The sequence below is a fragment of the Phytophthora ramorum genome (assembly GCF_020800215.1).
Source record: "Phytophthora ramorum isolate Pr-102 chromosome Unknown Phyram_PR-102_s0010, whole genome shotgun sequence".
Taxonomy (NCBI): domain Eukaryota; phylum Oomycota; class Peronosporomycetes; order Peronosporales; family Peronosporaceae; genus Phytophthora; species Phytophthora ramorum.
In genome coordinates, this window is record NW_027150656.1 from 1,719,212 (window position 1) to 1,791,300 (window position 72,089).

General features: G+C 49.4%; 7 protein-coding genes across 7 annotated transcripts; 5 read left to right on the forward strand and 2 right to left on the reverse strand.

Annotated features, from left to right (window-relative positions):
- Positions 1 to 16,887: 16,887 nt before the first annotated feature.
- Positions 16,888 to 18,075, forward strand: KRP23_10801 (RxLR effector protein PSR2; the record flags this gene model as incomplete). Its single annotated transcript, XM_067895909.1, has 1 exon — positions 16,888 to 18,075. One exon carries the CDS (start codon positions 16,888 to 16,890, stop codon positions 18,073 to 18,075), a length of 1,188 nt encoding a protein of 395 aa, XP_067741555.1.
- Positions 18,076 to 25,349: 7,274 nt separating this feature from the next.
- On the forward strand, positions 25,350 to 25,814 carry KRP23_10802 (uncharacterized protein; the record flags this gene model as incomplete). Its single annotated transcript, XM_067881295.1, has 1 exon — positions 25,350 to 25,814. The coding sequence occupies one exon, from the start codon at positions 25,350 to 25,352 to the stop codon at positions 25,812 to 25,814; it is 465 nt and encodes a 154-aa protein (XP_067741556.1).
- Positions 25,815 to 29,889: 4,075 nt separating this feature from the next.
- On the forward strand, positions 29,890 to 31,365 carry KRP23_10803 (RxLR effector protein PSR2; the record flags this gene model as incomplete). The annotated part of the gene is made up of 1 exon (XM_067895910.1): positions 29,890 to 31,365. The coding sequence occupies one exon, from the start codon at positions 29,890 to 29,892 to the stop codon at positions 31,363 to 31,365; it is 1,476 nt and encodes a 491-aa protein (XP_067741557.1).
- Positions 31,366 to 32,166: 801 nt separating this feature from the next.
- Positions 32,167 to 33,945, forward strand: KRP23_10804 (RxLR effector protein PSR2; the record flags this gene model as incomplete). Its single annotated transcript, XM_067895912.1, has 1 exon — positions 32,167 to 33,945. One exon carries the CDS (start codon positions 32,167 to 32,169, stop codon positions 33,943 to 33,945), a length of 1,779 nt encoding a protein of 592 aa, XP_067741558.1.
- A 335-nt stretch (positions 33,946 to 34,280) lies between these two features.
- Positions 34,281 to 36,041, reverse strand: KRP23_10805 (RxLR effector protein PSR2; the record flags this gene model as incomplete). The annotated part of the gene is made up of 1 exon (XM_067895913.1): positions 34,281 to 36,041. The coding sequence occupies one exon, from the start codon at positions 36,039 to 36,041 to the stop codon at positions 34,281 to 34,283; it is 1,761 nt and encodes a 586-aa protein (XP_067741559.1).
- Positions 36,042 to 39,499: 3,458 nt separating this feature from the next.
- KRP23_10806 (RxLR effector protein PSR2) lies at positions 39,500 to 40,432 on the forward strand (the record flags this gene model as incomplete). The annotated part of the gene is made up of 1 exon (XM_067895914.1): positions 39,500 to 40,432. One exon carries the CDS (start codon positions 39,500 to 39,502, stop codon positions 40,430 to 40,432), a length of 933 nt encoding a protein of 310 aa, XP_067741560.1.
- A 27,128-nt stretch (positions 40,433 to 67,560) lies between these two features.
- KRP23_10807 (RxLR effector protein PSR2) lies at positions 67,561 to 68,454 on the reverse strand (the record flags this gene model as incomplete). Its single annotated transcript, XM_067895915.1, has 1 exon — positions 67,561 to 68,454. One exon carries the CDS (start codon positions 68,452 to 68,454, stop codon positions 67,561 to 67,563), a length of 894 nt encoding a protein of 297 aa, XP_067741561.1.
- Between the last annotated feature and the right edge of the window lie 3,635 nt (positions 68,455 to 72,089).

A 72,089-nucleotide genomic window follows, 5' to 3' on the forward strand; every position in this document is an offset into this window, starting at 1 on the left:
GGCGTGTCTCTTTCAGCTTAGTGATGAACCGGCGGATGTGCTTCTCCAGACGCTTGGTTGACTTCCTGAAATCAATGTCAGCCTTGCCTGCAGCAGAATTCAGGCGATAGAAGAAATCTAGGGCACTTTCAGAAGATCGCATCTCCATCGTGTAATACCGTTCAGAGTACGACGCGCGGACCTTGCAATACTTCTTCCGGAATGCCGTCGCCAGCTCCTTCCAATCTCGCTGCGTGTGTTTCGGCAGTTGGTTGAACCAATCACGCGCTGCTCCGGACAGCTTCAGCTTGAGTTCCTGGATTCGCATCTTGTTCGACCAGGCACCTTGGGCAGCCAGGTTAGCAAACTGCTCCCACCAGTGTACACGCTCCCTGATCGCGGCCTTAGTGTCGAACTCGCTCAACGTGTGCGAGTTGATATACGGCCGGAATGTCAGCAACGTAGTCCCTTCTGGTGTCTTCGCCGCGGTCAAGTTATTATCCGCATCTTGTCCGAAGTCGTAGTCGGACTCACTTGAGCTAGAGTCCTCGCTGCTCGAGTCGCCACTTGGGTCCGGATCCGCTGGTGAGCTAGTGTCCTGACGCTTCTCCTTCTTGGGCGGCTTCCTCTTGTCGTCGGAGCGCCTGGAGCCAGAATGCGGAGTTTGCTCTGCACTGGGTGCACCTTGCGCCCTGGATGTCCCCTGTGTCCTGGATGCGGACTGCGCCCTGGATACGGACGTCCTTGTTGTCGCCCCTTGCGTCGCCTGGACGCTTTGCGCCGCCGCGGCGTCTTCAGCGCCATTATCCCTCTTCACATGCTTCTCTTGGTTCTGCGGGAATGGCCGCTGGACAGTCGCGAGCAATTGTGCGGCTGCGACTTCGGTCATGTTCTTTGAACCCAGATTTCCATCTCCCTGATTTGCGACATTTGCGACATGTCTGATGACGCCACTGATTTCTGGATACACAGTTGCTGAATCAGGGGGAGGAGACCCTTCAATCTTGACTTGAGTTGCTGAATGAGGGGGATGAGTTGCACGAAACGCTTGAACTTGGGCCAATGTTGCACGAAGGTCGCGCAACTGCCCAGCTTGAAACTTCTGCATATTTTTGGAAGTCTCACGTTCTTGTCCCAGTGCAGCCTCTGCATCCTGGACTTTCTGCCTCAGGCTCTCCATTTCCGACATTTGCTCCCGCTGCACACCTTCATCCCAACGCGCGCGTTCCGCGTCAATCTCCGCTTGCATGCGCTCAGCGTAGGCAGCACCCAGACGTTCCTGCTCCAGGACATCAGCCCGCGCTGCATCCTGGGCGGATTCCTGAGCTCGTCGTTCATCCTGGGTCTGGCGCGCTTCCAAGTCCTGCGCACGGCGTTCAGCTTCGAGACGAGCAGTCTCGGCACGTACAAGTCGGTCCGTGAGTTCTTGGACATGTCGGCGTGCATCCAGATCGCGTTGGTCTCTACGTCGCTCTCGCTCCATGGCTTCCAAGCGTTCTCTGGCGAGAAATTCCTTCTGCTCATTCTCCATTCGGGCCTGCCACTCTTGCTGATGTCGCAAGACGTTCAACTCGATTTGGGCTGGCCCAGAGCTGACGGACGACGCTGATCTGGAATGCCGAGATGATTTCCTGAAGGAACGACTGGATACCGACGGTAACTTGGATCTCGACGAGTGTCGTGAACGCGTGTCGCCCTTCGAGCTCCGATGTCTGCTTCGCCGCTCACTGCCAGAGTCTTCTTCATCAGGATTCACTGCCGCACCTCTGGATGTCACTGATGGTATCCTGGATTCAACGTGCGGCTTGGACATGGCAGGCTGGATAGCTTGCTCAGGCTCAGCCATCACGACGTCATCCTGGTTAACAAGAGCGGGGCGAGGTGAAAGCACTGTTCTGGTTACGTAGAACCCCATCGAAGCGTCAGCAGCGGCAACGCCACCTCCACCTTGAGCTACGAGTGCTAAAGCACCACCTCCAGCGTACGGCATGTGTGACGACGCGCTCCGACCGGTCGACATCAATGATGAAGACGATGAACTTCCTCGTGAAGTCTGCGCCCCTGACGTTACACTCTCATCCGAAGATCTTGAGGTGCCAATGACGCTAGGTAGCGTGGCAGAGACTGTGTCCATGGCCTCAGCATCCTGACTCTCGGCGTCCTGGGTTACGACATCCTGGACACTCGAATCTTGACGCGATTGACTCGTCGAAGATTGGTACACTGGCAATGAAGACAGCGACGGAGTGGACAGTGCGGACGGAGTCGAAGGTACCAGCGGTCGCGGTGGTCGATGCTGGGAGCGCTTCAACCGAGGCTCGCTGTCGCTTGATCCCCGAGGACTCCTGGTTATCCTGAGTCCGGTTGCCCTGAATCTCAAGACAAACTCTTGTCCAAGCACATCCGTGTCGTAGTCAGTCATCAATAGATCGCCTTGTGCATCTTGAGTGTGATACTCCAGTCTTGGCGATTGCTCTTGAATCCTGGATACAGGTTTCTCCTCAAGAAAGGGAATCACCTTGAAGCGCACTCCAGCGATGACTTGCCTCCATTCCATGAGTTCAACAGCAAGGCACGCCTGAACTTCACTCGTCACACTGCGTACCAAGTCATCCGGAATCCTGGACACATGCGTCTTGGACCATTCAGGAATCAAGTTAGAGGACTCGAAACCGGCTTCAAAGAGCAGTGTCTGCAGGACAACGACACATTCGCGTGACGTCAACATCGTCGGCGGGATCTGGATCGCGGTGAGATCTTGGGCCGTGCCAACACCTCAGCGGACAGGATTCACTTCGGAGATCCAGGCGTCATCTTGACTTTCCATCGAAGAACGCCACTTGAAGTAGTCTCCCGTCGCGAACGCCGCCTCGAAGTACGTGTTGGCATCCGGCCTCGGTGTTGGCCACGCAAAATCCACATTCGGAGGTGCAATTCGTCCAGAATGCAACTCCTCCCAACGTCGAACTTCCCGGCGAACGTACATCACTGCACGCTCGCCATCCAGCACCACGTCTTCTGCCACGGCCGCCAGAGCTCCAGAACTCACACCTTGAGCATCAGTCCGCGACTCCAACTTGGGCAAGACGTCAAGATTTGGCGCAGGAGCCTCCGATGCGAGTGGTGGCGAGTCAGGATACACAGCTGCATCCTGGGTCTTCTCCTCCTCCTTCACGCGTACGGACTCCCGCTTCACTTCCACGACATCATCCGAAGCTGACGACTCAGAAACCAAGTCAACCACCTCCGGGGGCTCAACCAATTCGACGCCTCCCTCAGACGCCTGAGCACCACCCTCGCGGGTGTGCTCCTCCGGGACGCCAGGCATCCCCAATCCTCGACTCACGTTTGTCGAACCTCGCATCCTGGACAAATCTTGGTCATCCTGGGTTTGCGGTTCAGCAACCGGTTGATCTTGAACTGGAAACACCACGGCGTTCCCACCTTGCGCTGCCTCGCTCTCGCGAGCAGCCTTCCGCGCAGCCCGAGCCTCTCTGGAAATGGTGTCCAGATCCTTGTGCTCCTCCGCCGGCAATCCTTGCACACGACGCGACTGACGTGACGCCTCACCGCGTCCGCTACCTCCGCGTCCAGCCTTCTTCGGCCCTCGTCCTTTCGGCATTCTGAATGAATCCAGACGTTGACGGGCACTCAGCAGTTCTTCAACACTTGGGCTCGTTGAAATCCTCGATAATCAAATCCGGGCACGCGCACCAGCTGTGGCGAGGTCGATGAAACCTTTACCGCCCAGGGGGGTTCGTATAGCGCGCTCCAGGAATTCCTCCTCCAGGATTGAAGGGGGGAGACTTGTAGGAGTCAACAAGTATCCAAGATCTCACCGCGAAGCGAAACCTTGGGTTCTTGGTGGCGTGGGTACCTTGCGGAATCCCTGTCGGCTCGTTTGTCTTTGACGAAACGGCACTTCACCGAGCTTGTGGCCTTGAAGTTGTGCCGAGCGTACGTCCACTTCAGGATGCACTCTCAACGACAGAATGGCAGAGTGTAGTCTGGATTTCACACCCAGAGTATCGGAAATTCAGGATGCACCTTTACCCAGGATGCACCCCAAACACCAATAGCCAACAAATACAGAGTTATATACAATACAAATAGCCGTCACTTATTCTTTTCGACCCTTGGACGGTGGGTCACTCGCTAGGCTCACTCGAGTCTTACAATTCAGACACCTAGTCAGTCTGAACACTCGTATAAAACGCGCACCACTCTCAATTAAGAGAGAAACTATCAAATACTATAGTCAGTCGATACACACAGCAGTTAAACTATCACTTCGGGGGACAACTGCTAGTCAGTCACCTCGAATAGCAAGGGAATATGAAATGGGCAAACACCAGCACGCTAGCGACCCAACTAGGATATGAAATAGGTGGGTCAACCCAGGGTGCCGGAGCGCCTCTGGTCACCACCTAACTGGACTTGATGTTATGAGGTGGAGATGCCACAGACGACCCGTCCTTAATGGTCGCAGCGCCCCTTGTTGTATCGCGGTCGTAGTCTCGGGTCCTCCGGGTTTCCGTCGGCAGGCTTGGCCGAATTCACTTGCGCAGTACGGGGTAAAACAAACTCTGTTGTTGGCTGTAAGCCTTAAACTATCAATTCTTTCTAGATCTCGGCTCTGGGTGATTTATCTTGATTTCACTATGGCTTGGGTCAAATTGTCTTCGCTTCAGTATGGTCTGGGTACATTGTCTTCGTATGTCGACTCGACAGTTCTGTTGGGTTCTTTGGCGGTAGTTCAATGGCGTTTCACTTGATGACATGCCACTGTCTTCGATGTCAAATAGTCAGTGGTCAACCGTCAAGATTCTGGTATTCTGGAGTCAGGATTTTGGAGTCAGGATTCAGGATTCAGGATGTACTTGACATCCAGACTCTTTGGGCTTCCAGCGCACGACTTGTGTGTTGGTAGTGGATGATCTTGGTTCAGTATCTTTAGTAGTCGCTCTGAACCACAGCAAGATGAGGTACAATCTGAGATACGTTCTCAACTGCACTTTCCGCCAGGCTTTAGGCACTCATCGTAAGGGAAAGTCCGGGGGCTGGACATAATGCGGGTTTGCAATCATGGATTTGTACACATCCAGGATACACATTTCCAGCCAGTTGGGCCCATCTGTGGTTAGGCGTAAGATCTTTCCATAAATCAGTCGCACTCCATACGTCACCCGTGTCGCACGGGTACAGCCGAGTCACATCCTCCATTTCATCCAATAATATCCATGCTCGAAATTTTAGACCAGAGTCGCGACGGCGGTGCGTCACAGAAAAACCAGGAACACCTCGTGTCATCTGCCATCGCTGGTAACATCCCGGCACGCTTGGTCGGGTTGTACCACTGGCGGATCTGATTGTAGAACTCCTCCATCGGACATTTGCCCATATCATGAAGCTCGCCACATCCACGGCAGACGAACAGACAGTGATCCGCAGGGTGCCCTCGCTTGCCACACTTCTGGCACGAAAGGCGTCTCCAACAGCCGAGATCTGTATGCTAACGGGATCCACAATGCGAACACCGATTGTGATCCGATCCGTCGAATCTACCTTGAGATCTTGAATCACGTGGTGATTTCTCCGGCGAATTCGAATTCGTCCGGAGTGGGTCTGTCGGGGGCGGGGCATTCGTCACATCGCGTGACTTCTCCTCGCCCGAGGCCAAGTAGATCCGGCGCAGATCGCCTTCTGCATCCGATCCATCCGATCCGAGGTCCGATTCCGGATCTGAGCTCTGGATCTGGATCGCATGTACCGCTCGCTTAGCTGGAGCTGCCGGAGCTGTCGCTGCCGGAGCTGTCGCTGCCGCCTTCTGTCGGTATTTCAACCCAAATGCTGACCGCTTCTGCCGGCTTTTCGCACGTTCCCTCGCTCGGAGGACTTGTTCTAGTGCGTCGGTATCTGGGAGCCGTAGTAGCGTCAATTGATCAGCCAGATCTTGATCTCCGAGGGTCTCGACAAAGTGATCCACATGTTCCCGGCGATCTTTCGGTTCCCCGTCCTTGATCTTGAGGCGGGTACGTAGAGCAGCAACGTTCAGACGGTGGAGATACTCTAATGGTGATTCATCCGACCGCTTACGTGCGTGATAATACTGACAGGCAACCGAAACACCTAATCCACAGTATTGCACCTGGAAACAGCGTAGCAGATCACTCCACTTGCTCCGAGTAGTTCGGCTTAGCTGGCGGTACCAATTCTTGGCTGGGCCAGCAAGTAGATCTGCAAATGTCAGACACTTCTCTTCATCCGAAGCTTGGTCTCGGAGAAATGCTGGCTTGACCTTGCTGATCCAAGATCGAGCGCGATCTTCATCCTGATCTTTACCCAAGAATTCCTTCAGATCCGAGATCGCCGAGATCCGAACCCTCTGAATCATGGAAGTTCCATTGGATCCGGCGGCTGCGGTGGCCACGGTGACCCGTCCTGAGCGTGGAGCTTCGAGATCGTCGGGATCATAATCCCATGGTGAGGGATGGTGGGATCCGACTGAATCCATGTCCCCATCTTCGTACTTAGGTTCCGCGGGCACTTGAGGTGAATTGATCACCTGTTGTTCTTTGAAGAAGCGACTCATCGCAGCTTGGAAGTAGGATTCCAAACGGCTTGTCGTTGGATCTGTCGTAGAGGTGATCGGGACCGTAGCTGCGGGCATCCTTGGCTCGTTTCGCGGACGTGGTTTTGAGATCGGGATCGCCGACGCGGTCGGCTGGTCCCGCGGATCTAGTGGTTTTATATCCGCCACCTTCGCGCGGGATCCGATCAGGGCAATTCCGGATGGGCCAAGAGGCATACGTCGTGAATCTGCAGAGCTGTCCGAGTTTGGCTCCGAAGTAGCTGATGCGTAGTGCGAAGATCCTGTCTGACACTCTGCAGTGCTGACCTGGGGCGATGGATCGTGATCTTGGATCTGAGGGCTTTCGCCTACCAGAAGCTTGAGGCAATCAAAGAGGCCTCGGTTCGCATAGTGAATCGTGACTAGATCCAGATCGAACAGCTCGTTCGCTTCGAACGCTCCTGCCACCAAGCCTGAGTCGTCCAGCAACCGAAACTGCTCCTTCACAGCGTCCAGCATGTTGGAGCGGACTCGTGGTACTCATACCGGTCCTTTTAGAACTCCGATCTGTTTCGGGATCAGGATCTTCATCATCGGATCCCGGTATAAGAACCCACCTAGGTTCTTGAGATGGTACGCATATTCCAGTGAGTCTTCGTTCCATAGTAACGCAGATGCACCACGATCTTCGGCATCCGACTCTGGAGCTTTCAGTTTCTTCCGCGTAGCCTTGCTCTTTTTCTTCTTCGTCGTGGATCTTGGCGCTGGCGGGATTGTGAACGAATATGGTTCAGGCTTAGCCTTCACCTCATCGTTCGGCAGATCTCGATTCGCATCGAGATCTGCGGGGTCCCCGAAGAGACCTGGGGAGAAAATCGAGGTTTTTCTTCTAGATCCGGATCCGGATCTCCCTCTTCTTGTCTGTCGGCAGAGCTCCTCCCAGGGCTCTGCCGATCTGCGGATCTTGCTTCATTCAGCAGCGTCGTCGTCGATCCGATCTCCGATGACGCTTGGTCCCCTGGTTCTTTCTTCACTTGAACATCTTCTTCTGCGAATTCACGGTGAAATCCTGAGTCGCCAAGAGATCCGGGCACGCGCACCATTGTGGTGTAGCGGGATCCGTCAACATCTGGTTAAGACTAGATCCGGCTTCCCAACAGTGCCCAGACACCAACTAACGGAGGGGGTCCCCCGATGATCCGTGATCTGCTGAACTTCTCACCTTGTGTACCCGTTGGTGGGCTGGATCTGCTCTCTCGGCGCTCCGAAGAGATGTGGCTTTGTGTTTCTTGACCGTCCTGGCGGGACGCGGGGATGGGGTGGAGCAGCGCGGAAGTCTTCGCTCTGCTGCCGGTTATGGATCCAGATCCAGAGCGATTCACTCAAGCTCTGATCTGGCGGCCTGGACTTGATCCGGGGCCAGAGTTGCCTTTGGGGCGTGGATGTCTCCTTCCTTTGCGTTACTTGCCGCTTCCTATAGCGGGGGCTCTGGGGGTTTGAGAAATCGAGAAATCTTCGGGCCAAGTAATAACTCCGTCGGATCTGGGATCTGCACTTGATAATAGATCATAAGATCTGGCAAATATATTATCCAGACTTACACAACCACTAGATCAGCTACTCCTTGTCTTGCCAACACCTTGTAGGACCAATGTAGTTCCCGTTTCTTGGCGGAGGCGAAGCACTCTTGTAGTTCAGGGCAAATTCGATTCTGATTTATGGTTAAGTCCTATCCCATACTTTGTCCTATCCTGCATCCACTCATCTACGGTGTACGACTGACTATGCGTCTTTTCTGCCATCTCACTATCCTCCCCGTCGTCGTCTGCACCGGCTACCTTGATGTAATCGCCTGATTGCGGCTCCTCACCATCCCATGCTCCACAGTCGGGCCAGATCCGAGACCCAAGATCCGGGATCCGCCCCTGCCTCATTGCCGAGCCAGATCATGATCTGGGCAAGATCCGAGATCCAGTATCCGGGATCCGCCTCTGCTTCCCCACGGAGTCAGATCGTGATCTGGGCAAAACTTACTGTGGGGCCAGATCCCGATCTGGTCGGCTCGGTTTCCAAAGCATCTGCTATCTCGGTGACGCTTGATCCAGGTGCGCCGTCACTTCCCCAATCTACACTCCACAGATTCCGATCTTGATCTGGACATGGGTGCTCGTCTGGGCTATCTGTCGGATCTGGCGTCCCTGGCGGGACCCATCCCTCATCTCGCACTTTCTGTCACCTTTCTTGGCCGTATCGTCTTCTTAGTTCGGATCCGTCAATCGGACCCGTTCTTCTGTCACTGTTCCGGAACTGTGGCCACTTCACTCTTTTCCGCTCACATTTCCGGAGAGCACTTCACCACATTAGTGAGAGGTCGATGGGTGGTGATGTCAATTCTCACCGTCACATTCGAGCTGGCCATTTCACTCACCAACCGCATTTGACGGGAGAACTCAGCCGTCTGATCATCGTCGTCAAAGTCCAATAGATCGACCCCATCGTCCGATGAGTCCTCGTCAGGGTCAAATCGTCGTCCATTTCGGCGCCCCGATTCTCGCTTGGTGTCTTGCGTAGGATACGAGTTCTCGTTGTCATGCGCAATCCGCTCTTTTCGAGATGTTGATCTTGGTGTTACCATGTGCGAGTCCTGGAAGTACGGTGAGGCCTTGCCTACAGCAGAAAATACTCCTTCATCGCGAGTTTGCTTTTTCGGTGTCTGCGGAAGTGGGATCGTTGATGGATCAACCACTTCACCTGCTTGACGAGCCACTGATGGTCGTTTGGACCCCATACTGGGCACTCCAAATGCAGAGCGGAGTTTCTTCTTCCATTTCTGAAGTTCGGCTCCAGCGATCGTCGGTGACCAGTCGTATAGAGCAACCGTCGAGGGGTAGGTTCTTGCTTGAATGTCCATGGCATTTAGTAGCGATACCATGTCGTCCGCGACTTGCTGCGTGCTGGTCGAGTTGACCGGCCAGGCTAGTTCGTTGTTCAGGTCCACCCACACCGCTTGACGGACAGGCGCTGGGTTGAATAGCTGGATCCATTCACTCGACGATCGTATCAGGTCCAGACACCGCGTAAAACACGATTTGCTGCGGGTGTGTCTTCTTTCACAGGTGGTCGGGAGGTCTTGGTCGATGGGTCCTTAAGTTGCTGTTCCGAAGATCCGGAGTCTTCGGTAGCGTTTCCATAGTCATCATAGGCAGGCTCCGGACCTCCCATATCAGCAAATCCGTCGTCGAGGTTGCGCGACAGCGACCTAGGGTCACTGCTGCTAGTTGTCGCCAACACGTCGGGGTCAGCAATGTCCGGCGTCACTGCTGCAGGAGCAGGCGCCTTTTCTTCCAGGTCCTCATAGTCGTTCGTTTCGTCGTCGTTGATGTTGGAATCGTTCACCGAGTCTTCGAAGCTGACAGATCTCTCGTTGACCGCCAATACACGCGAGATTCCCTCGAGTGTCGTCAAACCGTCGTTGAGTGATCCACTAGACTTCATCGGCGTTGCTGGTACCGCAGTTTTCGATCCCTTCACCATCTCCGTCGATTTCTTCTTCTTCGCTTCTTCTTCTTCTCTCTTTGTTGCTCGTTAAGTCAGTTAACCTACAGTAGCACAATCCACAGAGGGTCACTTCCAATCCCGGGTCGCGGCACCAGTTGTCGTGTAGGAACATGTATGCACACTCCCACCAACAACACTCACCAAATCCACGAGGATTCAACGAGCATTGTCGTGCAAATAAAACCTGGAGGCCCTAGGTCTCGCCCTTACGCCGGTTGGATGTTTCCTCTGCGTACTGTGGTTTCCGTAGGCTACTTACCAGTATCCAGCACCACTAGCCACGAGCGACGGCTAGGATGCTCTTCTCACACTAAAACCTCGCTGTCCCTCAGCAAAGGAAGGGTACGAGCCGGTCAAGGCCTTTTACGAGGGTGTCGGGGCTTAACTCCGGCGGGAAGAATATATGGGACGCACTCAGACGTTCCCAAATGTCAACGAGTTCTCGTTGGTCTTCTATCACACGCACGGTCATTCTCTCTCTCCCTCTACTCTTGGCTCTACCAGATAAACACTAGCCACACAAACTACGTGTTCACCGACATGCAGTTCCTCCCCTCCCGAGCGGGACCAGACACTCCGGACATTTACCGAAGCTGGACTTGACTCTTGAGTGGTTGAGAGGAAAATATGTTCTGTTTGTTGTTGCCCGGTGGGCCATTCCTAGTGCTATGCTTTCCTATGATTCCTATACAAATATCTAGTATAAACGAGTCCGTTACGGACTACGCCTACGAGGACTCCACGCTTCAGAACAGTCAAACGATGGTCTTGGTTTTTGGATATTGCCTCTAAGTACGCGCTGCGTCTCTAAGTCCGGATCTCGTCCACTAAGTTCGGTTCACGCACTTAGCTGTCTCGCTGATCACCATTCCTCGCCATGTCCAATTGTGACCAATCAGCGGGCGGAGAAGTCCTTTATCAGTTTGACGAGGTTTCTCAAGTTGCGGCTTTATCAACACCGCTTGAGGTGCACTATAGCATCGACGGGGTAGAAAACAACGAAAATGGTAAACTCTTGGTCTTGATCACTCCCGCTCACTCCACCCCATCCCGTGATAATATAATACTACCAGTAGTCGTACACTGTGGTTTCCCTCTGGCTGAAGCAACCCCACCGCCTGTGGATGCTATCTTACTTACTTGTCAATTTTCTCTTCGGTGAAGAATGCGTGTGGATTTCGCTGGGCTGCTTGCTGTCGTACTGCTGGCCAGTACCGATACGGCCTCCGCACAGAAGAAATCGAAGATTATTCAACCGGACTCCCTGACTCAGGCCCGTTTACACATCGCGAATCACGATCAGCTCGCTACCGTTGGGTTTCATCGCTCACGGAGACGACGACGGTGAAGAGAGAGTGAACCTCCCAAGCTTCGTTATTGAAAAGGCCAAAGCGTTGGTTTCGACTGCCACCACGAAGAAACTCCAGACCTGGCTGAAAAACGGGAAGTCCATCGACAACGTCTTTATTCGCCTGAAACTTACGAGGGCTGGAGATAAACTACTAGACAACCCGCCGTTCACGACGTGGCTCACGTACGTGGACGATTTCACCGCCAAGTATCCTGGCAAGACAACGTCAGCGATCGCTTCACTTACGACTCACTACGGTGACGAAGCGGTCGTAAAGATTCTCGACGCTGCGAAGAAGGTCGCGGGGACGAGGGGAGTGGCCACCACGTTGGAGGTCGCAGTCACCGGGTGACGCCTTCAAGTTACTCAAACTAGATCGGATAAAGCCCTCAAAGCTGTTCGAAAGCCCGATGTTCGCATATTGGATGAAGTTCATGGATGATTTCCACAAGTCTTTCCCTGGTCAGATTGTTCCTCGGACCGTATTGGCGACTATCTACAAGGACGAAGATTTGGTAAAGGCCATTACAGCGGCACAAAAGAACCCGAAAACGAAGGATCTGGCAAACAAGTTCGAGACTGAGGTGCTCAAGCAGTTCATCTTCGCAGAAAAGCAACCGATCGATGTTGCCAAGCTCTTACACGTGAAGGAAAAGACGGATGCGAACTGGAAACGTTGGAAGAAGTACGTGGAGGACTACAACGCGTACCATCTGAGAGGGATCACGACCTAAGTCGCCCACAGAGTTGGGTTTTTCTTATCACGTACCCACTTGGTCAGTAGTGAAAGCGGTGCCAGTTCGTACTCGGGACCTGTTTCGCTGCGATATTATGTTTAACAGATCCTCATCAAGGTCGAAGGTCTTGAATGTTCTATCACATTCGTGCAGGTTTTGGTGGTGCTATCGACGAAGAGACTAACGTTTTGGCTCCTCGATAACGCATTTGACGAATGCGGACTTGGACTTAGTGCCGGTCTGTTTCATGTATTACGGCCGAGCGAGTTGAGGAGACGTTGTGCACAACAACAATGTACTGCACATGTTAACATAACACGATCCAACCCTTAACCTATCTCGATCGCTGATGTGGAATGTTCAGCAAACCCTCCTACATCTCCTGCTTTCCTTACTTGTTAAACTTCTCTGCATTGGGTTACTACCTACAGGTACGGCTTCAGCGAAGAAGGACTCGGACTCTGCTTAAGCTAGCCATTGTAACCGATAGCTTTTTTGACAGTGATAAAGAAGAACCCCCAACGACATCTACTTAGCCCAGGGAGAGCCAGCCGTTGAATTTCGTATCCTGGCAACAAATGTGAGTCCTTGATGTCACGCATATCTACGCTTGTAGATCGGAGGCCTTCATGTCTGGATTCCTCGTTAACACGCGTAATCGCTCAAACTATTGAACTTCAGACTGCGAAAAGCTCACACCTTTGTGAAGCTCCAGCAACGCAAATACTTGTTTGAAGGATGTTGTGTCGAGGCTTCCCATCCATTAGAGAGAACAGAATCTGGGTACAGTAGCGTCAGCTGACCATTGGAGGAATGACAAACAGCACGTGTGCACACACCACAGTTAGTAACTGCTCGTAAACCTACGGAGTACTTTACGTTACTATCTATCTGTCAAAGCGCAGAGCGGCTCACTTGAGCGCTGCTTGACGCTACAAAAATAAAGCGTATGCTCTTCGGGACATTTGTGGGCCTCCCATTAGCTGAAGCACCGTTCATAATGATATGTTAGTTTCAAAGCAATATTCGTCTTGAGAAGAATGAAAGACCATTGCACCACCCACTGGCGAAGCCGTTTTACGCGATGTTTTCCGACACTGCATTGAATTTCTCAATATATCGCTGGATCATTTCGTCTGCCGTATTGATATCGGCGTTTGTGAGCAGTTTGGAAATTGCTGCCGGGCTTTCCTTATCGCGCACCCACTTGTTGAGCAGCGCGTTCTCCAAGGTCGTGGCCAGTTTCTCCGTACTCGGGACCTTCCTTGCCGCATCGAACATCCTCAAAAGATCTCGCTCGGCGTAACTGGCTAGCAAGCCATCGATCATAGTCGTTTTCTTGTCGGGATACCGCTGGTTGAAGTCACTCAGATACTTGGCCCAGGTTTCGAAACGTGGATCGGTAAAAACCTTTTCGTCTGCCTTGGGACGTCGTAGAATCCATTTGAAAGTAAGATCTGGAGACTTCTCCTTGACGAGCCAACGCTCCAGCTGTCCTGCCTGCACCATTTCAGCAATTTTCACAGTGCTTGGATTTTGCAGCCCTATGTAAACCATCGACTCAACTCCACCATCACCGTAGGCCCCATGAAGTGCAAAGTACCAATCGGTTTTCTTTGCTGGGTTCTCTCGGTCGAACTTCTTCACGTAGTCGAGCCAAATCTTGAACAGCGGGTTGCCAAGAACATTATCCCATGCATCGCCGAGCCCGAGCAGGTTAAAGACTACATCGGGAGATTCCTTGCTGGCGAGATGGCTCTGGATCTTCTCCGTCTGCAATTTGCTGGCAGTGCTTTCTAGATGTGGGGATTTCTTCGCCTCCTCGAGGATTTTGATCAATGGCTTGTCTCTGTAGTGGGTCGTCAAAGTCTTGAACAAGTTCGTTTCCTTCCCCGGATGTTTGTTGTTGAAGAGGTTCATGTACGAGCTCCACGTCTTATACAGCGGATTGCCGAAGAAATTGTCTGGTGCTTTGTCAAGTTTCAGCAGCGTGAAGACGTCGTCCGATGATTTACCACTAGTCAGCCAGACTTGCCTCTGTTGGGTCTCCAACTTTGTCGCCACTGCCTTCGTACTGTCCAGTGTCTTTCCAAAAGCAATAATCTTTGCCAAAGGTTCATCCTCGAACCTCTTCGTCAAAAGATGAAGCAGAGCAGTTTTCTCCGCGGGGTATTGTGCGTTGAAATCATCCAGGTACTTGACCCAAGTGCTGAAAAGCGGACTCGCCATCAGATTATCCTCCACGTTGCCAAGTCCCATTTGAACGAAAGCACTGTCTGGTGTTTTCCCACTCTTCAGCCATCCCTGAAGCTGCTGGGCCTCCAACTTGGTGGCGATGCTCTTTGTTTTGTCCGACTTCTTGGCGGCATCAAGCATCTTGAATAGGATATCATCATGGTAGTAAGTCGTCAACGTTGGGATCGTCGATGCTGCCTTCTCCGGGTTCAGTGCGTTAACGTCGTCCACGTACGTGACCCACGAGGTAAACTTCGGGTTTGTGAGAATTGAATTTCCTGCCTTTTGGAGATCGAACAGACGAAAGACGTCGTCAGGGGACTTTCCGACGGTAGCCCAGTGCTGCATCTGCTCGGCTTGCAGCCTGGTGGCGAGATTTTCTTGTCTTGGGACCTCTTTGGCAGCTTCAAGCAATTTATACAGTGCATCATCGCCGTATTGAGTCGTCAGCGTCGAGATCGCCGACGTCGCTTTGGCTGGGTACTTGGCGCTCAAATCATCCACGTACTTGATCCACCCGGCAAACTGCGGGTCATAAAACAGATAACCCCCAGCCTTGGCAAGCTTCATGCGCGAGAAAACGGTGTCCGCATTTTTGCCGCTGCTAAGCCATTTCTGGAGCTTTCCATCGGTGATTGTGGAAGAGAATACCAACGCTTTAAGCTTCTCGCTAGTGGACACGGAGAGTTCCGCTCTCTCTTCGCCTTCATCACCCTTGTCTACAGCTGCGAATTTATGCGAATTGGATTCTGAATATTGCACCGCTGCACTAGCATTGAGACTTGGAAGAGCGTAGGATATAGTTAATAATGCAATAAACAAACAACAGCGCATTGTTCGACTTGTGTGCTGGAGAGCACGTTTAGAAATGAAAGAGCCATTCCAGTTGCACCGGTCGAAGAGTAGCTGGCTCTGGTCAGTGCGCTATTTCCAAAAAAGCAGGCCAGTCTTCAATCTTCACCATCACGGCAAATGGCTGCTGTTTATGTGCCATTTCCACACGACTTGATGCCGTTCGTTGAGGTTGGGGGATGTTGGTCTTGTGTCGTGAATGTGCACTATTCCTGCTAGTAGGCGAAGGTTGAATCACCTAATTGTTTACAGAGCCCCCGACTTGCTCCCATCGACCCACGCAGGATAGGGGGACTCGGTGCATCGCTTAGTGGTCGCTAGTACATGACGCACAGTACGGAACCTGATACAGTGGCGAGGCGTTTGTCAAGATACCTGCGCAATATCCAACTGTTCCATCTAAAAAATACTCGCAAAAACTGCTCGGGGTTCAATGGACCGATAGATATTTTGAAGTATTATATTTCAAGAGGGATGTGGCTGCTGGGACAATGGTTGGGGCTTAGAACTCTAATCCCTCTGAAATCGCCTCAGCAACCGTACTGCGCATACCGAGAGAGACGTCTATAGATGACTACGCTCTCAATGTTTACCGGTACTGTGTTGCATATCCCATGAAACACATCGACGATCGCTGGCAAAACGAACGAATACAGTGAGAGCAAACCATTTTCACCCTGCACGCGTCATCGAGTCTGGACAAGTTGGGGCAGTGGCCACTGTTTTCGGGGCTGATGTCTCCAGGAACGAGTTCACTCATTTGGACAAAAGCTACCAAAATCTCACTAGTAATCACGATACACGATGGTGGTCACGCGTTCTGTGTATCCTCCAGTATCACCATCCCATATTGGTATCGCGAGCTGATACTTCTTCACGCAATCAGTGACTACAAGTATTACAACCCACGCATTTCGCTTACTTCCTCCGTATTTTGACGTGCTCTATCGTCGTTTGAACTGTACTGGAATCTCAAACAGCTGAAAGTTAGTGTGGGTGGTAATTATTAACTTGTCAAAAATACATTAAACTACTTGTCAACACTCAAAGCAAATACACAGCGAAACATCAAATAGAAGGCTACCTTACCACCACCAGCAAATACACAGCGCATCGCTCTGTAAAGATCTACCAGAATCCTGAGGTTAAATTGACCATATTTTTCAAAACCTGTGGTAACAATTGACACTTTTTTTTCATCTGCCCACAGATCGCCTCAGCAAGCAGAATTCAATTCCCGACAACAAATTTCGGTTGCCTGCCATGGCTCACCCGCGTCTTGGGTCGTACACTAACTTAACGAGCTGAAATAGGCGCCTACACGACAGTATATCTGACGCTAAACGCACAGTTAATCGTTAAGAACAGAAGTTCTTTGTATGGTCTTATATCATTGACAATCGACTCCGAGATCAGTCTTCAGATCGACCACACACTAAACTTCAAATAGAAGGCCACTTAACACACTAGATCACACAGAAAACGGTATTCTCCCATCCTCTACCACATGAGGTTGACCAAAGGCTTTTCCAGCTCTTCATGAATTCTCTCATTTCGCATTTCGCCCGGTTTTCCGCCTCAAGAACGTCTACCAACACTAGGATATGCGTTTCCACTACACGGTGGTACTTCTCGTTGGTGCGTTCTTCGCAAATGCTGGTGCTGATTCAGCGGTGACAAACGCGAAGGCAACGACTACCAACTACGCGGAGATGGCTCGTTCACTCACTGTGAACCAGTACAAAAGACTGCTCAGAGCCGACAAAATAGTACATGAAGACGTGGAGGAGAGAGGAATCGCAAGTGCTCTAAAGTCGCTTCCTGGAGTGGACAAGGCTAAGGAATTGCTGCTCAAGCAAAAACTCGCTGCGTATCTGAAGAACGAAAAGAGCGCCGATGACGTTTTCACGAAGCTGAACCTCGCCAAGACAGGAGACAAACTCTTCGAGAGCCCGAAATTCCTCGCTTGGTCCAAGTACGTGGACGATTTCAACATGAAGCAGAAGGACCCGGAGAAGGTGGTGTCGAAGATTCCGACTTTGACGAAACAGTTCGGCGACGCTAGTCTAGCAAAAATGCTTGAAGTCGCGGCGCAATCTCCAAGCACCAAACGACTCGCAGAGAGTTTGCAAGCTCAGCAGCTGAAGAGTTGGACAGAGGCCGGACTATCTGTCGACGATGTTTTCAGGAGGTTGAACCTCAACACCGGACTAGATGACATCCTGACGAACCCGCTATTTCTCACGTTCAACAAGTATCTGGTCGATTTCAACACGTGGAACCCCGGAAAGTCGACGACTATGGTCGAGACGTTGGCCAGAAGTTACGGCGATATACCAGTGGCGAAGATGCTGGAAGCAGCCACGAAAGTTGACGACACCAAGGCTATGGCGACGCGACTGCAGGGTCAACAGAGGGACGTCTGGAAGGATATGGGCCTGAACGTCGACGACGTATACAGCCAGGTTCTGCGCCTTGACAGCACGACTGGCAACCTCTTCGAGAACCCGAATTTCGCCGTGTGGACCAAGTTTGTCGATGATTTCAGCGGAGGGAAGACGAGTTCATTTGAGGCGTTGTGGAAGATTCTTGGTGAGAAAACGTTGGTGCAGAAGCTTGTTGTGTCGAGCCAAACGAAAAGAAACAGCACTGTTCGAGAGTTGCAGAATGATCTCATCCGGAAATGGCTGTCTTTGAAGACACCCCCAGCACAGGTTTCCAAACTTCTGGGAACTTCGTTTGAGGGGACAACTTTGGCAAGTCGGTACAAATGGAACTTCTCGAACCAGTAGATGGATGATGGCGGTAAGCACGTCTGTAGCTGATGGTGTTCCCTCGCGTGGTCGAGACCAACGTGCATGGTAGGGGAATCTCGTTTAATATTCGAGAAGTACACACCATCCAGCTTCTGCATGTACTTACAGAATGTAAATAAACGCGTGGTTTTGCGCTGCTGCTGCTCAAGGAACCACTTAGTGCACTGCTACAGTAGATACCCTAGAGCTCAAGATGTAGGTCAAATTCGTGGACGATTTAAATGCAACCAATCCCGGTAAAACGGTATGATTATCCCGACCTTGACCACTCACTTCGGCGACAGAGAGTAAATTCAGCGAAACGGAGCAGCGATGAAGAATTTGCTATCATATCACAAGCTGAGACGATTCAGGTTTAGCGAATGGAAAATCCTGAGGCCACATTTTTGCACTGCTGTTGTTTAAATATGTAATATGATCTGGATACATAGACCGTAGTTCCTAAGAAGCTCTCCATTTGCTTCTTGGTCTTGGGAACAGGCCATTCTGCGATGATGCGAACCTTGTCTGGATCCATTCGGACTCCTTTTCGTCCGACGAAATCTCCTAGGCATGGAATCTCGTCCACACAGAACTGACACTTGGATAATTTGATGTAAAGTTGCTGTTCTTCACATCGCTTGAGCACACGATCTAAAGCTTCAAGGTGCTCTGCGACATCTTCACTCGGGGTGAATACGTAGATGTCGTCAAAATAGATCCTCATCACGTCTCTTAAGTCCCTAAAGACTTTCTGTAAAAGACGGTTAAATGTTCCGGGACTACCACTGAGTCCCATTGGAGTAACGAGGTATTCAAATAGACCATCAGGGGTCGAAAAAGCTGTAAACGGTATGTCCGATTCACGTAGCTTAACTTGGTAGTAACCCCACAGTAGGTCCATGCACGAAAACCAATGACTGCCCGCCATGGCATCAAAGGTATCCTCCTTGCGCGGCATTGGTATAGCCGGCAAAATTGTCGCTAGATTTAGCTGACGATAGTCGTGCACAATGCGCCATCCAACAGGCTTCTTGACACAGAACGTCGGCGCGGAAAATGCAGACGTGCTTGGTCGAATAATGCCCGCTTGAACCATCTCTTTGGTCCAATCTTGAATTGTGATGCGCTGATCAGGGCTCTGGCGCCATTGTTTCACCGAAATAGGCGTGGTACCAGGCTGGAGAAGGATTTCGTGTTCGATTCCTTCTCGTACAGGAGGCGTCTCGTTTGGAAGTTCCGTGCGAAAAACAGTATCCGCATACTTGCGTAGTATATCATACGCTGGATTATCCTTAAGTGCCTCCCATCCTTGACTCTTAAAGCGTTCTGCCTTCTCAGAGTCATGCGGATTGATGACAAATATTGCTTCAATGTCCTTGTCATGACGCAACATTCTTAGAAATTGTTGAGCTGAAATAAGTCGCGTCTTGCCATATTGGCCTTTGTGGCCATGCTGCCGATAGTGGTTGAAAATCTCGCGACTTTGGTCGATACGAGATCTGCGTTGTCCAGCGACTCTTCTAGCTGGGCGTTGCTTAGGCAGTCTTAGTTGAGCATCTTGCTCATCCTCCATCTTGATGCGTGGTGTGACCTGCCCTGTACTCCAGTCGATATCCGGGTTTTGCTCTCGCAGCCACATCATGCCCAGAATAACATCCTTGTTTTCTGGAACGGGCATGACTTGGAAGGTTCCCGACGTCAATGGGAAACCTGGTAGCTGCAGATTCATCTCCACGGTTCGACGCGGACGGTGTACCACTTGGTCATAACCAAGGTCGACCTGCATCAACTCGCCTTCGGTTACCTCCAGCCCAAGCGTTTTCACCAATTCCTCAGATACGCCATTTAAGCTGCATCCATTATCAATGAAAATGGTGACGGATCTCTCTTGACCCACGCATGAGCCTCGGCTTCCAAGATAGCATACAGTGCGCCGCTGATGTACCTATTTGCTTCCTTACGTTTTGGAGCGGTACATTGCGGGGAAATGTGGCCAACTTTGCCACAGTTATTGCATGTAGCTGTTTTCGTCCAGTCATCATTCTTGTTCTTCTTCTTCTCGAATCGCTTTGGTTTCTGCGATGTCGGCTTGATTGAACGTTTACCGGATTCGACCGGGGACTGCGATGACTTGGACGGAATGCGAGGTGGTTTACCCGAGTAATGTGCAAACTCGAAGTTAGAGGCAATCTCCATAGCGTCTTGAAGCGTACTCGGACTTTCTTCTTTGATTTTCTTCGCGGTTTCTTCCCGTAGTCCATTCTGAAAAAAGAAACGCTTCTCTAGTTCACTTATCTCTAATTCAGTTTGAGACAACAAGTCTTGGAACTTAGAGACATATTCGTGGATTGTTTCCTTTTGTTTTAAGTGAAACATCCGCTCGCGAAGATCATACTCGAAGTCCTTGGGTCGGAAACGTGTACGCAGTTGACGCTTGAACAGAGACCATGTTTGGTGAACGCTCATGCGCTCACAATCCGTGATAAAGGCACGGTACCAATTCAACACGGACTTGCCCAAGTTACTGGAGATTAGCGTCACAAAGTCAGACGAATCAGCTTCCATTATGTGACGCTTGTTGGCATAGTACTGTTCAGTAGCGAAGATCCATAGCTCAATGTCTTCGCCGTACTTCCCTTCATACACAGGAGGGTCCTTCTTCTTGTGTTCGCCTCTTGATGCAACGAGGAATTCAAAACGCTCGTTAGCCTGCTGCATTTGGGCTTGCATTTGGGCTTGCACCTGGGCTTGATATTGTTGTTGCTGCTGTGTAAGATACACTAGTAACTGCTGCATGGACATCGTATCGGGTCCATGACTTGATTGCGCAGCTGCTGCAGCGGGGGCGGCCGAATTTGCCTCATTATCGGCACTAGCCCCATTCGGTTGTGCTTGCGTGCGTGTTCTGGAACGTGTTGTCGGGCGTGTGGCTTCATTGTCACTCGGAGAGCTCATTCTGCTCTGTTGACGAGGTCTAGGGTTCGGGGACGGGCGCTCAGTTGCACGACCTCTTCTTTGGGTCATATCAACCGGACTTCTCAGCGCCGTCACTATATATACTACCGAAACCCTAAACTAAAGCCTTTGAAAATAAAACGGAACTGTCTAAATTCTTATTTACAGTCTACGTTTCTTGTAAAGTTGGACGGAGTGGTCGAATGTTCCTTCCAAAACCGTTTGGGTACGCTCGATAAGCTGTTTCAGCTGTTCCGAAAATTCGTGAACGACGTTCCTCGCACTTGAATTTTTACAATCCGGAATTTCGTTTCGGATGAGTTTGACAACCTTAAGTTGCTTTACCGTCGTTAACCACAGGTCCTTTCGAAGTTTATCAAGCTCCTTATGGCGATCGGTTAAGACCTTAGTGGTGTTGACGAACGGTTCTTCGGGTTCGCGAGTTTTTCGTTTACCCATGCAACAATGCACACTGAAACAGTTGCAGTAGCAATGGATGTAGATCAAGTAAGACCAAGTAGGTATACCGAAAGGAAGTTATTCTCCGTGTTTTCTGAGGCGGGACAGGGATTCACAAAGTGAAAGCACTAAACCGCGGACCCACAGAAGGAGTACCAATCGAGTAACCACACTGGTTCACAACCACACCGACTAGCCACTGAACGTAACGTTCGTGCTAAAAGACAACCCTTTCGCAACCTAGTGCTCCCCACGATGTGGCTCGCACTAATAGTCACAGGATACTCGCTTCCCACTATGTGGCCACAAGTACCCTAGCCTTGAACTCTTGAACTTGAACCGAAGCTTGAATCGAAGCTTGACACGGCAAGTGCTACTATGTAACAGTCTTGCGCCGAGGAAGGTCTTGCTTGGCGTGTCCGGCGTGCGGTCCTTGGGTAGGCAGGTGACGAGGTTGGTGGAGGGGTTGTTGCTATTGAAAGCAAATTGAGAAGTGATTGAGATTGAGCTGTTTGCTTTTACGGATGTCCTTGAGACCACTAGTGTCCTACCCTAAAGCCTATCCTTCTCTAATCTCAGCTGCTATCTGTTCTACCAATGATCTTGTCTAAAATATCCACGTAGTTGTAGTTTCATCAAAAATCCAGTTCCCATACTGGATATTATCAAATCTTGATGATTTAGACCAATCAAATTAATGATTATCGGACGTATCAGATTCTTGTTCTTATCCTTGAATATCTTGCGCCATTCAGATATTGGTAGACATGCATACGAAAATTTATTGTTCAACCAGATTGGTTGTAGTTGCGGCAATACCTGCCGCTGACGGCAACTGCGTCACATCCCCTTTAGGAAGGACCACGTCTTGCCCACGGGCGTGTCGTACGCGAAGGGCGTGGCGAGCTGCGACGGCTTGGCGGCCGTGTTGGTGCCGCTCACGCTGAGCGCGAAAAATTGCTCTCGCCACGCCTGTTATCGTTTTGGCGGTGCTATAACCTATGAGCGACTGACGCAGGCCCAGCGAGTCCGCAGGCGACCCTAGCACGTCCATCGAAATGTTCACGATGGTCGGCTGCGACCATCGGCGCTCTCGAGCCGTCTCACAGCCACTGCAAATGCTGGTGTCAAGAGATCGGAGGCGAGTCCCGATAACAACCGAGACGACGTCACTTGGTACGAGTGCCGGCGACTTGTGTGAGAGCATCTGATTTGGCTGCGCGGGCGCACAGTGACTTCGATGTTAGGAAGAAGTTATCTAACAACAGCTTAGCATGACGATGCCATGGCAACAATCTGGTGGTCTACAGTCGCCCCAGTGCTTCTGTGGCGTCTCCGAAATGAATTAGTATTTAAAGATCTCCTAACCACGGTTGACGACACCGTAAACATCGTCTGGGCTGCTGGAGCACTTCAGGTGATGGCCATTGCCAGTGGATGGAAAGCGCACCCAGCAACTCGCATCAAAGGACATTGCCTGGAGGTGTGCCATCGTATCATGATGACAACATCCACGGCAACAGAACCATTGCAACTCGACATGTGAATGATTCGATACCACATCAACACGCTCAAAGCCACAACGAAATGTGGTGGTTGGCTCGCATACCGACTGAAAGAGGAGTACTGTAGTATCATTCTTGATACACAAAAGACGCGAAATGATACCACAACATATCTCGGGCCTGGAAATATTGCTAGGACGACAAACCCGGCCAAGATACTTCTCCAAGTTGAAAGCCTTGAGTCCGCTCCACACAGAAAGACTGAGATTCCACCGACGGACAACGCTCTTGACAAATTCTTTGGGTCAAGCCAATACGGTCATCTATCGCAGCAGCGAACTCTTGGCCAAGTCGAAGACCTCGGCAGTATATCATTTTCCAAGCGACAGCACAACCAGCCCGACCCAGATCTACCTTGACAACAGCGTTGGTTGCCTCACAAGAGGTAAAGCCACAGCACAACACCGACAGACTTTTTGTTAGGACGTCTCACTACATATATAGGAAAAAGATCATTACCAAAATAGAGCACCGTTAACCCCCCACAGTGACTTCGATGTTAATAGCCATAATAACGGAGGGGCGGGAATCCCTCGATGTCCGGTCTGATCTAAATAAAACTCGTCTTACACTTATAAATAGAGCTACCAATCAGCGGGATTTGTGGGATTTACTGTATATCACGGCGATGATGTAACGCACGGAGAATTTGAAACACATTCGTAAAAAAGTAAGGAGAGGTTCCCCATCTATGCTACTCCAACACGACGGGGCGCCATGTCCACAGGCAACGACTTTTTACGAGACTTTTTACCGAGTTTAATTTCACTTGAACCAATCGTTTTACGATGTTACATCATCGCCGTTCTATACGGTATCTCCCACACCACCTGTTCAAAATCCCTCAAAAGTCAGACAATCTCAATTGGAAAAAACCATATGTAAAACGATATTGAGATTTTCGATACCGTTTTGCATATGGTAATCTACTCAGATTGTGAGCGGGTTCAGAAGAGAAGAACTTTAGGATTGGCAAAATGATTAATCTCCAGCCTCCTAAAGATTATACATTTTGCTCCCCAAATCCTTAGAGGCGAGGTCTGGCAGTAACAGCAGCTAATAAGCTTTATTATTCTATGGATCATAATTTATGGCGACGCTACAAACTCTGATAACTAATGCAAATCTCCTCATTTGGGATACTAAAACTCGATCTCGACCCTGCGAATATGGTAATCATGTTGAAGACATGACGATCCTCGTTGATGTCACAGCAGTGCTGTGATACCTGTAGCTTTGGGACCACCCTTTATTTTTACTGAATGAAGTCACTATTCTTTAAAGTATGATGCAATACGTGTATCCCAGCATTTTGCATTTCAATCATGGGCAGAGGCGAAGTGTTGATCACTTCTATCCACCGAGTTTCGCCATGTATGTCACCAGTCGTTTCAGCACAGCTACCTCTCGTTAAGCGGACCACGATACAGAGTACCCTGAACAACTTCATATTATCTGTTAACGCGCTTTCCATTCATTATAACAAGTCTATGATATAGTAGAGGGAGCGCTACACCGAGTCTGTGGATCGATAAGTGATTAAGTACACATAATATTAGATATCAAAGTTATGAAGTTGATCAGGGTTCTCTGTATTCCAATACACCCTTTAGTACTGGATAGGATGTGCAAGGGTTGTGTGTTACCAATGTTTGGGAAATAACACACAAGACACTACAAAAAGCGGTTGTAGCATTACTCAAGTCGCACCAATTGGCAAAATATACAAAAGAGGTGCTCCGCCACGGCAGCGTACCTGCAACACTTCGGATCCGCATCAAAACTAGCAGCAACAATGAGCCACAGTAGGGATTATCAATAAGGCAAAGCCTCCAGCGATACCAGGAATCTATAATTTCTTAGCTAAACACAAATAGAGGACCTCTTAACCCCCCTCCCCCCACAAATGTTGTGTTACCAATATGTTTGTTATCAATACCTAATACCACTGAAATCGCTGTATGTGATCCACTGCGCATAACGAGGGTTGCAGTGTATTTACACCCACGCCAGAATCAAGGCTGCGTTTTTCAAATCTCGAGCACATGTATAGACCAGATGCAGTGCTCTGCCACTGGCAGACTGCCACTGGCACTATTGCGCGTGGCAGGCTGCCACGCGCAATAGTGCTGCATGGAGCTGCTTCACTGGGCAAGCTTCATTTCCCGCGAAGTTGAACATCAGCGGGCCAGTTTTTGCTATTCGAACCGCTCATCGCTTCCCAAGCTGGTCCTCAATTCGCAATTTGCTTTGAGCCCCCAAGCCGCGCAGCCTGAGTCACCGCGAATCATGCGCACCTTCAGCATCATGCTAGTAGTAGCAGCCACTCTTCTTGTCAGTGGTAATGCTCTCTCCACGCCCGACATGACGCTGTCGAAGACCGCATCCACCGGTGTCAATAATGGAGCGCGTTCCCTTCGGCGGTCTCTCAAGACGGTTCATGCGGGAAATGACAAAGACATCCAAGACGAAGAAAGAGGCAACAACATCTTGAACGCGATTGATGACGTCTTTAACCCCAAAACGGTTGAGCAGCTTCGACAAAGGGCGATCAATCAGGGCAATGACGAGTTCTACAGCAACATCGTCAAGAACGTTTCCGAACGAGCTAAAAGGTTTGCAGGCTGGAAGAGCGATCGACTCGGTTACGACCAGGTGCGTCAGTTCATGGAATTTCACAAGAGATCCGAGGATGAAATTCTCGCCATGATTGCGAAGTACCAGCACTATATAAAGACGGGTGAAGTGAAATAAATACGAAGATATTGTCCTCGCCACGAGAATAGATACAGCAACATTTGGGGTAGTGTATGAAGACCTAGATGCTTCCTGTTGATATGAAGTCACAATTACAGTTTGTTTAACCCCTTAGTACGCACGGCGGAGAGATCCGTCCAAGTGACGTTTCCTAGATTGGTTGTTGCCTTCTATGAGTTAGATCTACTTGACTTTCAACGCCAACATCGACAAGCGGACATGAGTATAGTCACCTAATGTCAGCACTTTTAAGCTAAACTCAACGTTTTACTAACCACACTGATTGCTACAGTGAGACTCGGGCTCGTGGTAGTCGCATTGTTGTCGGTACATTCGATGCGTCTAGCGTCACTGGAGACGACTATGGGAATGCGGCGGGTGGTACCGGTCTGTACAACGCATGGAGCACTCGTGATTGAAGAGCAAGTCGACGTTGTCGGCAAACGAGCTCAATGTTATTAGAGGTTGTCGTGTCACGGCAAGATTTCAGAATTGTTGTCACTACTACGACGTCGCAGCGACGCTTTCGCGCTCCGTGAACGGTGGTACACTTTGTGCTCGTTATCGTTATCGCAGCACGGGAACCTGTGAGTTCGTCCGCATTGCCGGACGAGTAGACCACGTAGCAGCCCAGGAAGCCTCGCCCGACGACGACGGAATCTCCACGTACATCGGGATTTCGTGCCACAACTGTTTGGGCCAGGTAACAATGGGCAGCAGGATATCAATAAGCGATACACGGGTCGGCCACGAAGCCCATCAGGTCGAATAATTGGCCTTTTGAATGGTTGAAATCACCAGCATGTACAACATCTTGGACGAGCGGCGGTCGTTGCCATCGACGGCATTTTCGCCGGGTCTGTTCGCGGCGGCGTATCCATAGGATAGATGAGCGCGTTCTCGACGTCGTCCTCCTCCTTCATCTTGAGGTTCAGGTGCGCGGCAAAATAAATGATCAGTTTCAGGACGACAGAGAAGGCGGTCGTAGAAGCAGGTCACGACGACAACACTCCAGTTCGACTTGAACCCAACGCACATCAGGTTACGGCAACTCCCCTCGGCCTAGTACGCTGTACTGGCCAGGATCAGGAGCAGGCACGACAGGTTGCCGAACGTGCCCGCGATCTACGACAAGAGGGACGATTCCAAAGCTGCGACGTGGGTGAGGAAGTACATGTAGAGACGTCAGGGGGCACCTGGAGTTGAGACCGTGGACACCGTCGTGGAGGAGTCATCGTGGGTGTAGAGGATTCCGAGCCAACACCGCTGTTCACAGTGATGCGCTTCCCAGTAGCACAACCTAGATTCGTCCTCGCTGATATACACACCATACCGGTAGTTTTGTTGCAACTACTGGCGATCTCCTTCTCACAGCGGCAGAACCTCACTTGGCCGATAGAATGGCGTCGCTGTGGGCGGAGACCGTGTCCGTGGTATCCCTCGTGAGGGCGAGCAGTAATGGCCCCCTTGCCCCAAGAGGTGGCGCGAAAGTGTCTATTTGCACAGCATGGCTAGAGGCAGGCATCCCGGTAGGAGGAGGGGGTGAAATGCAATTCAAAGAGGGTCGCTCCTGCGGGGAAGAATTCTCGCACCTTGTGAATTCAATGCTCGTCTCGTTGAGGAGCATGTTGCCGGACCTGGTTCAGCAAACAGCGCTTGGCCCTGCATCGTAGGCACCCCACCAGGCTTGTATGGGCTCGCTTCACGAGCGACTGCTTTTGCGAAGCGCACAGGTTCAAAGTTCATGACAGTGCATGACATCCGTCCTCCACATCCCAAGATAGAGCTGTCCCGTGCGGTTTCCAAACCAGCACAACGGACTGGACAACATCAGAGAGTAGAAAAGGCCCACGGGAAGTCTTCCCTCCCGAGCAAGCTTGCATTTTGACATATGCGCAGGGTGGAAGTTCTCGCCGCCGCCATCTTTCATGCATGCCTCCATCGTTGCTAGGAGTGAGAGAAAGGTGTTGTTTAGCGTTGAGCTCGGCAGCTCCCCAAGCTCTTCTGTCACCGCCATCACCAGTTCGTCCAGCGTTCTGGTTGTCTTCTTTACCTGCCATGCTTAAATTGCATTGAACACCCCCAAGTCACAGACATTCAAAAGGATGGGCGACATGTGAAGTGTGTTCCCAGTTTTGAAGCTCGATCGGCTGTCGACCATTCATCGACGTCAACGCGCACAGCGCCTTGCTCAGAGTTTCGTTTTAGCCCTTCTAACGCACATTTTGACCAATGTATGCGGTTTCCCGACAGCTGTTATGGATCGGAGTAGTATCTTGGGAAGGGAATGGTGCAGTACCGGTACTGTATGTCCGTCGGATGCCCTCAACTCAATAGGCCCCCTTCAAAGTGTCTTAGAAGCCCCCCCCCCCCCAACGCGCACCAAAACGAAGTTTTAAATAGGACAGCGCCGACCAAACTCCAACTTTTATCACGCGGGTTTTTCCGAACGCGGACGAGGGCCATGTATATTGAGAGGCCCCTCTCAATAACTGCAGGGGGTGTCGATTCGTTACTACCAAATCGATTTCGGAGGGATTAGAGATGTGCAAGCAAATGTCAGAATCCGTGGTGATTTCAAATTAAATGCAGAAAGCGTGTTGATAGGCGTGGTTGACTTGCCAAACACACACAAACTCGCTAAGTGTGCACGTTGTGTCACTAATACGGTAAGCTTGTAATGGAGGTGTTCCTGTCTTTTGCGAAGTAGCACGTGCAGATGTAGGCTGCTACATCGTAGTGGGGGGGGGGCAACGTATGCCCCTACGCGAGCCTTCAAACCTCTTCGTGACGGCGGGGTGTCGATTGGCTTTCAGAATTCTATTCAACGGTATCCTGGGCACGCAAGTATACAACGAGCACTCTTATTCTTGGTGCCCGACGAAAACAAATTTGCATTACATTTCTCGAAGTAGGTGAACAGGTGCATAATATGAATACCCGTAACCAATTGCGTTCTGAAGTCTCCACTCAGTTTGATGACCGTCACCCGAATAGAGAGCATATTCCAATGTTTGCAGGCGGGCACCACTGCAGGAAGTGCCCGCAGTCTCGAACGCCTTTGCCTCTCTTCAGCTCACTGGTAGCGAGCAAGCTGTCGTACTTCACAGTATCTACTACTTGCCGTGACTCGCTGCCAGCGCGTAAGCTTACGCCAAATAGCCAATACAGCACATGAGCTACGGCTGGACACACAACCCCGTCTTTTGTCACTAAGTTCGTCTGTTGGCATTACCGGTACATGCATGATTTGTTCACCACGCCACATAAATATCCGATTACCACGGATTCTGTCATTTGTCCAAGATTTCGAAACGATGAGGTGTGTATCTGTACTGAAGTATTATCCCGCAAATTAAAACTAATGTACTTGTGGTTCACAAGTATAATAGGTTTGTAATGTGTGTTTTATTATCGATAGACCCAATCACTTTCCGTTGATAGGGGCCATGTCAGCATCCTCAGTTATTATGCCTCACAGACTGCGCAAAATAACGTTCACAACACTGTACACGTCGCTCATGCTGCAGAAGCAGATGTCCATTTCCCCATCGAACGATGCTGTGAATTCAGAGCCATACAGTGTACATGAATGCCCACTGATTTGCTGTTCGTAAACTCGTCAATCGATCGCAGTGGTCCAGGGGTATTATTAATAAGATAACCAGGGCAAGACAAGAGGTCGCTGGTACAGATGTCTCCGGCAAATTTGCAAAGGTCTGCCTGATACAGACTTCTAGTACGAGGTTGCGAGATTCGCACAGGTGTCATATAGATGCAAAAGTAAGAAGTCGCTCTGAATGTATTGCTTGCATCATGCAAGTGGCATGTGCAGGAAGCTTCCCGCAGCGCGACATTTTCCCACCAAGTTGCATCTACTAATACCTCAATGCTTCCCCAGACGACCAGTTTCAAATCCCATGCACATCTGTACTACCTGTGCGAGGTAAATTGCTGCTTGCAGTTGCAAATTTGCCGGGGACAATCTGTACTGAATATGTAATACGTGCATTATCACTTCGTGGTTCACCCCGTCAGCCACTCTGGCGTGTCTGAGAAGTCCTGTACGACCATGCGCTTTCACCACGCCACACTCCTGTTTGCTGTCACTCTCCTGGTTTATTGCGAGGTGGCGTCGGCTGCCGTGAACTCCCAGACGACCAAAGTCCGACAAGAAGTCTCGACTGCGAGGCTTTTGAGGGTTCGCAAGTCATCGAGCGAAGATGAAGAAAGGGGTGGTATCAGTACTGCCGGTGTGGAGGCGCTCATCAGCTCGTTGAAGTCGACAGTCTCCAGTGAGCAGCTCAGCACTTTGGCTAAGAAATCCGAATCCACGGACGACGTGTTTAAGCTACTAACCGTGGACAGGAAGGCGGATGACCTCCTGGGTAGCGTTCAGCTAGACGACTGGATTACCTACAAGAATATCTTCAACAAGGAGAATCGCAAGCATCAGACCAGTTTGATCTCTACGCTTCTGGCTCACTACGATGACGAAGCTGTGGCCAAGATGATTGCGGCAGCGAAGGCGGCACCGAGTACCGGTACCGCAACAATGGCCAAGAACCTTCAAATCGAGCAGAACGCGCTGTGGTTGGAGGCTGGGAAAACCCCAGATAATATTTTCTCGCTGTTAAAGCTCGACAAGGCAGGCGACCAACTTTTTGCGATGCCACAGGTGAACACCTGGATGGCTTACATAGACCGATTCAACAAGGTGCACCCCGACCAGAAGACGACGATGTTGTCGAAACTATCGGGTCTCTACAAGGAAGAATCTTTGGTGACTATGCTGATCGCAGCGAAGAATGTGCCGAGCACGGAGAAAATCGCAGTGCGAGTCCAAGCTGGACTGACTCAGCTTTGGCTGAAGGATGCAAAGTCCCCTGGCGAGGTCTTCACTCTGATGAAACTTGATGGAGCAGCGGATTCCGTACTTCAAAACCCTCTGTTCAGTGCGTGGACGAAGTACGTCGATGATTTCAACTTGAACCACCCAAAGAAAGAAATGAAGGCGATCTACACCCTGGTGGACCATTATTCGACTGCAGCTCTGACAAAGATGATTCTCGACGCGAAGAAAGTTCCCCGCACAGAGAGCATCGCAACCAAATTGAACACTGAGCTGTTCACGTACTGGAAAACGAGTGGAAATACCCCAAAATTTATCTTCCCCCTGCTGAAGCTTAACGGGGAAGGGGATAACTTGTTTAAGAGCCCGACTTTCGTGGCATGGCTACAGTACATCACCTTCTTCAAGGATGCCAAGCCCCGACCCAAGGTCGATGTGCTAGAAATTTTGAGAAACAACTTCAACACTGATACTCTAGCCAGGATGTTCAGCGTAGGCTCGAAGGTGCCGGGTGTCAGAACAATCGCGTCCGATTTACAGTATAATCTGCTCGTGCGATGGATGAAGACTAAGACGGACCCAGCAAGGGTGTTGAAATGGCTTCGTGTGGAGGGAACAGCGGAAAATGATGCTGCCAGGGAGCTTTACAAAACATATGCTAAGCTCTATGAAAACGTATATAACGCTGCAAAATAGCTCAAAAGGTTCTGAGATACTCAACGATAAAAAAATGTTAAATTCCAGGATCGTTCTTATCTTCCTTTGACATCTGATGTTGCTCATGACAGTACATGTTTTAAAAAACATACGACTAGTGTAGGCTACGCTTAGGCAGGAATTGCCAGACGGTCTGTCAACCATGCTCGAGTTGGAACCACCTTCTCATCCTAGCCTGTTTACTATTAATCCAAGTCCAATGCATGGGACTTGGCGGGTAGAGGCAAAATATATCGCGTTGCCGAAATACGTACATTAACATTTAATGAGTATTCACCCCACAACAGTAAGTTGAATGAAGTATACATGCAATTGGAGCGGGCCAACTACCACTCGATGCGGAATCACCTCATAGCTCTCGTCGGTGCTGCAGACTACCGGTAGAGTATTTCATAGTTTACACAGCAATCAACAGCTCATCAAGTAGAATTTTACGAGCAAAGGTTGTGTACAACCTACCAGAACTTCTTGTCTAAAAAGAACAAGGAACAAGTAGTGCTAGCTCACAGGCTAGACGAATTTTCACCTTCACCCATCTGGTTGTTAAGCCACGAAAGCTTGCAATGCTTAAGGCATACATTGTGCTCCCATCCGAAGTGCAACTACATTTGTTCTCCTGTCGCTGTCGAATGCTATAATACCAAGTTTACGGGAATGTGGGATTCCCCGTAAACTTGTTGTGTGCTCGATGCCGCCCGCCCGCCCGCCCTCAATTCGTAAACCTCTCCCAACCACCTACTTCGAACCAAAGACCCTTTGTTCAGCAGCTAAGGCTAAACCATGCGTCTGACACGTATCGCACTTGTGGCTGCCGTTGGCCTCCTTACCCAAGTTGACTCGGACCCCGCGACGATAAACTCGAAGCCAGCCGCCTCTGACTTGTCGAGCATTGATCGTTCGCCCCTCGCAGCTACAGACGTTCCCAACAACAGGCGTCTAAGAACTGACACAAAGGTGGACAATGACGAAGAGAGAGGAATCAATTTCGACAAAGCCAAGACCTGGATCATGCCGGAAGTCTCTAAACAAAAACTCGAACGCTGGCTAACGAAAGAGAAGCCTGTTGAAAATGTCTTTACGCGATTGCGACTTCGACAAGCAGGCGATAAGCTGCTCGGTGACCCCCAGTTTGCAGTTTGCGTGAAATACGTCGACGATTTAAGCAGCAGGAATCCCAAGAAGACAACGCTGACGATCCATGTGTTGCTTACACACTACAGCGACGAAGCTCTGGTTAAAATGGTGGCAGATGTGAAGACCATCCCGGAAACCAACACATTTGCAATCAGGTTGCAGAACGAGCTAGCCGAGTATTGGTTGACGAAAGGGAAAACACCAGGCGGCATCTTCACTCTGCTACAGCTTGACAAGGCCGGAGATGATATTCTGACAAGTCAAACGTTTAGCATCTGGAAAACGTTCTTGAACACGTTCAACAAGGCGAACTCTGGCAAGACGGTGAGTATGTTTGGAACGTTGACGAATCAATACGGCGAAATCGGTGTGTCAAGAATAGTGGAAGCAGCATTGAAGGTCAAAAGTTCAAATTACGTCGCCAAAACAGTTCAAGCAGAGCAGTTCCAGCGCTGGATAAGACGTGGAGAGTCTCCGAACGCAGTTTTTGAGCTGTTAAAGCTGGATGAAGCAGGTGACAACCTCCTTGCTAGTCCGTTGTTGGATACATTCACCAAGTACATGAGTACTTTCAACATGCAGCATGGGGAGCAGCAAGAGACTTTGATCGCAGTGTTGACCAAATACTACGACGTACCAAGCCTTCTAGCCGCAGCAAAAATAGTTCCGAGCACATCACGTCTTGCCAATAAGTTAGAAGCACAGCAGTATCTGCACTGGCTGAAGACTGGCTACGACCCCGAAACTGCCTTCATTCTGCTTGGACTTGGTGATGCAGGAGAGAAACTTCTCACCAAATCAAATTTCGCTACTTGGCTGAAGTACACTGATGCTTTTCACGCTGACAACCCGGACACAACATTGAAAACCTTGAGTATATTACATAGTTACGCCAAAGGTGCTGGGCGGTTGCCCCTTTCGGACGCTGCTCTAGCCAGAATGACGGCGATTGCAGAGAAGAATCCGACTACGATAAATGTTGCCAAACGAATGAAAGCTGTCCTGTTCCAAGGGTGGATGCGTAAGAGAGGTCACAAGACCACTGACGACGTCTTCACCATGCTAAAACTTGATGAAGCCGGAGAAAGACTGTTTCAAAGCCCCATGCTTGAACTTTGGATGAAGTACGTGGATGGTTTCAACAAAGCGTTCCCAAAAGAGAGAGAGGGTATGAAGATTCTGACGACAAGCTACGACGACGCAGTTCTAGTGAAAATGATCGAATTGGCGAAGAAAGATTCGAGTACGAAAGAAGTGGCCACCAAGGTCCAGAGTGAGATGCTTACTCAGTTCGCGAACGCTCAAAAGAATCCGGCGTATGTTGGCAAGCTGCTAAATATCAAGGACAAGACGGATGCGAACTGGGGTATTTGGAAGAAATATCTGCAAGGCTATCAAAATTTACACTCCCCCGCCATGACGTAGGACGCTTGAACAGCTCACAAACGCGTAGGATGATATACGGACGACAAAACCTGGTATTAGTTGGAACAAATAGTTGTTTCCTGGATGACTCGCTGACGGCATCTATGCACTGCACACAGTTAGGCGGCTCCGCTACGTGTACTTCTGAGCTGTCTGATATTGAACGCGGGGTCCCTGCCTAGTGCTAGGTTAGCCATATAGAGTAGCCACCTCGTTCATATACCAGCTCATTAACGAGTTGTGGGAAACTCGTTGATGGTCGAAAAGAGAAATGCCACAGTAAGCAGTTTACAACTGACGTACCTGGTGGGGTCTTCCGCAACTCTGTGGGCGGCTTAGGTCGTGATCCCTCCCAGGTGGTACTTGGTGTAGTCCTGCATGTACTTCTTCCAAAGTTTCCAGTTCGCATCCGTCTTTTCGTTCACGTGTAGGAGTTTGGCAACATTGATCGGCTGCTTTTCTGCGAATATGAACTGCTTTAGCACCTCAGTCTCGAACTTGTTTGCAAAATCCTTCGTGTTCGGGTTCATCTGTGCCATTTCAACCACCTTTACCAGCTCTTCGTCCTTGTACGTAGTCGCCAATACGGTCCGAGGGATATTCTTACCAGGGAAAGACTTGTGGAAATCATCCATGAACTTCATCCAATACGCGAACATTGGGCTTTCGAAGAGCATTGAGGGTTCTACTTGATCTAGTTTGAGCGACTTGAAGGCGTCATCCGGAGACTGCATCCAGTCTTTGAACAGTACACCCTCCATACGTTTTCCAGCACTTTGCGCACTTGGCAGCTTCTCCGCTGCAAGGATCATTTTAGCGACATCGACGTCGGAATAGTGGGCCCTCACGATCCAATTCGTAGTCATCATGATGTCAGGGTTCTTGGCGTGATAGGCGTCCGTGAACTTGGTAAACGTGGTAAAGAGCGGACTCGACAGAAGGTTATCCCCAGCCTTCTCCAGACCTAACATCATGAAGATGTCGTCTGGGTTTTTCCGTTGGCTCATCCAGAGTTTGTACTGCGCAGCATTCAAGCTTGTGGCGAGGTTCGATGTGCTCGCGACATTTCTTCCCGCGGCGAGTAGCTTGGATAGACCAACATTTCCGTAGTGAGTCGTTAGCGTCCCTACCAAAGTGGTTTCCTGGTCGGGGTTCCGCTTGTTGTAAATATTCATATATTTGGTGAAAGTGTTCAAAAGAGGGCTCCCGAGAAGCTTGTCTCCAGCATTGTCGAGTGCTAAAAACGTGAAAACACCATCTGTTGTTTTTCCGCCGGCCATCCAGCGCTCGAACTGCTCGGCTTGCACTATATTCGCGATGGCGGAGAAGCTCTTGGCCTTCAATGCAGCTTCAACTACCCGCGATACACCCACCTCGCCGTATTGCGACGTCAATTTCGCGAAGGCACTTGTCTTTTGATCAGGATGGGCCGTGTTGAAAGTCTTCAGGTACGTATTCCAAGCCGTGAAGGCCGGGTTGCTGAGGATGTCGTCCCCCGCCTTGTTCAGTTCCAAGAGTGTGAAAACATCGTCAGCGCTGTTTCCAGCCGCCAGCCAGGTCTGCATTTGCGCAGCCTCCAACTTGGTGGCCACTCCCCTCGTCCCCGCGACCTTCTTCGCAGCGTCGAGAATCTTCGCAACCGCTTCGTCACCGTAGTAAGTCGTAAGTTTAGCGATCGCTGACGTTGTCTTGCCAGGATTTTTGGCGGTGAAATCGTCCACATACGTGAGCCACGTCGTAAACTGCGGGTTGTCTAGTAGTTTATCTCCAGCCTTGGTAAGCTGCAACCGAATAAAGACGTCGTCGACAGACTTCCCATTTTTCAGCCAGGTCTGGAGTTTCTTCGTGGTGGCTGTCGAAACCAACGCTTTGGCCTTTTCAATGACGGAGCTTGGAAGGTTCACTCTTTGTTCACTGTTGTCGTCTTCGTAGGAGCGCAGGGATCCAATGGCGGTGTGTTGGTCGTGGTTCTCGATGCGTGAACGTGCCAGAGTCTGGGAGTCTGGGTGAATAATCTCCGATTCCTTCTGTGCTGAGGCCGTATCGGTACTGGCCAGGAGTGCGACAACTAGCAGCCCAACGCAACCCAGACGCATTCTTCACTGAAGAGAATTTTGTCAAGTAAGAAAGCTTTCGTGGACCCATTCCAGCACTATCCTGCCTCACAACGTAGTCAAGCATTATCGCAAAAGTCGGATAGATGCAGCACGTTTTTCTATGTGGAGATGTATGGGTGCTGTATGTGATGCGATAGTTTCCTTTAGAATGGTAAGAACTTCAAAAGACGGTAGTATTACAAAACAACAAGGCACAAACAGGTGGAAGGCGACGATCGCCATTTTCAATCACGCCATTGCCCGAAGACCCCTCTCCCTCCTCTCAGACAATGCCCAAGGAAAGGACCCCCTGATCTACACGAACGCGCGACATGATTGTTCGCAAGGCGGCAAACTTGCTCCCGGAGTTCACGGAGGACAAGAGCTACGACGCTCAGATGTCGTGATGCGTGCGCTTTATGAAAAACTAATCGCCAAGCAGGGTAACCCCAGAAACATATCCCCACTGAGCACTGACGACGTATGTACGAGCGCGCGATGGAGGCGATGAACCTGATCTCGGAGATGACCATGCGCAAAGCGTTCCACGAGGCGGGGCCGCTCGTGCCGTACAGTGGCAGTCTGCCAAAAATGACACAAGTTTTTTTTATGCAAGCACATGGAACGCACAGATGCTGGAGCAAGTAGGGCTGTCAACGTTTTGCGTAGACTGACAACTGACAGAAAACGTTTTGTGCAGTTGTCAGTTTAGCCTAAAGTGACACAAACGGACGCTAAACTATTCAGCTATCACCAGCTGTTTCGCACTTACCTGACGATATACCTCTGGATGATATACTCAACATTATGCGAATAGACGAGAACACGCCGAATTCTCTCTCTTGAACAAGCTGCGCCATATCAGCTAGAAGAGCTCGTTGCGCGCATGGGGCTGTGCATCAATGCCATCTTCATCGTCACTAGCGTGCACGATCGCTTTCATGACCTCCATCTTGAAAATGCTGGGGTCGGGATGGCGGGAGCTTCCCGCCGGAGGGGAAAGACCTCACAACCGAGCAAGATCAGAAATGTATGAAACAAAGCATTGGATAGTTTAGTGTCAGTCTGTGTCAGTTTTCGCGTGCAAAAACTAAACTGACAACGTTGTCAGTTTAGTTTCAGTTTGTGTCAGTTTAGCGCTAAACGTTGACAGCCCTAGGAGCAAGAACCTTGGACTATGGACTTCGATTGTGTCACAGTGAGGAGATACTCAGCCTAACCCCTGTCCTACATTCTGAATACATATACTATTTTGACACTAAATGACTGAGAAAACCGTACCGATTTTCGGCATTTTCTAAAGGCCATATTCGCCAATATTAGTTAAAGTCAAATTTGAGCGGCGCAAGATATTGTTGAGACTTACCATAGAGATACAATGAGCTAGAGAATACTCCTGTTTAAGTGCCTGTTTGTCCGCCACTGTTGTAAGTCTAGGTCGATCTCCACCATAGACACGAAAATTTGCATCATTTGGCCGCCACCTTAAACGGGAACGCAAGCATATTCAAACAACGTGGATTACTTATCCTTGAATAACGGTGCTTTATCTCACTAAACACAGGAGAGTAGACGTGAAGGAGCATGCAGCTATGCGGAATGAGCCGTCCAAGACAGCTTCTTCGTGAAGGAAAGCGTCCAGAGGCAACATGCCCCCTGTTGTCGACACGTTGTAGAAGTAAGTATCACTGTATGGTACGCGTTATGATGCAAAAGCTCTGCAATCAAGCCGGGCTCACACTAGAAGCTGCGGCCAAAATGCCTCCTGGACGCGCCGGCACCGACATTTGTGCTCCAATAACTTGCACGTCAGAGCGATTCTGAGGACAGGGGCTCCACCATTTTAAATGTTTAGTGAGTGTCGATACGATGACCAAATTGCAGAAGCATCGAGCGATTATTCGCAGTCAACTTTTGACCGCATTCCGAATAAGGGACATTTCCGGTATGTGGTTCTCAGTCATTTAGTGTTAATAGTATAAAAATACTACTGTACATTGCTTTCTATTTACCCCCCCCCCCCCTATCAACCTAGGCGATTCGCCTGAAGGATGCTCCTTTACTACACGTACAGATGTCCCCGGCAACTTTGCACAGGTGTACTATACCGGTAGATGCAAAAGTACTAAGTTACTCTGAATGTGTTGCTTGCATGTGCAGAAAGCTTCCCGCAGCACAGCATTTCCTGTCCAAGTTGCATCTATCTTAGTACATCCCATCCCGGCCAGTTTCAAATTCCATGCTACCTGTGCGAGGTAAATTGTTGGGGACATCTGTATTAGTCAAAGTACAGTAATGTGCATCAATAAGGAACACCTGATATGAATAGAATGAAGCTGGATATATGGGCGGCGTGGTTTGGCAATGGTAAAGTGTATTGTGATCGAATTGCTTTGGTGCCCAAATTCTGCGGGTCTCGAGAAGGAGGAGGCCGACATGACGGCGGCTGTGGCCGCGGTGAATAGAGCGACAGCCGATGGCGCCGTGTTGCCTGAAGAAATACACAATAATGTGCGACGCGGTGGAAGAGTACTTGCTGGTGCTCCCAGGGGTTTAGTGTCTGCGATGCCGAACATTGTGGGCATTACTTGGCTACTGCAGCTTGCACCCTGCGATCAAGAGAGCAAGGATAGGAGGAACGGCTACGTCTAAACAGTCGCGAGAAGAACGCTGGTGGTACCACAGAGGAGCAAGTGGAATTTACGATACACTGTGCGATCTAGCCACGCAGACACTGGCTTGCAAGTATGCTGTCATGAGTCTGGTGAATGAGAATCGACAGTGCTTCAAAAGCGCTGTCAATGTCGAGGTACCGCGGGACTTCAGGATCCAGCAGACTGTAGCATCCATCATTTCTGTGTTGAGTGGCGATACCTAAGCGCAATTCTTCTTGTGAAACTATCGGCTTATCGGAGACGGTAACCTCGTATTTGCGACAGCGACAACTGATCTACCAAACTGGTATCAAAACAAAAGAATCACCTATTCTCGACAAAGACTCGGCCTTCATTGCACCACCACCAGCAAACAAAAAATGCATTCCCAGTAAGCCGCAGACGACCCAGCAACGCACAATATCTACATGCCGCATAAACTTGCAGACATCGTAATCGTATCGAGCACCAATACCGCAAAAGTCATATGCATGCAGCACCCGGATAAATGCAGCACTCGCAACGCTTCTCTATTATTTGCCAAACACGGGGATGGTGATTAAGAGTACGATCGGTTGGCCAGAAAACGGTACATGTTGATGGTGGCCACTGGTTACCGCAAGCTACACCGCCACGGTTGTCCGACAATTTGTCGTGACGATTCACTGTAGAGAGTGCGTTACACGTATGTATCCGTACCTCCCGACGTCTCCATGTCCGCAGAAATCGTAGCCCATCAATTTTTCCCACTTCCCAACTTGCTCGCCACTGCTGAGATTCAAAGAACGTCTGTCAGGGTCAGTCATGAGACTCCAGTACATTGTACTGCTAGCTACTGCTGCTTTCGTCGCTACAGGTGTCACTGCCTCCCACGAAGTGGCAGACTCGAAGCTGGTCACGTCGCGGATCAATGCGGCCCAAAACACCTTGACTTCCAAGCGGTTTTTGAGAGCTGACAGCGTCACGGGCGAGGACGACGAAGAGAGAGCGATTAGCTTTAAATCCATCCCAGGGATCGAGGCGATCAAGAATGTATTCTCCAAGAAGGTCACGCTTAAGGATCTCCTGAAATATGCCGACAGAAAGAAGTCGTCGGAGTACATGTTCTCCAAGTTGAAATTGGACAAGGCTGGTACGAAGCTGTTCGACAACTCAGACGTCAATGTTTGGGTCGCGTACGTCCGTCTCATCAATCCGAGACACCCAGAAGCAGCTATGGTTACTTCGTTGACGAGTCGATACGGCGACGACGTTCTGTCGAAGATGCTCGAGGCTGGACTGAAGATGCCTAAAACGAAGGAAGCCGCGACGGCATTGCAAACTAAGCAGTTGGAGGGCTGGAAGAATATGGGGCTTTCTGCAGACGACGCCTTCAAGACACTGAACCTGAACGTTGGAGCAGAGAAGGTTTTTAAGAACCCGAACTTGAACGCGTGGGTCAAGTACATGGACGATCTGAACTCGGGATTGCCCCGAAAGAACCAGGTATCGATGATCGACACGTTCAGAAGGAACTTCGGTGACGACGCGCTGTCCAAAATGCTCGTTGCGGCGAAGAAAGACCCAGTGACGGAGAAGATTGCCACAGACATGCAGGCTTCGCTGTTGAGCAAGTGGGTGCTTGCCAGGAAGGACCCTGAAGCTGTCTCCAAGATTGTGGGTAGCTCCTTAGCAGGCAAGATGTTGCATCGTACATACCTTGAGAAGTTCAAGTTGAGGTGGCCCGACCGTCTTTAGGTTGTTGGGCTTGCATGTCAAACCCAACTCTCTATTCGTCAACTAGCGAATACACCACTTGATTTAATTAAGTTTAATTTGTATAGCGAAGTTCAAATTGTGAGCTGTTGGACTCAAGTACATGTATGATAATATCGGCGGCTCTGTGGAGCAAAAACGAAGTGCATGTACAGGTTGAAAACTCTATCGGCGGGGGCAGCAACGTGTTTACGAACAAATGTGGTGCGTTGCAATGCCCGTGTATCCAAAAACGCGATGTTTACGAGGTTAGCACATGATGCAGTCCACTGAATCGCCACGAGCTAATGCATGTACTGTAGCAAGAGCGCGCTCGTGGCCCAGGCAATCAAATTGATACTACCGGAGGGCACAACTGTAGTCGGCTAATGAACGTATAAATAAGGGCACAATTGTAGTAGGCTAATGAAAATATAACTTTGAGCGAGGTAAACCAAGGGGGGCTATATGGCCAAAAGGTAACGGCGAACCTTGATGCCCCGCTCAAATATTTTGGATCGTCATCAACGATTTCTCATGAGATTCCGCTCGCAGTTCATGAATCTGTAGGCCGGGTGTATACACGTTAAGGATAAAAAGAACGCTATGCGACCTATGAAGCATTTGGGACTGGCATAGTGTGTTAGCTTACACTATGGAGTAATGAGCGCGTTGTCGAACACGCGGGAGATGGTCTCCAAGTCGCCCAGTAATCGCAGAATCGGAGTCAAAATGCCTGCTCTGGTCTGCACGAGCTTCACGCGGCTTGTCACACTGTCCCACTTGAACTGGATCGAGCCACGCAGCATGAACCGCTGGCCGAGCAACGTGGCAGCAAGCTTTGACCACTGACCTCGATTTCCATCGCGGACGAGGTAAGGAAATGCAAAATGCAGCATCTTCGCCGTGACGACGATTGCGACTGCTGCGATGGCGGTTAACGAGTCTCCAGGACCGGTATCGAGGCGCACGAGTTGGGTGTCCGAGTCTGGCAGGTAGAGAGCGAGACGCCGGTAGTCCTCAATGAGCCTCTCGACGCCGAATCCCGTCTCGCCCACCACATCCGGTGATACCGCTGCATGGAGGAAATCGCGTTGCACGCTAGAAACAAACGTGTCCGGGGCCACGTGTGTGCTGCTGCCAGGGTCGTTCGTTGGGGCGGACCCTTTCAAGCCGTATCGGAACAGGCGAAAGTATTCTGCCACCACCGCCAAGGCAGTCGTTCCGGTGGGGACACCAGAAGAGAGAGCCTGGCACTGGAGCTGGAGCTTTTGGATTTCTTCTCGTAGCTCTCCGACGTCACGCTCTAGAGCGATTGCATGGTCCTGGAGCTTTTTCCGGTACCTCTGCATGCTCGTCCGACGGCGCTGCCGGCGGAGCTCCGCATCAGCATTTTCCTCTGTGACCCGTACTTTATCAGCGGATTGGTTCTCTATGCCGACAGGCTGTGAGGGGTCCAGCGTGCCTTTGTGCTTGATAGGAGCTGCAGCAGGTGCCTGGAGGGTGACGCTGTTAAGTAGCTGTTGGAAATACTGTGGTCTCGAACTCGCGTAGTTTGTCGTCCTTGAGCTCCAGGCTTCGTCGTCTCCGTCACGCCCGACTCCAGGTTTGGGCCAGAGGTGCGATGACATCACGTTTCTGATCACATCGTCGCTTAGCGTGTGAACGTTCGGCGGGTGGGGGTGGGGCGCTGCTTCCCATTGTTATTGTTGGAGGCGAACTTTCTCGTCTAGTTTCAAAGTGGTGAGTCAGGGAATGCTTTGGATACCCGTAACCAGTTCATTTAAAATAAAACTCCTTGGCTCACGCAATCCCACGGATACACTTTCCTAGGGATCACGCCATCACACGAAGACATTTTCTCTAAAAGCCCATGAACACTTCCATATTTGCGTCGAAGGGGAAAGGTCGCAAAAGAAACAGCAGCGGTAACTGGAAGTTAACCGCACGAAAAGCCAAGGGTCAAAGATCGCAGGGGGGAGTCACTTGATTAAAGTATAGGGGCTCTGCTCAAGCTGGACGGTAAGATCGCACATACATCACCGTCAAGCAGGATGCAGGACACGGACCAACCTCCAGACAACCCACGAGAGGTGATCGACGTCTGCACGCCATCACCTCCGCCAGAGGAAGCCAAGGGAGAGCAGACAGCAGGCGTCAAACGTCACCAAAATCCGACCGAAACAGAAGAAGAACCGGTTACGGAAAGCACGCCGAAACGCCGCTGGTAGGAGAGTGGAGAAACAACGGAAGACAAGGAAATGCCTGAAGTGCTGGAAGAAGAAGAAACTATGCAAGACAACCAAGAGGACGAGGACATGAAGCACCATGATCAGCCAACGTACGAAGAGATTGAAGAGGAGCCTCTAACGTTCACGGAGATGTATATCTACCTGCACGGAGAACTAGCAGGCACGGGGGTCGAAGAAACAAAAGACACCTTCAGCGCGCTGGAATATATGGAGAACATGTTCACTACAGTCGTCAGAACGCACCCAGACCTGAAGTTGACGAACAACAAGCGCAAATACCCGACTCTGACTGACGATGAAAAAGAACAACTACTGAACTTGTTATTGGTGGACGCGACCATTGGTCGACCAGACGCGAGAAAATGGAGGGCGAGCCTGCATGATATCACGCGATCACTGTACAAAACACGTCGCATGCTGACTGAAATAGTCGACCACAGAGTCGCAACCTCCAAGGCATCCACAGCCCCAGTAGTCAACACCTGGGTGCAACAACATGACCAACTAGCTCCCCAGCAGGAACCGGATACAGACGTCGACATGACGGGCGATGAAAGCTCGTCGTACCGATTCATAACCACTGCATCTCCAGCATCTGAAATTCCTGTATATCGTCAAATTTGTGAATCTCCTTACGGATTCCCTAGCAAAATCCGCAAGCCAACAGAAAAAGAAGAAACCATCAGCAGAAGACTCCTAGAGGGGACCATTCTCTGTGCCCACCTGCCAGCATTCCTCAAGCGCGTATGCTCTTCGGATGATTCAGAACACAATCCAAGCCCAAGTGGAAGGAGACTTAGCCATTCATCTACCAGTGGATTTCCCACTGTTCCCTGACTTCCAAACAAGAGAAAGACTAGTAGGCATGATCCTACTAGTGAAACGCAGAAGTGAACACCCAGAGGAGCGACTCGTAGCATTCCTGAAAAGCGCAAAACAAGTCTGTTACGACCGTAACCAGCATGCGATCCATTTGATTTTCTGGACACGAGAGCAAGCAGCCGTATGGGGGAAATAATTCAAGACTCTATCATTCCGCCACAAGAACTTCGCCCTGCGAAATGAAAATGAGAACACAGGGGAATCAACTACCACTATAGGTCATAGCTCCACGGCAGTCTGGGCCAGACAAATGGGAGCAGATGGAGTACGGGACGACAAATCCCGAGACAGGTACCATGTCCGACTACTCAACGTGTCAAGGTTCATGGACGAAGCAGCCCTCGACGCATATCTATAGCAGAACTTCAAGGCCAAGTACACGACCTAGCAAGAACCATCAGCAGGATCTTATGAGAGACAAACAGACACTTGGGACGTCTACTTCAGAAGCCCGCTATGCCCGCCATTCCTAGTAAGCCAGAGATTCCTTAACTGGAACGGGACCAAGATTTTGATCCACCATGTGAATGTCAAACCAGCACCACCATGCTTCGAATGTGAGGCAATCGGACACACACGAAGCAGATGCAACGCTCAAGATGACTACTGGTACAGGCCAGAACACTGCTTACAAGTCACAGCCGAAAACATCGCAGCACTGCCGAAACAACCACGAACAATTACCAGTTTTGAGGAGATGACGGGGCACTGGGTTGACGAAGAAAATGAACCAGAAAACAAGGAACCGGTGCCAATAATGACGGATCTTCAGCAACCAGCAACGCCCATGAATCAACCAAGAAACAACCAGAATCAGCAAAAACCCAGTGCAACAGCAACCCACCAAACTCACAACAAAGGTAAGTATGAGTGGCACACGGTTGGATCTAACAACAACCGTCGTTATGAACAACAGGTGGAGATAATTGTAGAATGCTGCTCAACACCAACATCAACCAACACAGCGAGAGCAACTAGACTAGCAGACCACTCCCATCAGAAGGAGACTGGAAAACACACTGAGCAGGAACACCCACACCCGATCATGAATAATCCCCAGCTGAGGTTATCCAGAAGACACTGAGCCAACGCTCCCAACAGATGCAGAAGCAACGACGATTAATCAACAAACACATAGCGGTTTTCCGCGCTCCAGCTACGAAACAGCGCTGGAGAAGATAGCAAAACCAACTATAGTGCAACAAGAAGGAACGGTGCTGACAGGACAGCAAGTACTACAAGCGTGTGGACTTGAGGAAACAGCAACACCAGCAAACGGAAACTGTCAATATTATGCAGTCGCAGCAGCGCTTCTAAACCGAGAATTTCAAGAAATCAGCAGCACCTACCCGCTTGAAGTCCTTACCCACAAACTCAAGAAGGGCATAGCAGCCGCTAGTGATCATTTCTTTACTGAAGAATATGAGCACGACACCCAACTCAAAATCCTAACAGGAATCGAACGCTCAACTCAAAACTTGCGCCCTGGCCAATCAGCGCAAGCTCTGAAAGCTCACTTCCTAGAACTGGGCAAATCGGCATCACGACGCAGTGGATACATTTCGGGACGACACTGGGGTAATAACGAAACACTGCGAATGCTCGCGAAAATAATGCAGAGGAACATCTTTGTAGTAGTAGCACGACCAGGCCTGGTACAAGCGACGTACCAGCAGTTCACTCCGGCGCAAGTAACGAAATTTGCTATAACGTACAGCACAGCAAATGAACGTAACTACGAAGCGGACCAAGCTCAGCATTGTATTAACCATATTCGCCAAGACTGCAAGGAGCGACAGTCACCAGAAGAGCTACCGATAGTACTATTATTCAGACTAAAACCCTATTGCCACCTCCAATTCAACCTCAAGGCGGTAATAATAGGACTTCAGACCGGCCCTAAGCAAGCCGAACCCAAGGAAATCAGCTTAATAGACGACACTATGTGAAAACACTGATGAAGGTATGGATGAATCAAGCGACGACGCAGAGGGAGGTCCGAGTGAACAACAACAAGCGGACAACAAAGCCAATGAAGGAGATCGACAACTTACAGCAGCTGAAATTCATGAACGTAGCGAGGAGCAAATTCACGACAGGGTCGAGAGGAGGAATTACGAGTGTTCTCAACTGCTGGAATTGATAGAATCGCACCTGGTAGGAGACAGGATTTACGTGACTTACAATGGTCAGATGAAGCAGCGGTAGAAGAATGGATGAAACAGTACGAAGTAGCTCAAACAACGCTAAAACAATGGGAAGATGAACTACTGGATAAAGGTCCATCACCTACTTTCACTTCGTCACACCCCATTCAAGCAGCTCGGTCTGGGAACAAGACGACCCAGAAATTCTACCAGACGAGAGCGCCACAGAGGCAGACAGCACAACAAACCCACATCCAAGCCGCTTTGAAATCAAATATACTACCATCGGTGCTAGTAGGGCTCGCCAAAGAGAACTACGGAAGCTGCGGTGCAAGCAAGCACCGAAGTGGGAACAGGAGACAGCAACAGCATTCCCTACACTACCAGCAATAACGGAGGCATCGAAATCGATTGTGACGCAAGCTCCAGGGACTTTGCTATCAACGCTTATAAAGTATCAATCTCCAGAGTTCATACTCTCAACGATGACAGACGCAGTACTGGATTCTTGGACTACCGCTGCTCGCTTGGACTGCCTGATTCACTGTCTGGACCAATTGGCGAAAAAAGCTGGTGAAACAGGAGACAGCGCCAGCACAAACTGACTCGAGTTATGTATTGGAGAACTGCAGCAACAAGCAGCGCTAAATCAAGAACAACTCAACCTATTCCCGACCGAATGATGGTAGAAACTGAAACTGATGAAATGTGGAGACATGGAATTACTCAAACTGTGCAGTAAGGAACGACTGAAATATCTGTCGAGAATTACTGTAGTAGCACATGTGTACACCAATGAACTCCAGAGATTAACTAGGAATTTTGGAGGCCGACAACCCACGACCACAATTGAGTACCTCGACATACTCTTTGAGGTCATGCAAGGGAATGCAGATATCAACGCAACTATTCACCAATAGAACACAGCTGGGGTACGGGCCAAGATCGAAGAAAAGCTCACATCTCGCCCCAACAGAGTCGAGGTTATTCCAGAAAGCGAGTGGCAACACTATATCATGAATCAGCTACCGAACAACAACCTTCCGGAAGGAGACTACTACAGTGACCTACACAACATAGCTACTTTATTTGAACAACCACCAGTAACACGACGACACAAACTAGGACCCCGAACCAATTTAACCATCAGCACTCAAAATTTACGTGGATTTGCGAAGAAATCACGTTGACAATGGATGAGCGGGTGGCGTAGAATTCGAGGCAACCGAAGACCTGATATTATTTTACTCCAAGACACACAAATATAAAACAACCAAGCAACAAACCAATTGATAGACCAATGGCAAAAAACATGGCAGCTATCTAAACCAGACCATGACTTGAGCTACTAGGCAAGAACAACGACGAAATCAGCAGGACTGGGTGTCCTAGTAACACCCGAAATCAGCGCTCGAATCAAACCATGGCAGCAAGCAAGCTGTACATCACGAGTGATGGCAGTAGAGCTTGATGAATGGCTCATAATCAATATGTACGCACCAGCGCAGCACAAAGACCAAGACCAATTTTTCGCAGACCTTGAGCCGTGGATCTCACAACACTCCTCCATTATAATTGGAGGGGACTATAACTGTGTACTACAACCTCACCACGACCGAGTAACAGGCAGAAAACCCAGTAATTCCAGCAATGAAAGCAAACTTCTCAGCACACTGCTTCATAAGTGGGACTTCACTGATGCTATCAGTTTTTCACGTAATTTGGATGACGATGAAGAGGACCACGACACTCTTCAATACTACACACACTGGACCCAGGACGGAGCCAGTCGACTAGACAGATTTTATGTAAAAGGAGAACCCTTTACTGCAACACAGTGGGTTAGTGTGCTGGAAGCAGCGCATAACTCCACCACCGGGAGGTTAGACTGGAACTCACAACCGAAACAACGACGACTACGACAACAAAACGACTACTGCACTACCCTATCCAAACAGGCGAACCCCAACGGGTTAAGGAAGCCATTGGAAAGGACTTCGTGAAATTATGGACATATATGAACAAACACAAGACCCGGTCGCTAACTGGGACACAGTCATTGAAAGTATTCAAGAATTACTTCAACAAATCCAGGCAACGGACGCACGCCAAAGTAAAGGGTACTTTGCCAATCTCCAAGCATCAACTAGGATTGTCCGAGTCTCTCGGCAGGAAATATAAAAAACAGCACAGACTGACGCAATGAACAAAGTAGCACGATCATTTGGTTGGATCTTACAAAAAAACTCCGGAAAACGCACGAGCTCACTTCAGGAGGAACTCAGACTGGCAACGAGATCAGACAGTGACGGAGATTAAACCATCACCAGGTCACTTCATTATCCAATTGAAGAGAGAATGGCAGCAGAATGGAGCCATGTGTTTGGACAATCCCGCGCTACGAGTGACCCAACTAGACGAGAAGGAATTCTTCAGAAGCTGGCCACTATACCAAAACAGCACAGATTAACACCAGAGGAAGCGGAAAGCTTAGCCTCACCGATCTCGGAAGGCGAAACTATGGCAACGATTGAACATCTCAAACGGAACAAAACAGGCGAGACAACAGGTCTCAACCACGACTTCTACAAAGGCTTCTTCGATGTACTTACACCTGGACTTACAAAACTTTTCAATACAATTCTCGATGGCGCAGGAGAAGTACCTCAATCCTCCCTTGAAGCAACTATAGGCGAAAAAAAGGAGACTCCGCAGATGCTATGGACTATCGACCTATTGCCTTGTTAAACACGGTATATAAACGTTTCGGACGAATTCTAGCAGATCGACTCCACCAATTTCTCCCAACACTCATTAGCTCAGCACAACAAGACTTTATCAGAGGAAGGAACATTGACAAAACTGTCACGATATTAGGAACCTTATTAACAACAAGTGTTCATGACCCAGTCAAAGCATGGTCAGATTTATCAGCAGTCCTGTGTCTGGATTTGAGAAAAGCCTATGACACCCTTGACAGAACATTCATGCTCATGGTACTCAGTCAATTTGGCTTTTCGGGAAAAAATATATCGGCTATACAGCGACTACACAACGGAACCACAGCTCGATTTCTTGTCAATGGCAAAACTTCAACCAAATGGACAGTAGGGTCAGGAATACGCCAAGGGTGCCCGTTAGCGCCATTACTATTCATTCTGGCAGTCGAACTTCTCAGCCACGCAATTGATCAGCAACCCGAAATCACCGGCATCGCAATACCAGGGAACTCAAAGATCAGACACAAGTTCTCAGCCTTCGTGGACGACAGCACAGTGTACATGAACTCGCTAAAGAACTACCAGCAGTACAACGGACACTACGAACATTTGGTGAACTCTCAGGACTACAGGTACAACCGGAAAAATGCATACTCATCGGACTCAACACTAACCAAGTGGCAAGGATACCCCGTTTTACAGCCAGGAGAGACGACACGGCTGCTGGGATACTGGGGCAACAAAGAAGCAACGACAGAGAACTGGAACATCCAGATTGAAAAGATACAACGACGCCTCAGGATAGCGACCACAGCTGGGGAACTCTGTGGCACAGAGGATCATGTTATTCAACGTGATCGCACTACCGGCAATTCTCTACACGGGTAAGCAATTCATCCCACCCAAAGCAACACTTAGATAACTCGAAAACATACAGAAGCAATTTCTATGGAGAGCATCCGCGAGCACAGAATCCAGCACTCACAAAATCAACGCAGCTTTACTCTTCACGCCCAAATCAGCAGGAGGATTAGGACTTCAGGGTATCTCGAGAGCACTCCAAGCAACTCGCTTTAATATGGCGAAACAATGGCTACACACACCAGCGGACGTATATACGGAAGCGTGTCACGCTCTCGTACACCCTGGAGAAGCAACAACGGACATATGCTGTGCATTTCGACCGACTTCGAGGAAAATGATCAGCAACTCAACACGAGAAACCAACGGACAACCAAGAATTTTAGCACAAGCCCTAGGTGAACTAGAATTGTGGGAGGCGCAATCACAAGGACTACTTCGAGATGAGGGCCAGGACGACCAACTAAGACAATTATTATCATCAGGGCCAGCTCACGCATCCAGTTTCTGGCTTACCGATGACACAATCTACTTCAGATCGTCAATCGTGACACGAACAGCAACGCTATCAGATCAGGCGGTATTTATACTTCAAGCACCATGGAACAACAACGCATACATAATTGATAAACACGGAAAACCACTACGGAAACAAGATTCTTCAATGATCCCAACATGTCGAATCGCTGATATTGAGATATCAGCTATGACGCCGCTAGTTGAAATTGAAGAACACGGCACAAAAATCAAACCAAACACAAGGAAATCACTCGCTCCAGGACGGCAAGAACCCTAGAACAAGTCAGACAATGGTGTAGCCAGCGTACCATGGAAATTTTGGGAACAACATGAACACACAGCTACACCTATAACTCTCCCAAATATCCAGAAGCAACTGAAGTGGACCAATGATCCAACTCGCGAGGGCAGCATCATTGCAACAACACAGATGAACACTCACTCACCAGTACTATGGCTAGAACTATGCAGCGACGAGTGGACTTGGAGAATTGCATGGTCGGCGCCAAATTACAAGAACAGCGAGGACTACCACGAACTCCAAGCTTGGATACGTGTTGGCATAGTATTCACCTCCAACCCGCAAACAGCCTTATATCAATGGACGGCAAACACAGCGACAATGGCCAGGAACATCACAGCACAACTTCGACGACAACGATCAAGATACTTTCGACAAACCCAGAATATAGACCTACAACAAATTTTCGAAAACAAATCACGAAACGAGCAACAACATCGATTTGGGGGAACGCAGCACTGACGCAAAGTCCTGACAATTTATGGGACCAACATGGAGTGTTTACTGACTACCAAAATTGGACAATATCGAGCAGCAATCGGAGCACTAAATCTATGGCACAGAAAGTGGCCTGACAACCAAAGCTGCCCACAAAACGAATGCACCTGTACAACTGAGACGATCGACCACATACTCTGGGACTGCCCAACAGCGCAAGCAGCATGGGCAAAATGGATCAACCAATGGATGGGCCAATCAGTCAGCGAACGAAGACGGCAAGACCTAGAACCAGCAGCAGCATCAAGAACAGCACCTCCACTTACAATGGAGTTTCTAGCGATGGCGCAGAAATGCATCACTAGATGGATACTACACCACACCACGGCAATGACAACATTATGGAGAATTTGGACCACAGTGACCCCAGTTTTGCTTTGGCAACTACGAAACAAGATCATATTTGAAGGAGAGGAAATGTCAGCACAAGCCACACAACCAGCTGTCTACGCAGCAGGAAAATTCCAAGTCCTGGCAATCGCAAGCGCCTGGAAACGGAACCCACGAATTAGAATTCAAGTAATTTGCTTGAGCATTTGTCATAGCATCATGATGACAATCAATACGAACGAATCAATACCCAAGCTAGTCAAATGGACGCTACAGTACCACTTTAGCACGACACCAGAAGAACAAGTACACGGAGGATGGATACTATGAGCAGAAGAACAAGACGAGCAGTGGCATGGCGTTGAAGCAGCAAGTGCCAGCTTTTCGACAAGGAGGTCACGGCAGGCGAATGCAGTACACGTATTGGCACGTAGCCTACAAGCAGTGGAACACCACGGCAGAGCAGCAGAGACATACCTACGACTTGCGAGCGTGAACAAAAAAAACACAAAAATCTATCAAGAATGTAGCTGAAACAAAAATCGAAAGCAACGAAGTCAACGACAGGAACAAAGCCTAGGTACTGGATCAGACACTCCATCGGTTCTTCACAGGGCAATGGAGTACTCCAGCGAAAGCAAGTCTGGGAACCGTACACATACTCGCAAATACCAAGCAGACGCGACATTTCACCCTACGCAACCCTCCTCAATTCGCACAAGACCCGCTACACGCCTACCTCAGCGAATTCACGACTCAAGATCAAAAACGACAACCCCCTCAACGACAGTTGCCAGACATCAAGTCACGTCTTGCATATTATAAGGCTTCTATAAAAAAACACATAAACATCAAATAGAAAACCACCTTACCACCACCGCATATAATACTTGTCCTCACAGCTAACTAATAACAGCAACTTAAAGCAAGAACCACCTCGATAAGGCCACTAAGGAGGAAAATACCCTTCTGTTTCTACTGATGACACTGCGGTGATGTCGTCCCTATATCTAGAGCTATACACTGCGATAGCAATGATCTATATGACAGAAGCACTCTAAACAGTTGAACGTTCGCTACTTTAATGGGATTAAGGGGTCCTCCATTTGTGTTTACCAAAGAAACTATAGAGTCCTGGTATCACTGGAGGCGTTGCTTTATTGACGACCCTTTCTGTGGCTTCTCTACTTTAATGTATAAAAGCATAACAAAAAACAGCAACTCCACACGACATTCGTTATTGAAAAATCATAGCATGATGTAGTAACTGTGGTGTTGTGATTCACAAAACCTTCGTTAGTGCGGCTTCCACGCAACAACCCAACAATTTGCCGAGTCAGGTCGGCGTTGTTGGGCTTGCGCAGGGTTCTGTAGGTTCCCTTTGTGGTTCGGCCCAGCCGGGTCCAGTTGAGGCCCTGTTCTCGCTGAGTACCAATCCAAACTCCAGAAGCTCGCCTGAGCGGGGCAGCTTCCGTTCCTCAAACCCTGTGACCTCCACCAAAGGATGGACGTCGGCGCGCGAGCACTTTTACAGGTCACCGAGCGCAGAGTACGCTCAGCTAGAAGATTGCGGTGTCCTGGGCTGTGCAGACCCACCGACTCGTCGATTCGACGAGGTTTGTCTTCGCTGGTAGCGAGAAGTGCCCACTCCGGGCCGACCTTGATCTCTTGGCGCTACCAGTCGATTCCCCAACAAGCTATGCCTCTCGGGGAACGACGGCAGACATAATCCCGCCCGCGCAGAGACTTACCGGAAAGTATACGCTGTTCTTGGACTTAGAAGATTCTGCTCTGTTTTTGTTATCTCTGTGTCCCTTCGGGCTCCCCCCTTTGGTCTCCTATCGATCCTATACAAATACCTAGTGAAATGGAGTCGTTATAGATCTCTCTGCGACTCGTTGGCTTAGCTTCCTAATTTCCTCGCCGAGTCGGGTCGTTATGGATCTCCGCCGACCCTTCGCTCCGATTCCTGATTTATCCTCTCCCACTTGGAATAACTCACAAATGGTATACGCTCGCTGAGTTCTGCCGCTCGCTGAGTCTTGGTGCTCGCTGAATCCGATCGATCACCGAGTTCATCGCTTAAGTGCGAACTTCGGTTAGGTACGATATACTTAGCTGAACCAGAATGGGTGGTCTACCCAAAATAGGAGTTTCCCTACACCACATAACTGCAAGCATTTAGACCAATCTTGAAAAACTGGGAGGTACAACATCCTCACACAAACCCCAGTTATTGAGTAGGCTTATAGCTCTCAAGACCCACTAAGGGATTCAACGGTAGCAATAGCTCTAAATGAGCTTTCTAACTGAAGACAACAGTTCTTGAACAAGTTCTCATTAAAAGGTTTCACCCATGAGCAAAACAAACAAACAAACAAACAAACAAATGCTCAAGTATATTACTCAAGACGAACAGGTTTATTCTTCACAAGCAAAGGTTTCCTGGCTAGCCTATACGCCAAAATCAACCAAATGATCAAACACTAGCACAAGAATGACGGCACTCTGCCATACAATCAAGATGAATATCGCCAACGATGAAGGCACAAAATGCTAACAATTTACATAAAATTCTAAGAACAATAATGGTATGTAACGAGATAAGCCAGTTTGTCTCAAATAACGAACAGCTCCTAAACACCTAAAAACAAAAACTATACTCATGGAGAAAAACAAAACAAAAAACCAACTCCAATGGATACCTACAACACACACAGAATTAAACAAATCAATATGGATGAATATCATCACGGTGCCGACATATTATTTTTACTTTGTTTTAGTATAGGCAGTGTGGACGTGATAACAGCTTATTGACCAATGACATCTAGAGACACTCAACGTCGACCAATGAGAGTAATTAGGTGTAGGGTAACACGACGCCGACGCCGTGCCGACATATAATGTAGGCACCGGGGGGGAAATATGCTGACCGCCAATACAAATCACCAGTTCATTTCATATCTCTCGAATATTCGCGCTCCTGCCGACAGAACACTCCAACTCAGTATGAGCCTCCAAGACCTTGCGCCAGTCAACTCCCAGCGCTCTCTACAAACCACTATCAACGCATTTGGGTGCTTTCTTGCGGCAGAAGGCGTCTCCATGGGCTTCATCGCTGCCTCTCTCATCGGAGATGTGAGTGGGGCTGTGTTCGTGAGGCTCATGGATCGCTTCAATGTTCATTTGGCCTTCGTTGAGGGACGCATGGGGAAGCCGCTGGCTAAGAACTCGAAACTTTGCACTAAGAAGTATCACTAAATCATACCAAGACTAAGCATAGAAAGCCATCAATGCACATTAACATGTATTCCTCCTAGAGTATTATGGGGGGGCTAATGAGGTCCCCTATTTGTGTTTAACTAGAAACTATAGAGCCCTGAAAGTCGCTGGGGGCGTCGAAGCCCAATATCTCTGTGGGATTTTAACCCAATGTTGATGTATCGAGGCCGAGGTGAACGGCAGATGAACTTTACGGAAGCAGGAGAGTCACCAAGATCTCCCGCCACGGTGGATCACGATAATCGTGCAACACGAAGGCTCCACCAAGTCCTCCGCGTTTTGGTGGGCAGACTTGAACACTTGAGGGTCACCACGTCCTCAGTGGTTTGGTGCTGGATCAGAATCGCTACGGGGCACCAGGTCCGTCGCGATGTGGTGGGAAATCTTGATCACGGGAGGGGTCACCATGCCCTCCGTGCCTTGGTACTTAAGCAGCTGATGCTTGAGCTGTCCGAGCGCGAGGGTGTACCATGTCCTGGCGCCTTGGTAGATAACTGGAACACTGGAGGGGTTACCGGATCCTCCGTGCTTTGGCAGCGAGATCTTGAACGCGATGGGTCCGCCAGGTCCGTCGCGGCTTGGTGTGTGATCTTGTGTACACGCAGGGGTCACCAGGCCCCAGATGCTGCAGCGTAGTTGATAATCTTGGTGGTATTCGCCAAGCACGGCGCTGCTTCCGCGCCCGGCGTACAGGAACACCCCATCCCTTCTTCTCGGCCCCACGCGGGGGGACTTCGCATCCGAAAAGGGGGATCCTCCGAAGAGGCTTCCGGAGACCACTTTAGCCAATCGGCGCGAATTGCGAAGTGGTCCTAGAGTATTATCTACATCCATCTTGTAGGCGAGGGGACCCACCTCCCCCCGCGCGGACACCCTGCACGCATGCGCCGCCCCGCTGCTCCTGCCGCTGCATCTTGTAGGCAAGGGGACCCGCCTCCCCCTGCGCGCGGACGCCCTGCACGCATGCGCCGCTCCCACTTGCTTGCCTGGCTGCTTCTTTTTGTGTGTGAGCCCACTCATGTCGTTTTAGCCAATAAAAGAAAAAATATATTTTTGACCAATCAACACGTGTAGGCACGCTGTCGGCACCGTGTCGGCACCGTCACGGTATGGTGGAAAATTAATGTATCGACCACTGAGATAGTAGCTCAATAAGCATTTAGAAGAAGTTTATGAAATTGGGAGGCACATACTCCTTCCTTGTCATTGACACTGGCAAGAATTCCCAAAGCCTATTACATTTCTCTCAATAAACAATAATGAGAAAGACTCAAGGTGATACAAATACACCAAAGAAAAGGAGATACGCTAAAGCAGGTTTCCATCCTAAAAGGTTTCCTGAACATCCATACGCAAAGTAAAATACTGCCACAAAGTGCACACTAGTAATTTGTACGCACAATACAAATAAGCGAACAGGTTTTCCTGAGTAGCCCACATATCTATTACATGTCATACTGCACAAGAGCAAAAGTAACGCTGCACCAAATGCCAAAAGGCAAGAATAGCAATATCACGTGACAAATACCTATAAACATACGGACACACGGTACCATTACTATCAGCATATTTGCTAAAATATCTTAAGTATTGCTAGGCCCAACATGGTAAAACTACATGACGTTTGCGACGCACGTTCCTCGTTGTGGGAGTCTATTAAGGTATGCATCTCCGACGATCCGTATCTACGCATTATCATAGTACTCAAGTAGTACTAGGGATTTGTATCCCGTGCAATGTAGACCAGTCAAGGTATGACAGATAAGGGGTTATTATCCCCGCCGAGGACTTCCAGTCCTCACTTCTTAACTTCTCAACTTCTCCTTTGGACCTCCAATACACAAGCCATCTTCCAGACCGACTTCCTCCTCAAGAACCCTATCTTACCTTACTCTTCGCGCTATCCTCCGCTGTCCTAATCCTCTTGTCAAGAGATTCCCATGAAGTCTCGTGAGGTATCGAGTACAGATGATGATCCAGTGCAAGCACGTAGTTCAATAGGCCTCAGCCTTAACCTGGGTTCAGACCAGCGACAGCAGCAACTTCAACAATTATCGAGACAGTAGTGAACCCAGGTAACAGAGAGTATGGGTACGAACCTGAGTAGTGGGTGAGCGAGCGAGCTCATTTTGGAATCTAAAGAAAAGGAATAAAGTCGACTCCTGCTCTGGCCAAGCAGACGTGGGCTAACGTGTTTGGTGGCATCGAGTAGTTCCTCGGGCACCTTAACCACACTCTTCCAAGTGCTTTCAAGACGTGATCTCGGGCACCTCGACACACAAAACCAAGACTTCCTTTGCCTAAGTGCTTCCAACTCCAATCTTCCGGCTCACTACCAGTGAGTTGGAAGATTGCGACATTGTAGAACTTGGCTTCGATGCAACCAAGAAATACTGCGCGAAGAATGTTGCGGAGCGATACGCGCCAGTGCGGCACCAGCTGGATGGAAATCATCGCAGCGCCGAAAATGAAAGGATTGACCACCTGGAGACAAGGTTTGATGAATCACATGATGATCTGAGAGCTTTCAGCACGAATATCAACGCGACAATGAATCAGTTGAAAACAGAGATCCACACAGAAATGGCAGCTTTGAATCACACAGTGACGGGGCTAGTCCAAGGGATGACAAAGCTGACGGAAGGGCTCAACCAAGTGCGTCAAATGGCACAAGATGCGCAACGCCTGGCACAAGCAGCAAGTAATTAACGCACAACCGCAGCACCGCGAATGTCCGCCACACCTGCAGAAGCAACAAGTAATGAATCACCAACACAAGCGACTCCGGTTATGACGCATGGTGGATTCACTGGTGTTGGAGTTACTGGAAATAGGGCAATTGCGTCTCCAGGGTTGAATTTAAGGAAGATGGATGTGAAGCCTCCCATATTCGTTGGAGATATCGATGGGATCAAAATAAACAGCTTCATATTTCAGTTTGAGACGTATTTCCGACAAAAGGGATACGATCTGCTCCAGAATGATGACAGATTGGCATGGGAACTTAATCAGTGCGTGCAAAAGAATGCACTAGTCTGGTACGAGCGATACATGACGGATGAATCGACACTAAAATTGTGGAGTGCGATGAAGTTGGACATTCATAGAGCCAAACTTCCAAGATAAAATTAGGAACAAGTTGCTGAAAATTAAGCAAACTGGTGGTTATATCGGCTACGTTGGCAAGTTCCGAGAGCTAAATAGGATTGTCCAAGTTGACGAGATCACCGCAATGAATTTGTTTTTGAATGGAATCTCTGATGTGTCGATGAAACGAGAGATACTTAGGAAAAAAAACCGTGGCTTATATGGAGCCATCCAGGAGGGATTTCTCGAGTGGGAACTCAAAGATAAGAGCTCCGCTGACAACAAGTCCACAGAAAACAAGTCGAAAGGCAAAAAGTGGAATGGTGCTCCGTCTCAACAGCCCAAACAAACCCCGCCAGTTGCACGCAAATCGGGAAATGGCGAACGAACCAACAACACCAACGCAAAAGCTGACAAGAATTGCAGTTACTGCGGTCGCGGTCCACATAGAGTGGAGGATTGCTGGTTTAAACATCCTGAAAAGCGCCCAAAAGGAAACACCGACGTGAATAAGAAAATATTCGCTATGTTGGAGCGCCTGGTGGTTGGGGGAAATCAAGCTCGTGAGGAACGTGAGCATTTAAACGAGTAAGCCTAGTCAATGTGGAGCGATTGAATGGGCATATGAGAAAGCTCAGCCACCTCTAGGACAAATGTTATTTGGAGCCTGTGAGTGAGATGAGCGAGATGGATGAACCAAGATAAAGTGAAGGAAATATGAAAACACAAGAAACCCAGAAAAATGAATGCACAATGTTTACTTGTGTGACGCCTGAGGTGAAAAACAGGGAATTTCTTTTCGAAGACGATCCGCTTACTAAGCCAAGTGATTCATTGATTCTGCCTCGTCAATATTGTTGTTTGTTGCATACGACTAGTACTATTCAGTACTCTCGAAATGATCTGGTTGTGACCAATTCCAACTTTATCGACAGAGGCGCGACTATCAATGTTGTACGCCCCGAGTTTTTCAGGAGAGCTGGTTTAAACGACAAAATCAAAGATCATGAAGTGGAGATGCCGATTACATTGGCGAACAAGCAGGAGATGAACATTCGGAAAAGAACCGTGCGATTGCATTTGTTCATTGATTCATTTGATAGTTACGTTGATGACGTTTTAGTGCTTCCGGTACCTGAGAATCAGGATATTTTGCTGGGAATGCCCTGGTTGAAAACCGCAAACCCTGATATTGATTGGATCGAAGAGACTGTGAAGCCAAGACAAGCATCACCAACGACAAACGACAAAATAAAAGCCAGAAAAATTAAACAGAAGAAAGTGAAGCCTCAAACCGCAAGAATGCCTACAACACCTGCTCTGAAGATTGGAGGACAAAGGTTTTCTGTGAGTGGGAGTAATGAACTCTCAGGTAGCAAGTATTTCAAGCATGGGTTTTGCTCAGTAATTAGCGGAGAAACCAAGTACATCACAAGCAAGCTGTTCAAGCGTTCTTGCGTAAGCCTCATGAGGTAGATTGTGTATTTGTGCTTCGGCCTGTTACGGAAAAGGAGAAAATGGATTCAGAACAAGTAATGACCGACGTTGAGGATTATAAAGGGCAGCCAGTGTACCCAGTACTAAAACGGCACAAAACAGTGTTTCGACAGACTCTTCCGTGTCAGTTGCCGCCTGAAAGTCATGGTACCCATAAGATGGAGGTAGACACAAATGAACCAATATTTCGACAGCAATGGCGACAGTCACCCGCTCAAGAAGCTGAAATTCGAGCGTGGGCAGAAGAAATGCTAAAAGCTGGACTGCTTCGTTCCTCCTCGTCGCCACATGGAGCTCCTACATTCTGCGTGAAAAAGCCTGTTGGTTGGCGCATAGTTCATGACTACAGGGCGATGAACAATCACACCATTCGACGAACCTTGCCGATGCCGCGAAAAGATATAATATTTGAGAGCATGCAAGGAAGTTTTTGGTATAGTTGCATGGATTTGCTGAGTGGCTATTATCAATTTCGAATGAATGATTCGGATATCAAGTACACCGCATTCCAAACACCTGATGGATTATTTGAATACCTGGTGATACCAATGGGTTTATCAAATGCACCTGCAACCTTTAACGATGGGATTCGTAAATTACTCAAAGACTTAGCTGACTTCTGTCTCTCCTACTTCGATGATATTTACGTCTTCACACGCTCTCGAGATATGGATACTCATCTAGCCGCGTTGGATCAAGTAGTAACACGTCTCGAGGAGAATAAATTTTACGTGAAATTGACCAAGTGTGTATTCTGTTCAGCTGAGATACCTTGCTTGGGAGATCACATTGGGCGAAATGGGGTTAGAATCGATCCGAAGAAGGTAACAGTAATTCGAGACTGGCCACGACCCGCTACAAGAAGTGAATTGCAATCATTTTTGGGAACAGCAACCTATGTGCAGCGGTTCTGTGATGGGTTTGCCCACGATGCTGGACCTCTGTTTGATATGCTGAAAACCAAACGACGAAAAAGATTAAAGCAAAATTGGAGTGGACTCCTGAGTTAATACAGCACTTTGATAAGCTCAAGAAGCGAATTTCTGACGCGCCAGTCCTAGCAATTGCAGATTTTTCGAAACCATTCTATCTTCGAATGGATGCAAGTGACTTTGCTATTGGAGGAGTTCTTTTTCAATTAGAAGAGCATGATGGCGATCTGGTCGAACGACCAGTAGCATTTCAAGGGCGGAAATACAAAGTTGCTGAGAAGAACTACTCAATCCGAGAGAAGAGTTATTAACGATTTTGTTTGGGTTGCGAGTCTGGCGTGTCTATCTTCTCGAAAAACCATTTATTGTTGAGACCGACCACAAATCGCTTGAGAGTGTGTTCTCACAGATGAGCATTTTGCGACGAATTGCGAGATGGTATGCCGAGCTGAGTGAATATCCTGTTACATTTAAATACATACCTGGCTCATCAAATACTGTGGCAGATGGTATTTCGCGACGCGCTGATTTTCAAGATTAACGTTCGCTGGAAATGATTGTTGCGTCTGCTGTAGTGCATGATCGTGTGAAAAAAGGAATTACGTCCGTGGTCGACAAAGCTATCGCTAGGTATAGCGAAGATGCTCACACAGACACCAATATACAAATACTGAAGGGCAATGAATCGGCTTCTGAAACAAACGTCAAGTACATCGAGCGTTATTTTATCGACGGGAAGAAATTGATATACTGTGGACCGAATGATGATGCACCGCGACTGGTAGTGCCAGTCATTGAGGAATTAATAAATGCGATACTGTTTGAGTTTCACGACGTCGAAGTATATGGGCATCCTGGAATCGAGAGGACACTTCGACTTGTCGAATCACACTATTACTGGAGACATATGATTAGGAGTATTAGGGCTTATGTCAAGTCGTGTGAGACGTGTCAGCGAACGAAGGCCAGAAATACGAAGCCACCGGGTTTGCTTCAGAGTCAACCTATTTCACGCGGCCGATGGACACACGTGGCCATGGATTTCATAGTTGCTCTGCCTACCACCCGATCGAAGTTTGACTCAGTGCTTGTAGTTGTGGACCAACTAACTTAACGGGCTCACTTCGTGGCATGTCGAGGTACAGCAACGGCACGAGAGGTTGCTGAACTGTATCGCGACCGGATTTTTGTCTTACGCGGAATTCCAGTGGAGATATTATCTGACAGAGACCCTAAGTTTACGGCTACAGTTTGGACAACCATATGTGGAATGTTGGGGACTAGACAAAAGTTGACGACCGCTTTTAGACACCAAGCAAATGGAGTTACTGAGCGCCTAAACCAAACGATCGAAAATTATTTGCGAGCGTTTTCGAATGGAGCATCAACAGATTGGGACTCCTACCTCTCGCTTGCAGAATTTAGCTATTACTCGCGATATCAACAGTCAATTGGGATGGCTCCATTTGAAGCTGACTTAGGATATCTGCCATCAACTCGAGCAACATTATTGTGCCCACCAAGAGCAACAGGAGCTGAGCGACAACGCCAGACTTTGGGGAAGACGCTCCTCGAGAATCAGGCAGATCGACTGGCTACTGTTCGTCGGGAGCTCCAACGAGCATCCGATCGCATGAGTGAACTACAACAATAATCGGCCGGTGCAATCCTTTGATGTGGGGGAGGAGGTATTACTGTCAACTGAGAACCTTGCAAACTACCATACTGGGACAACCAAACAGAAATTAGGAGCTCGATGGATTGGTCCGTACGCTATCGTGAATCGCCTCGGACATGACTATTATGAACTGAAGCTACCAAAAGATGTCAAGTTTCACCCCGTCTTCCACACAAGTTATTTGAAGCCGTACGTTCACAGTGATGACAGAGAGCAGCGGACTTTTAAAGTACTGCTTCCGGACAATACTGAAGGAGAATTAGTGGAGGATATTGTAGACTACATGCGCATTCGTGGCAAGACCATGTGCAAGGTCAAGTGGCTCGGACAGGCTCGACACACTTGGGAACCCCTCGAAAACTTGAAATATGTTGGCGACGTGATCAATCGTTTCATGAGCGCAAGATATCGAGGAGGGTCTCTTTTTAGCGGACGGCATGTCACGAGATTCCCATGAAGTCTCGTGAGGTATCGAGTACAGATGATGATCCAGTGCAAGCACGTAGTTCAATAGGCCTCAGCCTTAACCTGGGTTCAGACCAGCGACAGCAGCAACTTCAACAATTATCGAGACAGTAGTGAACCCAGGTAGCAGAGAGTATGGGTACGAACCTGAGTAGTGGGTGAGCGAGCGAGCTCATTTTGGAATCTAAAGAAAAGGAATAAAGTCGACTCCTGCTCTGGCCAAGCAGACGTGGGCTAACGTGTTTGGTGGCATCGAGTAGTTCCTCGGGCACCTTAACCACACTCTTCCGAGTGCTTTCAAGACGTGATCTCGGGCACCTTAATAACAATCTTCTGAGTGCTTTCAAGACGTGATCTCAGGCACCTTAATAACAATCTTCTGAGTGCTTTCAAGACGTGATCTCGGGCACCTCGACACACAAAACTAAGACTTCCTTTGCCTAAGTGCTACCAACTCCAATCTTCCGGCTCACTACCAGTGAGTTGGAAGATTGCGACACCTCTGCAAATCATTACTTTAACATATCACGATCCATATATTTCGCTTACCACATGGGGATGCCATCAGGTTTATTGCAGCACGAGGGTATACGCACACCTAGCTCTGGATTAAGCATATTTCGCTTGCGTACTCCATGTCCAGATGTGGACTTGAGCAAAGAGGGGGGTCGGCTCGGACGACGCAGCATGGTAACTAAATCAACAGAAGACACAAGACTTAGCGTGAGTTCCGGAAAAACGTGGGCCTCACTTGAAGTCGTGAGTCTAGTGTACTCCGCAGACATGTTGTGTGAATTTCACTACACACTAACGAACAGTAAGTTGTGTTTGTAAACGTGCTAGTCTGTTTGTGCTTCCTACAATACTAAACACAGCTACAATGTAGCTGCTAATATTGGTGGCGCGGTGGAGAGAACTGATAGGCAGCTTGACCATTGGGAAAAGAAGAAGGGATGCGTGCAAGCCAGAACTGACTTGAGATGGCATCTGGCGGTGCACGAGTCCTTGTCAGCCTGTCATTGCTCGGACCAAGCGAGCCAAGGGCAAGCTCTAGAATGTGCCAATGAGAGCCGCCTAACTCCCACATACATGTTGGCCAGATTAGCTAAGCACTAACTAGAAACAGTGGTGCTAGCAGTACAGTTGGTGCATGTGCGAACACTACGTGAGTCGCATGAAGGCTTGAGCCAAGCAGGAACCGTGCGTGTTAATCGAGCAACCAGTGACGGCTCTGGGTAACTTCGACAGAACTATCCTTCCCTTATAGCATTCTGGATTCTAATAGTACAAGTCAGTGCCTATTGTCACGCTTCTAACTACTGTAGTAGCAGTAGCGGATTTTGTTTTGCAAAGTAGTACATTATTATAGTATTTTACTGTTATTATAATGATGCTTTATAATACCCGGTAAACTATTGGCAGCCAATGTCTACAGAGTTGTTGATCGCTGACGCTGACGCAGCGGCTATCCGATAAGTTTTATCTGAAATTTCTCCGAGCTGTGAAGCCCCACAAACTGTGCTATTAATAACGTTTGCAGTATTAAAATACATGTAATACAGTCCGCGAATGCTACCTATAATAAGGGAAATGACCAATGAAGGGCCGCCGATCAATAACTGATTCATTTAGGGGCCGCAATGGTTGGTGCCGTGAAGACGACGAAGGAACCACCAACGAAGTCCTCCAGAACAGATTTCCACTCGGACACCCATGATAAGGTATGTGTCAGTGGATTGCGTGAGTCTGAAAGTGTGTAGAAAGCTGCGCTCGTGGACTCCCATCACCGATGAGCCCCACGTGGGCCTCGCACCGACTCAGCGCTCTTCAGCATAGAAAAGCTATCATACATAGTGATCAGCCGCGGTCGATATGGAGCTAGAAGCTCTTTCCTCTATAATACCACCACACTGTCGGCTCTGGCGAGGAGACCTCTGCCCTAGCGCTGTGGGAACGTGTTGGTTGTGCGCTATCGCCCTCGTTGTTGGTCACTTTGTACCGTATTTAGTTACGCTATCGCCTTCTACACGTTTGTGAGGGCCCTCCGTACGAGGGCCCTCGTTAGTTTCTCCCATCACCGGTACATGTGCATGTGTGTACATACTATACATATGCCATAATACATGTGCCGTAGTATGTGCCGTAATACGGGATGGTAGTCGTATTACGTTTTGGAAAGTGTGTCCGTGGTACGGCGTGAGTCTTGTGGATACGGTACCGCACATCCAAACAAGACGCAGACTTGTCACTTTGAAACTGGACAGGAACGTTTTGCCGCCAACAAGAAGAGCATGGACGGCAGCGCTCTCTATCCGCCGAACGTCCACACGCTAAGCGACGATGTGATCGGAAACGTGATGTCATCGCACCTCTGGCCCAAACCTGGAGTCGGTCGTGCCGGAGACGACGAAGCCTGGAGCTCAAGGACGATAAACTACGCGAGTTCAAGACCACAGTATTTCCAACAGCTATTTAACAACGTCACCCTCCAGGCATCTGCTGCAGCTCCTATCAAGCACAAAGGCACGCTGGACCCCTCACAGCCTGTCGGCATAGAGAACCAATCCGCTGATAAAGTACGGGTCACAGAGGAAAATGCTGATGCGGAGCTCCGCCGGCAGCGCCGTCGGACGAGCATGCAGAGGTACCGGAAAAAGCTCCAGGACCATGCAATCGCTCTAGAGCGTGACGTCGGAGAGCTACGAGAAGAAATCCAAAAGCTCCAGCTCCAGTGCCAGGCTCTCTATTCTGGTGTCCCCACCGGAACGACTGCCTTGGTTGTGGTGGCAGAATACTTTCGCCTGTTCCGCTACGGCTTGAAAGGGTCCGCCCCAACGAACGACCTTGGCAGCAGCACACACGTGGCCCCGGACACGGTTGTTTCTAGCGTGCAACGCGATTTCCTCCATGCAGCGGTATCACCGGATGTGGTGGGCGAGACGGGATTCGGCGTCGAGAGGCTCATTGAGGACTACCGGCGTCTCGCTCTCTACCTGCCAGACTCGGACACCCAACTCGTGCGCCTCGATACCGGTCCTGGAGACTCATTAACCGCCACCGCAGCAGTCGCAATCGTCGTCACGGCGAAGATGCTGCACTTTGCATTTCCTCACCTCGTCCGCGATGGAGACCGAGGTCAGTGGTCACAGCTTGCTGCCACGTTGCTCGGCCAGCGGTTCGTGCTGCGTGGCTCGATCCAGTTCAAGTGGGACAGCGTGACAAGCCGCGTGAAGCTCGTGCAGACCAGAGCAGACCTCTTGACTCCGATTCTGCGATTACTGGGCGACTTGGAGACCATCTCCCGCGTGTTCGCGCTCATTACTCCAAAGTGTATGCTATTACCTAGTATAGCTCACTGGGCAAGTCTTAAATGCTAGTTTGTTTCTAGCAGGTTAACCCGGCTACAATTTTTTTTTGCGTAACATCTAATGGAAATACCTGGTACTGGAAACAGAGGGCAGGCGCGTAATTTTAGGCCAATTCCTTGAGCTTAGGCTCTGGGCCAAGTGTTGGTATGCGTGTTTGGCTCCCCCACGCGGTTAGGCTCGCTGTCGCCGCAGATGAAAGGCGTTCTTTGGCTCGTGCGGCGGACTGTGTGAGGCCAGCATCTTCTTCAGTGCGGGCACCCAGGGCGGCGGCCAGGAGACCACAGGCTGTATAATACATGCATACGGAATGGCCACTCGGAGTCCTGTTGGTAATCTCTAAGGTGACCGTATGCTAACCGGTTGAAGGCAAACTGAGCTGGAACTCCTCACAAATTAAGACTTTTTCTGCCCTGGCATTCATCAGGAAGAGTTCACGCGAACAACTGCAGGTGTGACGTTTGCAATTCACGCATCGCTGCAATGCCATCCGTCTCTCCCAAGTCGTTTTCGTTTTTCAGTGATGTACATTGATGTACATTGATGTCACTTAGCTGTGCTAACGACTTTCTATATCCGTCCTAGCTACCGCCCGTGTGCTGTTTGCTAGCCATACTGTCTTTCTCAAGTCACCCGGCCCATACTACATGTACAGTATTCATGACGACGACACTTACTACCTGTACACTACTGTATCAGGGATGCTTTAGATGCGCTTACTACTCGACTTGGCAGTGCCAAGTTGGCACCCAAGTTCGCCAAGCCCAACCCAACAGAGATTTCCCACGCTCGTGCTCTGGAGTGGCCCAAGTTCCAAGACCGTGAGAGAAATGCAGCAATGCGTCTGCACTACACTTTTGCTGCTACTTGTTGTGGCACTCATATCAGGTGGCAATGCTGGTTTAGCGACTACATCCTCGAAACCCCCTTTTTAGGCGAGCTGAGACTGTCGTAGACAAGGGCGACGGCAAGTTACATGAATTCGCCTCATTTCAAGCAATTTGTTGATGCTGGGACACTAGCGTAGTACAGCAGCGCACAGACTCGAGCTTATGGTGTCCAGCAGACTGCTATCGACAGGAACTCAGAGCGTGTTGTTTTTACATTAATCAATGCAAAGGGCATACATTTTCCCGCGTTGAGTTCCACTGGGGGTGCCATTTGTGTTTCTCTATGACCTTCTGTCCAAGGTTTGGATTGAGTAGTACATTTGACGAATTTCTCTGGCTGCATGGTTTGGTTTTCAGCACGAGCTTGAAGTGGCATGGCTGAATTTTGGTTGTAAAGTGTTCGTGTCGGGATCACTTCGCTGGTCGCACAAACGCGTACAGCTGAATGAAAGCTGTATTGAGGAACTAATGCATACAAAACCCGATGAAAACGCACAATTTCCGAACTGCAGCACTGTTGTCTGATGCTGTGGGTCATCGGCAAGCTCCTCTGACGTCCAACGCTCAAACAATAGGTAGAAGTCGACCCAGAGACCCTCTACGCCAAGAGCCAAATAAAAAACAACGCTGCAGCAACGTAGTTCTAATCACATAGATGCCCACTTGGCAAATTATGTCTTCTGCAGTGTCATGGCGACCCTTTTAGTACTCCACAAGCTCGTTGTCGACAACAGCATCGTTGCCAACTCTCTATCTCTACAATTCCTCGTAAGTTCCTCATTAACGATTGTTTTTCTCTTCAGGATGCTTCTTGCAGACGACAAATTTGAACTGGGGCGCTAACACCTCGAAGACATCGTCCATTGTCCGTCCATTGTTCGTCCAACTCTAGAGCTGCGCATGGCTGTCCAACTTGAACGATTTGCCATCATCTCTCTCGTCAGCGTCACCGCTTTCAATACTATCACTTCTCAGCCTGTTGCCGGGAGGGTTCGTCGGATGAGATGTCCGATTCAGCGGCAGGTGAGGTGACTTCAGCACTTGCGAGGAGAGAGAAAAACAACAGCCACCAGCACGGGATACTGCAGCCGCGTACTTCAAGTATAGCTCAACTTCTTCTTAGTTAGATAGAGCCTAGCAATTCCTTCGAAACTTGAACAATGAGCGCCGTAAAATGAACTGCGAAGAAAGCGAAAGTTGACAACTGAGAGTGCGAGATTCTGGGGAGCAGAGCGGTATCTCGCTTGATACTGGAGTATTATCATATATATTTTTATTCGGTGAGGTATAGTGTGTTACTGACCCCGGTGGGGATAGAACTACTGGATTACTATCATGCGCGCGAGGTCAGCTGAATAAAAGCAAGTGGTGTATTCGCTAGTTGGTGAATAGACAGTTGAATCGGCATGCAAGCCCAACAACCTAAAGACGGTCGGGCCACGCCAACTTGAACTTCTCAAGGTATGTACCATGCAACATCTTGCCTTCTAAGGAGCTACCCGCAATCTTGGAGACAGCTTCAGGGTCCTTCCTGGCAAGCACCCACTTGCTCAACAGCGAAGCCTGCATGTCTGTGGCAATCTTCTCCGTCACTGGGTCTTTCTTCGCCGCAACGAGCATTTTGGACAGCGCGTCGTCACCGAAGTTCCTTCTGAACGTGTCGATCATCGATACCTGGTTCTTTCGGGACAATCCCGAGTTCAGATCGTCCATGTACTTGACCCACGCGTTCAAGTTCGGGTTCTTAAAAACCTTCTCTGCTCCAACGTTCAGGTTCAGTGTCTTGAAGGCGTCGTCTGCAGAAAGCCCCATATTCTTCCAGCCCTCCAACTGCTTAGTTTGCAATGCCGTCGCGGCTTCCTTCGTTTTAGGCATCTTCAGTCCAGCCTCGAGCATCTTCGACAGAACCTCGTCGCCGTATCGACTCGTCAACGAAGTAACCATAGCTGCGTCTGGATGCCTCCGATGGATGAGTCGGACGTACGCGGCCCAAAGCTTGAAGCTCGAGTTGCCCAATAGCTTGGTACCAGCCTTGTCCAATTTCAACTTGGACTTTGAAGACTTTTTTCTGTTGGCATACTTCAGGAGGTTTTTAAGCGTGCCCTTCTTGTTCGTGACTGCTTCGACACCGGGGGTGACTCTGATGCTGACCCCCCTCTCTCCATTGCCCCAATCTGCGACAGTGCTAGTCCTTAAAAATCGTGCCACGTTCTTCTCAGCAACAATGGAGCTTGATGCAGACAGCTTCGAGTTCGTTGCAGCCGATACAGCATCGACAGCGACAACAACTAGCAGCACAATGTGGTGGAGACGCATGACAAACAATTGTTATTGGAAGCGTGAGTACCGGCACCGCTGTGGAGGGCGAGTTGTCAAGTGAGGAATTAACGCCTGTACCAAATAACCTGCGCATACAGTTCCCTGTGCTTGTATTGATTACATGCAGCTTTCTACCCGAACCAAGCGTAAGCTGCATCTTCGTCCTGAGGCACTATTACGTCCTACATGTATCATAAACTCTCAGAGCAATTACAGATGCCCCCCGCCAAATCTGCAAAGGTCAGACCAATAAAGACTGCGAGGTTGCAAGATTCGCACAGGTGCCATATAGATGCAAAAGTACTAAGTTACTCTGAATTTATTGTTTCCATGTGCTAGAAGCTTCCCGCATCGCGACATGTTTCCTCCACGATGCATCTACCTCAGTACATCCCATCCCGACCAGTTTCAAATCCCATGTACATCTGTACTACCTGTGCGATGTAGGTAAATTGCTGTTGCAGGTGCACATTTACCGGGGACATCTGTACCGTAATAGTCCATCTGGCATCGTCAACAGTGATAGCGTGAACTTCATGAAGGCTCCGTAACCACTATTAACCATCCCCTTGGGATTTCCAGATGGAGACAGCGGATGCAGCTTCAGATCGGTATAAACCCACCTGTTATTCCTGCCTATTAATAAAGGTACTCTTATCTCAGGTTGAATTTTAAATGCTGCTGAGGACTCAGTGAACCGATTCCCACAGGTTTTATCGCACAAATTCCGTGTAAAATGGACCATAAACGGTCACGTTTGCTAACATTTTGCTCGAGCCAACTCGACAGATGCGGGAATCTGTCGAGGGTATCCCCCCGCTCCTGACAAATTTATAGGCTATCTAGAATCGTGTCTAAACCCACATAAGGGAAATGCTGCGGGAATCGGGTCCAAATACAGATGTCCCCGGTAAATGTGCACCTGCAACAGCAATTTACCTACATCGCACAGGTAGTACAGATGTACATGGGATTTGAAACTGGTCGGGATGGGATGTACTGAGGTAGATGCATCGTGGAGGAAACATGTCGCGATGCGGGAAGCTTCTAGCACATGGAAACAATAAATTCAGAGTAACTTAGTACTTTTGCATCTATATGGCACCTTTGCGAATCTTGCAACCTCGCAGTCTTTATTGGTCTGACCTGGAGGGGACGTCTGTACCGGTATTACCGTATTTGCAGTAGGTTTTAATGAGGTCCTCTATTTGTGTTTAACTTTCCGTATTTGCAGTAATAGTGCTGAGCAAAATATACAGAGGTCCCTCTCAATAGTCGCCCTGACCTGTAGAGAAGCAGGAAAATGGGAGGGGTCAGATCAAACTCCTGACTTCAGAACACCGCATAGGTGTTCTGAAAGCAGGGATTCCAAAATGCGGAAATAGAAAATGGCACACTGTACCACAATTATCCGCCCAATCAGATGTTCACAAGGTGGTAGCTCAGAATGATGATGGCGCTCCTTGATAATTAGGTTATGAACCGACTCGATCGCGGCTTGATCGTTTCCTGACGACATATTATATTAATAATAATACATGTACAATAAAACACATTGTGGTCTTGACGGCCAGCAATCAAAAAGAGAAAGCGCGTTACCAACACAGAACGGCGGCTCCTATAATACGAGAACGCATTGAAAACACCGGCACACTAAGTGTATGAGAACACCGCAAAAAATATACATGCCCCAAACTACGGCAAAACACATTGATTTATTGATTAACACAGAAAACTCGGGTACCTCCACACAACGAGAGAAACAGGGCTTCAATGTCTAGCTCTCTGTGGCCGCGGAGAACTTGAGGAACAACCCCAATGAGTAACGGGCATTCTCTTGAATTCCCCTAGATGCTGAAGAAAATCTGTAATGGGTCTGCTTAGACCCACTACTTAAGCTTACACGTGTGCGCACGTGTAGGAGGAAGCGTAGGAGTAATTTACTTAAGTTCAGTATACTTGTATCCGCAAGTATACTTAAACCTAGATAAAGGAACCGAACGATAGCTTTGGTGCCAAATGAGAACTGTATTGATTGTAAATGGGGTTTCCTCCTAAAACTGATATTTCTAATGAGAGGTTCTGCCATTGGATGGCTGGCAGAACCCCTATCTATTGAATGACTCTCATTGGTAGAAAGGTGTTACTTTCTACCAGTCATATACCTTTTGCTATGAATGTGGACCACCCTGTGGAGTGGTCAACCTGAATGTATCCAATAGTGCATGTTGCACTAAGGTAGGAGGTGAACCGACTGTGTAGCCCCGCTACACCATCCCCCCGTTAGGATTTGACGTGCCGGTCTCGACACGTCAATCCGTATTTTCTTCGGGAGAACACGTGCTCATTCCCAATGAGCACGCCAACGACGTCTTCGTCTAAGACGCCGGCCGCTTCGGCAACAGCAAGTGCTGTCGTCGCCTCCAAGGCGACGACGGCCGCTGCCTCAGCCACGACCGCTACTGGCATCGCCTCGACGGCGATGCCGACAAGCGCGGCAACAGAGAGTCGTCTCTCTGTTGCTGGATACCACTCGAGATGGCATGAGAAACATGCCATCCGAAACAAGACAGGCAAGATCATTGCTGTCGAAACCGGAGTGGGCATCTACTCTCCGGGTGGAGAGGGAGTTCCCCTCGACTACGGAAGCGAAGTCGAGGAAGGGGAACTCGAAGGAGACAAGGACATCTTGTCTCCGGGCCACACTGACCCCAATGTGGGTCTGCGTCGTCCACGCGAGGACGACCCGAACGCTTCGAGCTCGAAGCGTTCGCGCAGCGGCAGTGGAACACCGCTCGCTGCCGCTGGAGCCTTGTCGACTCCGCGGGATGGAGATGACTCCACTCCATCCGCTGCTGTTGCGGCCTCGCGCACTGAACCAGTGCGTGAGCCGTGGATGCCGTCTCAGTCTGAGATCGGCAGCCGATTCGGTGCGACCGCGCCACCGAATCTGTACGCGCTGTATTCGTGCAACGCCATCGTTGACGATGACGTCGCGAAGCGAGTACACTTTGATCCGTTAACGAATCAAAGGCGCGACTACTACATCGGGCTCTTCCATGAGCTCCGATGGTTTGCGAGCAAGAAGACTTCTCGCAGAAGCAAAGTGCCCGAGTGGCAGGCACTTTGTCAAAGTTGGAGTGCCTTTGTTGAAAACTTCAACAAGAACCCCGCTGGCTATCGCGACCGGATTAGCCAGGCGCGGGAGCGCTACGAGAAGTTCTCGAAGCGTGGTAAACTTGAACGACTGCACCATGGTGCAGTCGGTATTGGACTTCCTTGCGCAGTGCCTTATGACACTGCTTGTGAGTACTGCTACCCCGGAGCAGTACGCATCACCGAGCGGGACGTCAACGGGTACACGTCCATGTGTGTACCTGACGACCTCAAGACCCTGCGCGCCAGTTTTCAGGCGCAGGCGTCTTCTAGTGCTGCGGATAATCGCAGCACTTATCCGAGTGCTGTAGGCGACTACAGCGCTCGCCCAAGTTTTACGCCCTTCGGCGGAGGTGGCGGTGGCGGCCTTCGTACGCCGTCACCATTTCCGGAATGTCCTCCATCAGGACATTCCGTGATTCCCACGTATCGTGTTGGGGAGGAAATCCTCTCCGACGAATACGAAAATGAACCGG